The sequence below is a fragment of the Physcomitrium patens genome, chromosome 5, assembly GCF_059467195.1.
Source record: "Physcomitrium patens ecotype Gransden chromosome 5, ASM5946719v1, whole genome shotgun sequence".
NCBI classification, from domain to species: domain Eukaryota; kingdom Viridiplantae; phylum Streptophyta; class Bryopsida; order Funariales; family Funariaceae; genus Physcomitrium; species Physcomitrium patens.
This window is the reverse complement of record NC_143414.1, coordinates 625,271-696,624: the sequence shown is the minus strand read 5'-3', so window position 1 is coordinate 696,624 and position 71,354 is coordinate 625,271. Positions and strand designations below refer to the sequence as shown.

At 35.2% G+C, this 71,354-nt stretch overlaps 5 protein-coding genes, 2 long non-coding RNA genes and 1 other non-coding gene across 19 annotated transcripts in view; 3 read left to right on the top strand and 5 right to left on the bottom strand.

Annotated features, from left to right (window-relative positions):
* Positions 1–22,160: 22,160 nt before the first annotated feature.
* LOC112282106 (catalase isozyme 1) lies at positions 22,161–26,429 on the bottom strand. Its single transcript, XM_024519324.3, has 11 exons — positions 26,346–26,429; positions 25,833–25,929; positions 25,416–25,591; positions 25,097–25,258; positions 24,796–24,978; positions 24,386–24,655; positions 23,987–24,250; positions 23,798–23,887; positions 22,999–23,066; positions 22,717–22,810; positions 22,161–22,547 (listed from the first exon to the last, which is right to left on the bottom strand). The coding sequence occupies exons 1-11, from the start codon at positions 26,358–26,360 to the stop codon at positions 22,488–22,490; spliced, it is 1,479 nt and encodes a 492-aa protein (XP_024375092.1). The 5' UTR covers positions 26,361–26,429; the 3' UTR covers positions 22,161–22,487.
* Positions 26,430–30,374: 3,945 nt separating this feature from the next.
* Positions 30,375–37,299, bottom strand: LOC112282582 (uncharacterized). Of its 8 annotated transcripts, none has more exons than XM_090250200.1 (11): positions 37,173–37,299; positions 34,550–35,249; positions 34,277–34,325; positions 34,008–34,077; positions 33,784–33,829; positions 33,444–33,542; positions 33,221–33,289; positions 32,693–33,062; positions 32,328–32,482; positions 31,861–32,196; positions 30,375–31,548 (listed from the first exon to the last, which is right to left on the bottom strand). In XM_090250200.1, the coding sequence occupies exons 2-11, from the start codon at positions 34,904–34,906 to the stop codon at positions 30,784–30,786; spliced, it is 2,316 nt and encodes a 771-aa protein (XP_090106326.1). In that variant the 5' UTR covers positions 34,907–35,249; positions 37,173–37,299; the 3' UTR covers positions 30,375–30,783. The 8 variants fall into 8 exon arrangements, with proteins under 8 accessions (XP_090106326.1, XP_090106323.1, XP_090106328.1 ...); XM_090250197.1 differs by having other exon boundaries at positions 36,001–37,227; XM_090250202.1 differs by having other exon boundaries at positions 30,375–31,615; positions 37,067–37,227.
* Positions 37,300–38,797: 1,498 nt separating this feature from the next.
* LOC112282614 (uncharacterized) lies at positions 38,798–42,585 on the top strand. Of its 2 annotated transcripts, none has more exons than XM_024520442.3 (7): positions 38,798–39,195; positions 39,868–40,084; positions 40,421–40,541; positions 40,783–40,897; positions 41,096–41,191; positions 41,375–41,484; positions 41,805–42,585. In XM_024520442.3, the coding sequence occupies exons 1-7, from the start codon at positions 39,142–39,144 to the stop codon at positions 41,860–41,862; spliced, it is 771 nt and encodes a 256-aa protein (XP_024376210.1). In that variant the 5' UTR covers positions 38,798–39,141; the 3' UTR covers positions 41,863–42,585. The 2 variants fall into 2 exon arrangements, with proteins under 2 accessions (XP_024376210.1, XP_024376209.1); XM_024520441.3 differs by having other exon boundaries at positions 38,798–39,330.
* An 8-nt stretch (positions 42,586–42,593) lies between these two features.
* Positions 42,594–48,573, bottom strand: LOC112282613 (uncharacterized). Of its 2 annotated transcripts, XM_073534209.2 has the most exons (10): positions 46,724–48,573; positions 46,014–46,090; positions 45,402–45,630; positions 44,934–45,088; positions 44,734–44,779; positions 44,393–44,484; positions 44,095–44,191; positions 43,813–43,869; positions 43,560–43,623; positions 43,210–43,426 (listed from the first exon to the last, which is right to left on the bottom strand). In XM_073534209.2, exons 1-10 carry the CDS (start codon positions 46,895–46,897, stop codon positions 43,356–43,358), a joined length of 1,062 nt encoding a protein of 353 aa, XP_073390310.1. In that variant the 5' UTR covers positions 46,898–48,573; the 3' UTR covers positions 43,210–43,355. The 2 variants fall into 2 exon arrangements, with proteins under 2 accessions (XP_024376208.1, XP_073390310.1); XM_024520440.3 differs by having other exon boundaries at positions 42,594–43,623.
* On the top strand, positions 47,919–51,712 carry LOC149989215 (uncharacterized). 3 transcript variants are annotated; one of them, XR_016502785.1, is made up of 4 exons: positions 47,919–48,151; positions 48,573–48,663; positions 48,740–49,320; positions 49,579–51,712. It is a non-coding gene; the product is annotated as an uncharacterized LOC149989215 (long non-coding RNA). The 3 variants fall into 3 exon arrangements; XR_016502784.1 differs by having other exon boundaries at positions 48,017–48,151; positions 48,573–48,636; XR_016502786.1 differs by lacking the exon at positions 48,573–48,663 and having other exon boundaries at positions 48,015–48,151.
* Positions 50,405–50,476, top strand: TRNAG-UCC (transfer RNA glycine (anticodon UCC)). The gene has a single exon. It is a non-coding gene; the product is annotated as a tRNA-Gly (tRNA).
* A 1,941-nt stretch (positions 51,713–53,653) lies between the features above and the next one.
* On the bottom strand, positions 53,654–56,504 carry LOC112282501 (uncharacterized). The gene is made up of 5 exons (XM_024520139.3): positions 56,001–56,504; positions 55,587–55,898; positions 55,052–55,356; positions 54,696–54,909; positions 53,654–54,538 (listed from the first exon to the last, which is right to left on the bottom strand). The coding sequence occupies exons 1-5, from the start codon at positions 56,296–56,298 to the stop codon at positions 53,853–53,855; spliced, it is 1,815 nt and encodes a 604-aa protein (XP_024375907.1). The 5' UTR covers positions 56,299–56,504; the 3' UTR covers positions 53,654–53,852.
* Positions 56,505–69,628: 13,124 nt separating this feature from the next.
* LOC149989214 (uncharacterized) overlaps positions 69,629–71,354 on the bottom strand; it is a 2,212-nt gene continuing 486 nt past the window's right edge. Inside the window, exons 1-2 of the long non-coding RNA XR_016503167.1 lie at positions 71,316–71,354; positions 69,629–71,215 (exon numbers count right to left, since the gene is read on the bottom strand). The exon at positions 71,316–71,354 is cut by the window's right edge and continues 486 nt beyond it. This is a non-coding gene — a long non-coding RNA (uncharacterized LOC149989214). The remainder of the gene's footprint in view (positions 71,216–71,315) is intronic.

The window sequence follows — 71,354 nt, the reverse complement described above, 5'->3', positions numbered from 1 at the left end:
AAGAACAATTCTTCTAAATCTCATGATCCATCTAAATTTGAATTCAAGAACAACCTACTCTATTTCGAAGGACGCCTATATATTCTTGAAGGAGAAGCACGTTTACGTGTTCTTCAAGCTCGTCACAACTTCCCAGCAGTAGGACATTTTGGATATAATAAGACTTTCGAACTGATATCTAGGGATTTTTGGTGGCCTCAAATGTGGAAGGCAGTTAAAGATTTTGTACAATCATGTGATGTTTGCTCAAGATCAAAAACTCCTCGTCATCGACCTTTTGGACTTCTTCAGCCATTACCCATTCCAGAACAACCATGGTCTTCTGTTTCTATGGACTTCATCACGGATCTTCCAATCTCAAGTTCTTATGACTCTATATTCGTGATAGTAGATCGTTTTACCAAGATGGTACATTTTGTACCATGTACAAAATCTATCACAGGTAAAGAAACAGCTAAACTCTTTCTTGACAATATCTATCACTATTATGGATTACCCAAGGATATTATATCAGATAGGGGAACTCAATTTGTATCAAGATTTTGGCGGACTCTTTTCAAGATTCTTAAAGTGGATATAAAGCTATCTTCGGCATTCCATCCTCAAACTGATGGACAAACGGAGCATGTTAATCAAGTTTTGGAGCAATATTTAAGATGTACCATTAATTACCAACAAGATGATTGGACAACTCTTTTGCCATTGATTGAGTTTGCTTACAATAACACAGTACACTCTTCTACAAAATAAATACCTTTCTTTGCTAATTATGGTTATCATCCACGACTTGGTACTTTTGACTTTTTAAAAGTTGATAATCTTTCTGTGAAAGATTTGGCAATTCATTTATGAGAGCTTCATGCAATGATGAAGGCACACTTAAAAGAGGCTCAAGAACAACAAAAGGCCAATGCGGATGTCTATCAAAAGGAACAACCATCATTCGTCTTGGATGATAAGGTATGGCTACTTTGTCGTAATATCAAGACCACTCGTCCTTGTGACAAGTTGGACTATCGAAGGCTGGGACCATTTTCTATTTCTGCACAAATCAATCCAATTACATATCGTTTACATCTATCAGAGTCAATGAAAATCCATCCAGTATTCCACGTGTCTCTTCTTGAACCATACAAGACAGTGGACATACCAAGAAGACGACAAACTCCACCTCCTCCTATAGAAGTGGACAATAATGAAGAGTTTGAAGTAGAAGAAGTCTTAGATTCAAGGCGATGCCGAAATAAATTAGAATATCTTGTCCATTGGCACGGATATGGTATTAGTGAACGCACATGGGAGCCAATAAAGAATCTTGCAAATGCAGTAAAGGCGGTGGAGGCTTTTCATCGATGACATCCATCAAAATCAAGATGAAAACCTTCTTTATAAAAGAAACAACATCTAGGCAAGATAACATTTTACTTTCAATTCTTGTTCATAGCTTCGTTGTAGTAGTGGCACTCAGAAGATGGAGAACCAACAACCAGCATATTCAACTCAAGAGCCTTCATTTGTTGACCTGCTGGATGAGACATTACGATTGTCACAACCTTCAAGACGACGTAATCAAGATCTTTAAAAATGACATGTTCTTCCTCGAATAGATGGTGAGATATAACACGTTTGGTATCACAATTTGGGAAGGGACTCTCGATGTTTGGTGATTGTGCTAGAGGTAGGAACAACTCCTGATGGTGTTCCAAATATTCTATTTGAAGGAAGTTACGAAGGCCTCAACAATGATCAAATAACTGGGTGGTCTTCCCGCCCTAGTATGGGACACTACCAATGGTTGAGAGGCCCTATCAATCATCTTCGAAGAGAACAGAGATCAGAGTATGTGGCGAATACAATTCGTCACATCATAGATTTCTTCAACATATAATGACCACTCCTCGTGGAACTCGTCCCTAGAAGGGGAGGTAATGTCACGGCCATAATCATGTAAGCTAATAATTACATATAGAAATAAGTAGAAGTAAGTAAAAGTAGATAAAAATCAGTTAATTCTATAATATTTAATATGAAAGCTTACTAGAAACTTCCTAGACGCTGCTTTGATTTCATAGGTGTCTTTAATTGATTTTTTGGATTAGAAACGTGGTCAACAAGTTGGCCATGTGCCACACATGTTGTTAGCTTGAAGATCAAGCTAACTATGTGGCCCACACGTAGAAAAACTTGCCTTGTAAGTCAAGGCATGTATCCTACAAAGTCAATACATATTGGAGGTCCTATAGAACGTCGCCACGTAGCCCCTAGTTAGATAGTATATATAGAGACAAGAGTGAAGGCTTCTTCACTCTTCTCAACTCCTTTCTTGCTTCTAGTCTAGTTTCAAGAGTCTTTAGTTTTCTTGTCTTTTGGCAATAGCCATTCCAGTTTCTCTTTCAATATATATACTTGTTTATATATATTTTGTTACATCTCTTTGAGTGAAGGCTCACTTGTCTGAATTGTTTTTTCATCGAGTTCTTGTCCTTGACAATTATAGATGAATATGCTCCAGTATGTGGAAATTCCAAGCAATCGGGTCATTTTTATTATCAATGCAATGTTCCATTTAATCCTAATAATCGTGATGAAAAGATACAATCGACTGTGCAAATTGTAGAAGAAAAAAAATAACATGACATAGGAAACACCAGTTCATCAGATAGAAGTAGTCCAAGCTGTCCTTACAAGAAGTCAGTAAAAGAGGAAAGGACCAATTCAACATTTGGATGATCCTAAATCAAAGGACCAATTGGACCCAATTATAGAGCTATCCAATCCAGGTCTTGACATGGATCCCTTATTCAATATAAGATATGAATCGGTTGTGCATCCTAATGAGGTATCGATTGCAGAGGCTTCGGTTTCATTTCAAGCTGTTCTATTTTCTACAAAGTTTTGGAAAATGTCCTTTCTGTTGAAATATCCTTTCAAAGGTAAGAATTCCAAGGAACTAATATCAGTCCAATTGGGAGAACAATCTTACCCATTGAAAGAACCAATTTTACAAGCTTTGTCAAATTTAATTCGAGTAGCTTTATTAATTTCCAATATAGAAAAAACTAGTTTATCTACGTCGATGTCTAGAACTGGGAAGAAGAAATGGACATTGAGAATTACTACTAATACAGAACCATATGATATTCTAAAAGATTTGGGTACCATACATCATATGATCTCTATGAAGCAACTATTGGCAGTAGCACTTGAGTACCAAACTATTTTGAATTCCTCATTAATTCATTGCAGATCTCGAAATAAAAAAATTCTAAAAGTAAGTTTGTATCTCGATCCGGGTGTACCAACGATTGATGTCTCAATTGATAGAGTGTTATTATCCGGAGTGCAAGTAGATGGAGGATCTAGTGTAAATCTTATGAATGCTGCTACAATGGAGGAGTTGGATTTGGATCACTTATTACCTATTACAGTAGTTTTGAGAATGGCTGACTCCAGTCGAGTTAAACTTATGGGTATTTTTACAAAGTACTGATACAGTAATTGTGGGGATTACGTACAAAATTGATTATATTGTTTTTCAATTGCGAAGCTCTATATTGTCATATCCAATTCTATTGGGGCGACCGCAATTGTATCAAGCTAAAGCTTGAAATGTCTGGGGCCGTGGTACATTGGAAAAGATAATGATAAAATTGTGCTTCAAATGTACCATGTCCAATATCATGGAGAAACTTAAGTTGTCAATTCAAAATTCACGTCAAATTGTGAAGATTAGTCTTTAGAAGAAGAAATTAGTGCACCTGACCCAATTTATATCGATACAAGGCAAGTTGTTGAACACACTAGAATGAAATATCAATGTAGGGGACTGGGAGAGTACTTAGTTCCTTCAGATATTATTAACGATTCTGATCATATGATTGCATATTGAATGAATAGACAGGATGATAATCACATTAGTACTACGGAACTGGAGTTGAAAAGTTCTAATTTGTCAGATTTTATAAAAGATTTTGGAATTGAACCGAACATTATTCCAGAGACTTCTGAAATTCCACAATGTCAACCAATTGATTTAGGTACATGAGAGGCTCCCCAAATCATTCAGATTAACGACGGTATAAAAGTCAATGAGAAAGAAATTTGAGTGGATTACTTTTAATGCATAAAATTGCTTTCGCATTGTCGTATGCGGATTTGAAAGGAATTCCAGATGAAGTTTGTGAGCATTGAATTATATTAGACGAGAATGCTATACCAGTACACTAAAGACAACATTGACTTAATCTAAAGTAGTCACTTATGGTAAAAGAAGAACTGGATAAAGTCTTGGAGGTTGAATTTATGTATCCAGTTCCTTTCAGTGAATGGATTTCACTAATTGTTATGGCACCAAAAAAAAAAGGAAAAGTTTGCATCTGTCAAGATTTTTACAAATTAAATGCGGCTACCAAGAAGGATTATTTTTCTTTACTATTCACGGATAGTAAATTGGATGCTATTGGTGGACATGAATGTTATTCATTTCTTGATGGATTCTTTGATTATAATCAAGTTAAAATTGTAAAAGAAGACCAGTTAAAAACTACTTTTATTATGGATTCGGGACCTTTGCCTATAAGGTTATGTCGTTTGGACTTTGTAATACACCAGCTACATTTCAAAGGGTAATGATGCAAGCATTCTAAGATTATCTATGAATTTCAATGGAAATATTTCTAGATGATTTCTATACATTTAGTACGATAGCCAGGTATTTAGAATGTCTCCATCAATGTTTGAATCAATGTGCCAAATATGGAATTTCTTTAAATTCAAAAAAGTGCCAATTTGGTGTGCGTTCTGGTAAACTGTTGGATCATATAGTTTCGATGGCAAGCATTGCTATAGATCCAGATAAAATAAAGTTTATAATAGAATTAAAGCAATCAGATACTATTATGCTTGTTCAAGCATTTGTTGGCCATGTCAATTATTATCGGTAATTTATCTATCTATTCACAATTATATACTTTTTTTTAACAAATCTCTTGAAGAAACCACCAACCAATGGGACCAATCTATTTTGGACAAAAGAATGTACAATTACATTGGAAACATTGAAACAAAAATTGGTTTCAGCACCAATATTGGTAGCACCTTGTTGGACAAAATCATTCCAAGTTTTTGTCGATGCATCTAATGTCACGATTGGTTTTGTGCTAAGCCAAAAAGATGATTGGGATTTCGTTCATCCTATTTATTATGCAAGTCATCAATTGGTAGCAGCTGAAAGAAATTATATAACAATCGAAAGAGAAGCATTGGGAATGATTTATTCTGTACAAAAGTTTCGATATTATCTTCTTGGTTATAAATTTATTTTTTATGTCGTCCATGATGCTTTAAAATATATGATTAATAGGCCTCAATTGAGTGGTTGTATTGCACGATGGATTTTAATCTTGTAGAAATTTGACTTTACTATTCAGGTAAGACTAGAAAAATCACATTCCAATGCAGACCATTTATCTTGGTTATCTAATATATTGAGTAATGAACCCATTAACAATGCACTACCCAATGCGGAACTGTTTGCAGTAGATGTAATTACTCCGAAGTATAGTGAAATAATTCTATACATGATATTTCAAACCTTCCCACTCAATTTTAATGAAAAGCTTAAACGCTGCTTAATATTAAAATGTGCACCTTATACGATGATTGGTGAAGCTTTATATAAACAAGGCAAGGGTAGAGTTTTACGACACTGTATTTATCAGATTGAAGTGAGTACTATATTGGAAGGTTGTCACTTAGACAGTTGTGGTGGATATTTTGCGAGGGACAACACGGCTCGTAAAGCTTTACAGGCTAGTTATTGGTGGCCAACAATGTTTGTAGATGTCCACCAATTCGTCCGTCATTGTGACCCATATCAGAGAACGGATCGACCTATTGGAACTTCAGCAATGCCATTGGTACCAATTCTAGCTCAAGCGCCTTTTGAAAAATAGAAAATTGATTTAGTAGGACCAATTGCACTAGCCTCAAGAAATGGACAAAAATAATATATACTGGTGGCAACAGATTATGTAACAAAATGGGCTGAAGTTGTAGCTACAAAAATCGATAGTGCAAGTATAGTAGCAACCTTTTTATATGAAAATATTATTACACGGTTTGGTTGTCTACGAGAATTAGTTAGTAATCGAGGAACTCATTTTATAAATAGTACAATCAAAGCACTTATGGCTAAATACAAGATAAAACATCGTAAGACTACACCGTATCACCCTAGAGCCAATGGACAAAGGGAAAAGATTAATAGAATTTTATGTAAAATCTTAACAAAAACAGTTTCAGGAGTGGGAATAAATTGGGACACTAAGTTGTTCACAACTTTATAGACATACCGTACTGTATATTAAGTTACTACCAATGCTACCCCTTTTCAATTGGTTTATGGCCAAGAAGCAATATTACCTATTGAATTGGAAGTCCAAAGTTTATGGATTGCTATAGATAATAGATTGGGAGATCATGATTCATTACAGCACCGTTTAGAAGAATTGGAAAAATTAGATGAAATTAGAGCTAATATATTAATGATAATGGAAACTACACAAAAATGAAGGAAGACTTATTATGATAGTAAGCTTAAACCAAAGGCTTTTATGCCAAATGATTTGATACTTCTTTATGATAGTCGATTTAAAAAATTTCTAGGAAAATTTCAAGTTCGATGGCATGAGCCATATCAAGTTATTGACGGATTTTCAATTGATTAAGTGCAATTAGAAGATTTTGTGGGTACTAAATTTACAACATGGATCAATGGCAATCGGCTTAAACTTTAGTATACATAAACCCAGGACGGGTTTTCTGTTACAAAAAGGGGAGGGAGTAAATAATGATGACGATAGGGTAGTAAATGTGAGGTGATAAGAAATGTGAAGAATATAGATGGGATTAGTGACTGTGGTAGTAAAGACTGGTTGTTAGATCTAATTAGTAGGATATCTCATCATGACCAATCGTAGAAAATAAGGGCAAGTCGATCCAATTGATTGGACCATAGTAAGAAGTAGGAGGGGGACTCTTGACAAGCATCTTGTTTTCTTTTGTATAAATAGCCATCTATGTGTGTTTTGAGAGATTAGTTGTGAATGCTTGCTTTTGTTAGAATACAATGGCGATTGAAAAGACTACGAGGCAATTGAATAGGGAAGAGAAACAATGCAATGTAAGGCACAAGGATGAGTTACCACTATTGGAGTGTATTATTGTGACTAACATGGAACCGATCCGATTAGATGTTTGTTGGACTAAAGAGAAGTAGCAAGATTTTCGAAGAGCGCATAGGCATGGATTTTTGTGCATTTCGTAAAACTTACAACCAATTGACATTGTGCTAGTGGAGGTTAGGATTAAGGAGAAGTGGATGGCAGATAAAGAGAAGATGGCAAATATGGTGTCTAAGAAAGCAAGGATGGAGACCGATTAGAAAGAACGGCAAGAGTGGCTGCAAGTAGAGGTTGCGATGTTACAAACTAAATTAGCCACATTAACGAAGGAGGCCAATAATTTAGTGTGAACGAATATGCCAGTTTTAGCGACAATGCCTTCGGAGATACCTTTGAAACCGACAGAAGAATGGTAGAAGATGTTGGAGGAGCGCGACAACCAAATTTCCATCTTGAGTCTTAGGTATAAGAATTGGATTTATTGAATGAAGATCTGATGACGCATTTGGATAGAGAACCATCGAACACCGAGGCAGACGATGAAGATGTAGCAGAGGAGAAGGTCACCAATTCAAAGGGTAGTAAGCCAATGCTATTAACTAAAGAAGCCAACGCTGTTACGTCTTTATAAGTTGAGGCTATATAATGTCTGAGAGGACGCTACACAGATAGGAGTGGAACTATGTAGAATATGTAAATAAATTTTGTGATAAGTTACTGGTTGGTTATTGACAACCTTGAGAATTAGACTTATGATTAGGCAGTTTAATTAGTAATAATAGGTTGTTAGTGGAACAAATGGTTAAGAATTCAAAGATTCATAATCTTTAGAATCTATTGGCCGACGGTCCATCTTTTAATAGGATAAAGAGGTTGAAAAAAGGGAGATCAGGGCTAGATTGTGAGAGTCGTAAGCCGAGATAAGCTTGGTGCTACATCTTTATTTTTTTTTTGTTTTTATTATTTGCTTATGAAGAATTGTGATTGAGAGAAGTATTCTTGAAACTGTGATTAGAATATTATGGAATATGACTTTTGACTGACTGTTTTGAAGAAAATCTATGATCTTGAGAATTGAGATTATCAAATTGTGTTGTATTAAGTGAAGATATTGAATTCTGTGTGATGAATTGAAAAATTGAATATAATAAGTAAGTTGGAGATCAGTAATTGAATATATATAAATTGCAAAGAGAGTAAGTGGGAAATGAACTGATAAGAATATGGAAGTATTGTTGAATTGATAGTCGTAGAATGGATTATGTATTGAATTAAGAAGGAAGTAGTAAGCCTTGGTGTTTTGTAGTTTGATAATTGATTTTAGATAGCTAGAGTACAATCAATTGTGATACTAAAAGATCCAATTCATATAACCAGTCTTTCTCCGTGTTCGAATCCACCTCTATTAGTTCAATTGCTTTGGTATATTGAAGCTTGAACACAATGAGAACAACAGATATCAATTCTTCTCTTATTGAGGTAATTTTTGCTAAAATCAATTTCTAATTCTTTTCTACATATGCTTATATCATTTATTTTTCTAATCTAGTTTGTTTTTTTATTTATGGCTATATAAAGTAAATAGAACCTATTTTTATAAAAAAATAATTCTAATACTTTAAGATTTTATTTCTTGCCTATTTTTTATCTATATTTTTTTATTATATCTTTGTCATTAAGTTTTCTATAATAAAATAATTTTTTTTCATCTAATAGCTATATTATTACATGACAATAGCCAAAGTAAATAAATGGTCAAAAAAGGCTTGCTCTATGACATAGAATGCATCAAATCGCCTCATCGCTATAATGGCTCTTGTTGTTGGATGTGCTTTATTTGTTCTACTATATACCATGCATTGATTTTATTTTTATTTTTATATACTTCTTTTTATTTTTAATATTCTTTTTTATTATCTTTCTTTGTTTATAGATACTTATGTCAAAGTCTCATTAAATATGTTTCTTCTTCATACTTACATGAGGTGAGTTTGATGGATTTTGAAAAATCCACCATTAAATCATATTGTTCCTGATTAAACTAATCTAAGTAAAGAAATCTTAAGAGTCATATTGTGGATTTTAGATTTTCTTCTTCAACTTCATTTTCTTCAACTTACATTTCATCTCTCTAAAAAATTTCTTCTAAATTTCTTAATTAAAAATTATATAAAAAAATAATTATTGGTAATATTTGGTTATCGTCTAAAGTCTTGCTGGAGCTACTCCTTATCTAGCATGGTTGATGAGTTTGTGGTATTATTTTTTTATATATTATTGTGATGTAACATAGCTAATGAATGAAAGAAATAAGGGAAAAATATATCATAGAAGATCTTATTTTAAAATATTATAACAAATTATCTCAAAAATATAGATAATAGTTGAAAAGATAGTAAAATTAAAGGATGATAATGCTACTTTTTTATAAAATAGACTTCTACTTACTTAGTAGGACCATAAATAAGAAAAATTAAAGAAGATTGAAAAATCAAATAATATGGGCATGTATAGGAGGGAATTAAGAGTAGATTTTAGCAAAATTTACCTCAAGAAGCTAAGAATTGATACTTGGAGAGGATTGATTGTCAATCTAGGTCAAAATTAGATTTCAAAATACAAAACCAGTGATTCCAAGGTTCTTTTTTAAATTAGAGATTGATATTTTAGAATAGACTTTAAAAAAAAAATTAAGCATTGGTTTCATGTTTTTTGAATCAATATTGAATTTTTGAGAGATTTTCAAAGTTAGTAATGTTCATGATGGAATTAGGATTTGAAAAATAAAAATATGATTACAAATTTAAATATTTATTAAGTTCTATTGTAAGTATATGAAAGAATTTTAGGCAATATATTGTTGTACTAGTTATAAATATGTATGCAAATTTTGAAATCAATCAAACAATTAGATCACAATGTGTGAAGGTTTTTGTTGATTGAGAATTCAGAAATTAGAATTTGAAGATTAGTGAATATTTCTAAGATCTTTAGTAATTTTTTTATTGGATTGAAGTGAAATTATATATATATATATATATATACTAGACTTAATTTCCAGTGTTTAGGTGAAATTTGAGAGCTATTCAATAATTTAAGAAAGAGATATTGACACTAAAAGTTGAGCATTTAGATTGGAGTAGGAGACCATCCAACCACTTGATTAGATTATCTTGCATTTTTTGCAATTGGTAAGTGCGATTGATTTGATATCAATGATTTGATCATTAGTTGTTAAGGTTCCATTCTGCTCTAGGATTTGTTAAGAGTTTGTTTAAGATCTAAGATTTAATTAGGATTTGGTTTACGATTTGGTCTAAGATTTGGTTGGGATTAAAAGTTTTTAAGATTTGGTTTAGAACTTCTTTAAGATTTATCTAAGATTTAGGATTTTATTAGGATTTTATTAAAATTTGATCTAAGATTTGGTAAAGGTTTAATTAGGATTTTATTAGGATTTAATTTAGAATTTTATTAAGATTAAATTAGGATTTAAATTGGAATTTGACCTAAGATTTGCTTAAAATCTAATTAAGATTTTAATTAAGATTATATTAAGATCTCTATTTTTTTAAAAAAAATTAGGATTTTTTGTATTTCTTTTGTGACTTCTTTTAAATTTATTTTGATAGGTTGAAGCTTCATTGGATTATTAGAGATTACTAGAAGTTTATATAAGGTTCTATTAGACTTAGTAGAGTTGTTGTTGCATTGTAATTTACCTCCCACAACTAAGTGTTTCATGCATTTTCTAGGAAGAATATACATAATACAACATATTTGGTGAACTCAACATAAAAAACTTGAAGTGGAAGGTCTTTGGAATTATTTTTGGTTTATTTGAATTATAGATAAAGAATGCAAGAGAATGGAAGGAAAGGCTTTTGTTGGTACTTTAAGTAGAATTGGAAGTAAAGCTATAAGTGGAAGACAAGGTATGTATTTGCATCTCAATTCCGCAAACATATTTGAGGCTTTTGATGTATTCATGTAATAGCAATAGGTTAAAGATCACAAAGAAGGTATAGCAAATAATGCATCACAAGTAGTTGTAGATAAGATTGATTAATTTGAAAGAAAGATTATTAAAAAATAAATAAATAATGTGTTATATAAAAGAGATGGAATTAAAGCGTGTTTCAAAGAAAGAGATGGTTTAATTATAAGATTCATACATCTATTTTTTCTTAGTAATAAGATTCATATACCTATTTTTTATTTTATTATTATTTTTTGATATTTTAAATATATTATCATTAAATTATTCTAATCTATAATTTAATTATTTATTTATTTCTAATACCTAATTATTTTTTAAAATATTTTATTTAATAAAAAAATATAAATTAAGAATTTCTTTATTTCATAGTTATTATCTAGTTTTTTATATATTATGCATAAATATAATATGAAATCCACTCCTTTCAATACTACACATCCTTTGATATATGCCATTAGTCTTTTTCTTTTTCTTTAGATTTTGTCAATGTTGCTTTGAACTTTATAACTTCTTGATCTTTTTATTCTTCTTTTTGTTTTAAAGAACCAATATAATCTTCTTTGTTGAACCTTGTATCTTTTTGCTTAAAAACATTCATTCTTTTTTTTGCCATTGGATTTTTTATATTAATTCCATTTAATTCACACAAAGAATAAATGGCATTGTCATAGACTATAATTACTACATAAGGTCCAAACCACTTCTTTGCAAATTTCTTTGTTTTGCTATATTTATGAATCAAAATACTTTCATGAAATAAATCCAATCTCTAACTTCTATGGATTTAGATATTAACTAGTGAGTCTTATTAAATATTTTTTTATTCTTTAATTGAGTTATTTTTAACCTCTTTGTTATTGCTTCCAAACTTTTTGATAATTTTTTTAATTTTTAAATTTAAATTTTTATAGGCTTTCTCTATCAATTCTATCTTTTTATAATAAAAAACTTTATGTAAGATAAACTTTTTTTCAACTAGTATCATTGATTTTTGTACTAGTGTAAGCACTCATTTATGCTCCAAAATTTCATTTTTTTAATGTTTTTTATTTTATGATAATTGAGCCTCTAGATTAGGATTTATATAAGTAGAATTTGTTTTTATTAAATTTTTAGGGTTTTAATCTTTGATGGTATAAATCCTAGCTTGATTCCTTGAATTAGGTTAATTAAGACCAAAATAATAAGGATTAAAAAATTAGAATAGTAATTTGATAAATTTTAATAATTTAGATGTTGTTAGTCATTGCTATAAAGATTGATTGTGAGCATATGAGTTCACCTACAATCATCTCATATGATTTAGAATGAATTAAAATTAGAACATTCTAAAAGATTTAATGAAGTTTAGTAATGACGATTTTGAAGCTTCTTCCTATACTTCAATAAATTCAAGGAGCAAAGTAGTTTTTTCCAATTAATAGAGGCTTTCAAATGTGATGGCGGCATTGGATTCACTTCATGGGGTGAAGAAAACAAGATGAGTACCTTCTCCTCCAACATACAAGTAGAGCACTGAAATTTTCATTTTTGAAAGATTTTACAATAATTACTAAAATCTTTAGAAGTAAAAACTTTCATAAAAATTACAAATAAACATAGATGGAGGCATGTGAATAATCAATCTTAATATAGAAAGGTGTTTTGAAGACAATGGTGAAGTTAGATTAACCAAAAATTGTTTTTTTTTTATCACTTATAATAGCCATAAGCCTTGATAACGAAATTAATTTTTGGGTGAATGAAGGCCATAGATCTAGATTAGGGATCTTAAAAATCAAGGGTGGAGATGTAGCCACCCTTCCACGAGCCTCCACTCAATTGTATAAGAAAAGCATGGTTTTCCAAGCCCTCTCTCTCCTCTTTTGGTGAAGGGCAAAGCCATGCCAAAATTTGGCCAAAAATCCTAATCTTAATTTCATTTAGCTTGTTAAATCTCATTGTGAACTTGTGGGTGCATGTGTATAAATTTTTAGTTGTGAATGATAGTCATTGGATTTTAAAACATGCTTCATTGTAGTAGATAGATCCTTTGGCCTTCCAAGTACTCCAAGGGTTTTAAGAGCCTCGGATTTCCTCCAATCAGTCAATCAATTTTTTTTCAATGTAAAATTTCTTAGAGTTGTAGATTTTGTTGTTAACTTTCCAACAAGGTAAGGCTTGCTCAATTTAGAGTTGAAATGAATTTTTGGTGAAATTTTGACTGCAAGGGAGTCAACTGCCTTTGCAGTTTGGATTAATCAAGTTTGGGAAGCCATTTCTCAATGCCTTATATTTGGATTCAATTGAAATTTTGAGAACATTGAGCTTTGTAAGCTAAGCTTTGAAAGGCATAAGTTTTGCTATATTTGAAGACGATGTGGATTTTTAGCCAATTTCTAAGTAAAGGGGATTGGTCACCATAGCAATTTGGATCACTCAACTTCAAAGGAACAATTCTCACGACTGAATCACTAGATTGCAACAAGATTTGTTAGAACAAAATTTTCTTTAAGTTAACTTTGCAACATATTAAAAATTTTCTAATTTAGAGTTAGTTAAAATTTTTGGCAAATCTTGGAGTAGAAAGGGGTTGCTACCTTCAATCTTTGGAAGTTGTCAAGGTACCTTTGTTTTTACCTCTCTTTTTTATTTTTACTTTCATCTTAACAATGACTCGTAATCTCCACATTTTGACTTTTAACCTTTAATACTCTCACTTTAACTTTTAAATTAACCTTTAATTTTTAACTTAAACTTTTAAATTTAATTTTCAACTTTAATTTTTAATTTTAACTTTTAAATTTAATTTTTAACTTTAAATTTTAAATTTAACTTTTAACTTTTAATTTTAACTTAAACTTAAGTTTTTATTCTTACTATGAGTTAATAGTAATAACTTAATTAATTATCTTTTTTATTATTTTTGCATAGTGAATTTTATTTAATATTTTAAATTTTATATTGGTAACCATTGCTTAGAATACATTAATTTTAATTGAATTATAAACATCCACATTTAAATTAACTTAAAAATTTTACAATTGGGAGTTTTTCCATTGTACCTCTTGAGCTTGTTTTGTAGTACTAATTCTATAGAGTGGTGGATTTTAGGCTCATACACAGTATCAATTCAATCAATATATAATTGGTCACCATAGTATAAATATTCCTATCAGTCTACAAAATAAATAAAATTCATTTTGGCCACTATATTAATTTAATTTTATAAATTTTCATAAATGCATTAATGATAGGAAGATGACCTCTTTCACTTTAACCATTGCCTTTTGGATTACAAGAAGTAGTCAATTTTTATTGAAGTCTATACCTTTTTAAGAATTTCCTTACTTCTATTAAATTAAGTTTTTTTCTATCTATTCTCATCTTTCCAATGCTTCTATACCAGCTAAAGTTATATTTTAATATAAATCAACATATTTCTTTTCTAAAATTGGTCCTTAAAATCCTACCTCCAATAAAATTTGATAATTCTTCTTTTGTCAAAACCAAACATTTCATGCTCCAAAGTCTAGATGACATAGCTATCAAATCAATCATCCATTAAAAATATATGAAAGGTAGATAGGTAGGTCAAATCCTATCTCTATACTTAATCTTAAATTAAACTTAAAAATATGTGCACGAGCCTACAAAGTCCTCTATATCTTTGAATAATCCTTTCCACCAATATCTTTCATTTATTTTAGTATAAGTAGCTCAAATTCTTCTATGTCTAATCCAAAGTATGTCATGTAATATTGGAGTCATAAAATTGATGTTGAATATCTTTAAAATTTGAGACCCTAATCCAATAAAACTTGCATATTATTTGATCTAACCATTTGATTGATATCAAATTTCTTAAGCACATTGAAGATAAGCACAATAATAAATTTATAAATTTTTACCTATAAATAAGCTACAATACTCACACAATACTCAAAATTATAAATTTCTTTTTATTTCTTAAAATCCAAAACCACTAAGTACATCTTTCTTTTTGAAAAGCTCTCTAAAAGTCAATATGATTCCAAATTACATAAAAAAAATTCTCAAAAATCTCCTCACTTATCTGCTCTCAAATCCAATACTTTAAATAACCAAAGGACCTTGAAATTACTATAAGTATGTAATTTTATGCCTCAAGATTTGATTTCAACCTTGATTCATAATTGGTCTTTTCTAAGTATCAATTCTTGATATTTTGGAATAAATTTTATAAAAACTTATTCTTAACTTTCTTCTAAAGATGACTATATAATTTATTTTCTTAATATTTTTTTTTCTTTTATGGCCTTATAAGAAGGCAATAGAAGCCTCTTTTATAAGAAGATAAAATTAATACTTATTAATTTTTACTAATTTCTTATCTATTAACTATATTTCTAAGATAATTTGCTAAAATATTTTTATTTCAGCTCCTCTATAATATAATCTTTTTTTTTTTTTTTATCTAATAGCCGTATTACAACATAATATTTTATTAGAGGAAGTATAGCCAAGTTTTTGCTAGAAAAAAATTTGATTCTAGCACTCTATAAATCTACAAGCAAAGTTAAAATAGACTAGTAGTTTTCAGTGTCTCTAATAATTTGTAAGAATTTTTCAACTATAGTAAGCTAAGTTGATGAATTTAGAAGATTAAAGATACAAACAAGAATAATTATTACATTATAGTTTTTAGAGCCATGGTTTATAATAGGTTTTATATCATTTTTATAATACTTTTGAATTAGATTAAATATCACACAAGGATTTTTTTCTACTTCAAATGAATGACTCAAATGAAATCTAATATATTGATAATAGAAAATAGTGACATATAAAACAATATTTTGACTTTTAAAATAAATGTAATAGTGGGAACTAAGTTTTGCAAACCTAAGAAAATGGTATTGGCTCCAAGATTTCTAATTCCATCATATTTTTATTTTATTTTATTTTTATTTGAAATATAAGAAGCTTTAAATAATTCTTTATTTTAAAAAAAATTATAAAAAATTTAAAAAATATAATTACTAAATTGATTTTGTAAATTTTATTGTAATATATAAAACCTCCTTGTAATACTCAAATTTTCTTTAAATATAAAGATAATCTAAGCTTAAATATATAATCAATTTTTTGTCTTTGACTAGAAGATAAAAATAGTGTGACAAATGATCATAGCTTTAATTACTGAACTACATCAATTGATTTTTAAAAAGTCTCTATCTTTTTGAGGATATTTTACATATAATAGATGATGATTTTTTTATTTTTTAGATTAAAAAATTTGGATAATTAATGATTTATTTTTATTCACAATAGCAAAAATATATTATAGATGCCTGTAAACATATCTTTACAAAATGATGAAATTAGTGATTGATCTAACTATCTATCAATGCCATGGATGACATTAACAATTTTTAGAAAAAACTATGACATTGAAGGATGTCAATATAATTAGAAGATTTCCTAATGATATAACATTAGAAACTATTGGCAATTAGTTGTAGCACTATTGCAAATTTAGAATAGAAGTAGTCATTAAGAAAATTTTAAGTATTATAAACACCTTTGAAAGAACATACTCTCTCTTTTTTTTTAGAATTTGGATGTTCAATAATTAGTATTGTAAACACAATGAGCTAGACAAAACTATGTATTGTTTTGTACTCAAATAAATAAAAGGGAGAGCATTGGTTCATTGAGTTTGGGATACTTGTATAAAAGAAAGTATTTATATCTTGGGCATGTAAATATATTACTATCACTATTCCACAATGAGCCATTGACCATCATAATCCACAAGCAAATAAAGCCTATTACTAATTTGTTAAAATTCCAATTAAAAGCATTATTTTTTCAAAAAAAATTAAATAAAAAAAATAAAACATCTAAACTCAAAGAAGTTTATCTTTAAAAAGTCGAGATTCTTGTTTGATCTTTATTTATAAAAATAATTTATTTCATAGAAAAGTCTAATAATTTATAGTTTAGACACAATAATAATAAAAAAAGAAAATTACATCTATTTTTTCTTACTTTCTATTACTTTTTTTTATCAAATATTGATTAGAAAAATATTTTTTAAAATTTTTAATAAATAAATAAATATTTTTATCAGAAGAATTATTTTTTTTTATCTTAATACTATTAAGGTCCTAAAATTAAAAAGTCTAGCATGCAAAATAATAGTACAAGAGAATTTAATTTTAGAAGGTATTGAATTAATAATTATAATAATAAGAAATTTAAAATAAAGAATATTTTTAAATTATATTAATTTTAAATATATAATACATAAAAAATAAATAAATAAATAAGATTAAAAATTATAAATTAATTTATCAACCTAGTTGAATTAAGATTAGAGTTAAATCCAACATTTTTTTCAACAGCTTGATATATTTAAAAAATGTGGAAAATAAAAATCCTTCGCATTAAGACATAATTTAAATTGCAATATGCCACAATGTTAGAAGAAACTAAAAGATATATAATAGAAAGACAATTGGAGAGCTTTAAAATATATATATTTTGGATTTTTTTATTTTTTTATTAACCACAAAAATCTTAAAACCTTTAAAAAAAATCATGTGATGGTATTGTGTTATGTAAAATATAGATTTGGAATAAGTTGGACATTTAGCTGTATAAGAAAATTATGTAAATTTTATAATTATTTTTATAATTCTAAAACAGAAATAAGGTGTTTAAAAATCCTAAATCTAGACAATCCTAAACTTTATCAATCATAAATCTACAATCCTATTAATTCTACATGTCAACCTCTATTAACCCTAAAAAAACACTAAAAAAATGTTCAAAAATTCATAAAGAAGCTGTAATAATGTATCAAAAAATTATAATCAAAGCCTAAAAAAATTCTAAGAAATCCAAGAAAAATCATAAATTTTAAGTAGCAACTTTAGTATCTTCCAATAAACTTGTTAAGAACAGACTAAAATTAATAGTCAATTTTCTTCCTTGCACACCGACACATGCACATATATTCACCAGCAGATTAATTTTAAAATTGTAAAATTCTACCAAGCTCAGAATTAATTTAAGCTTTAATGTCTTATAAATTATAATTTTTAAAAATATTTTTTATCTTTCTTTTTAAGAGAAGAACTTGCCCACATCAAAATCCTGAAAAAAAAAAATTCACTTTCAAAACCTTCTTCTCAAATTTATACTCTAATCTCTGAAACAACTCTCCATTTGCTGTAGTGCTATAGGTGCTAAATATTGTGCTTCTAAATCTAATTGTAACTCTATCTCACAAATGTTTCTTTTCATATTTACATGATTTTCACTTGTTAAGAAAATTATGTCAATTTTACAATTATCAATCAAACATTTCTTTGTAGTAATTTTTCCAAAATTCATTCTTAATTACAATTCAAAATGTATTGGATTGGTTTTATTTCTATTTTTTCTTATCTTGTCCCATTTATAGCTCTAAAAAGTAGATATAAGTCATTTTGTAAAAAAACAAAAGCATAAAGTATAAATTTTTAAACTAAATCTATTCTAAGAGCTATGATTTTATAAATTAATCTAAATTAATCTTAAAATTCAGCTCTTAATATATATTTTGATTTTTGTTCACTTTTTTACTTAATAGTTGTGGTACAACATAATTGTAGTTCAGTTGATTAAAAAATTATCTAACTTTTTATTCAAATAAAGAAATTAAGATAGTACTGGTCAATTATAATATAAAAAAGGAGTCTATGAGAGTATCAAAACAAAATACTAAGACATACCTTGACTCTCTCAATACAATCTTCTTAGAATTAGAAAAGAATTATTGTTTATTAAATAAAATTTATGCATTTATTTTATATAGGTGTCTATGGTAGATAGCTAATGATTATAGTCAATCAATTATAACTTTGAATATATTTTTAGATACTTAATATAAGTTTAATAAGCTAAATTTGACCAATATTATACAAGCCAAGATCAAAATCAATAGATGGTTTTGTAACTATTCAAGAAACCATAGATAGTTTTTAAATCAAACTATTGACTAAGTATATTATAATTGGCCAATCACTACAAAAAAAAAATAGCTCTATAATGATGCTTTGATCAATACATGGTCTATGTAAAATAATTTAAAAGTATAAATATTTAGTATATTTTTAGGTAATATTATTTATTGCAACTTTGATAAATTGCAACATGTGGCATAAATGTGCACATTTTAGGAATATAGTTGAATTCTTATACAAATTAAATGCTTAAAGCATATTAATTCATAATTTTAAACTTTACATTCAATCTTGCCACTATATTGTAAACATTATATTTGAATTTAAAATAAAGTTATATATAAAAAAGTATGCTACTATTTTATAAAACTACTAAATAAAGATAGAATTTAAAACATAAGTTAAGTCTTAGAAGATGTAACATGGCATGGTGTAAGAAAGATTTTTATGAGTAATTAAAGATTTATATTATTTTTAGCAACCAAAATATTATTAAAAAAAAAAAAAAAAAAAAAAAAAAAAAAATCTCATTGGCTATGACATTGTCTAGAAATAAGTGCCAATGTTTTATAATCAAAGGTGATACTTTATAAGACACTTGTGGAATTTTGTTTTTATATGATTTTATAATTATAAAATCAGATGTTCTTAACAAATAAATATGATTTTTTATTTTATTCTTTAAAGAATTTAATGCTACTTCAATGATAATTATAAGTTCCTCAATAAAAATAAATAAATTCTTAACCAATTTGAAAAAAAATATGGTTGTGTAGAGAAAAGTTTGGTGGGAAACAAGACATGAGACAAAGACCTCTTGGAGGAGTCATATTCTCAACTCCACCTTATGCAATGGAGTTGCTGTCTTCACCTGGCCCACCTGAGTAGCAAGCCAGTCTTACCTTACCTATGCTAGAATGAAATTTTAACTTACGTATAGCACTGGGGTTTTTCTGGCTTCATTTGTTCCTAACTTTTTTAATGAAACTTTTTCAGAACGATCGCTGCATGACCAGCCTGGAGGTTTGTGATGGGGCCAGACTTTCTCTGTCAAAACGAATAACACGACTCAGTACAGATATTACACAAGTACAGCTGCCGAGAATATGCTGATAAGGAATGTTCGGTGTTCTGATAACAAATTGTGACTCAAACCACCTTTTGAAACTACCTCGACAAGTGAAGGTATTGCAGTTGTTGTACCAGCGCCGAAAGAATCTCCCTCCCGGCCCCTGATCATGGCCTACTGAGTCAACACTAATCACTTTATCTCGAATAACACAATTTCTCAGATTATACAACTTCATTGTACCTGCAATTTTTGGCATTTTCTTGTCAGCCTCCTTGCTAGAAAACCCTACAGAGCTTTTCAGAAACTGGTCACCAGATATGAATGGCTAATGTTTCTCCAATTGGGTTGGTGATCCATGGCTCTGTTGCGATGGGGTCACGTTTTCTCATTCCATAGAATCCTTGTTATGCGTCAGGTAGTTTTACGTAGACTGGTGGGTCTACATCTCGATATCTGCTCGACTTGCAATGATATAATGAAAAAGCAGGTCAAAAGGCATGTTTCTGCCACTGTGGCAGCGAGGGAATTGTTAAGTATGCTGCAACTTCCTCCTCACGACCGAAAACACTAGCACACACAACTTAATCACTAGCGGTGCCTTCACAAGCTTATCGCTACACACTTTCCAATCTATCTGACGTAATGTTTCAAAGAATTGTCGAGATCTAGGTATTCTTTTCAGCTGTTAATTCTGTGCAGGAGAGTATCAGAGAAGGGGAAATTTGTCACATGATGACGATGTCCAGAAGACTGGCCGACATCGGATTTTGACGGCACAGGTGCCCAGGACAAAAGCCATGTGATATTCGCCTGCATGCTGGCCAATCTCCTGCAATGCTTCGACTCATCATTTCCCCCACTAAGAGTGCAGAAATGTTCGAATTGTCTGTCACTTTTAATTCGTGCGCGCCCAAAGAATGCCCTAATTTCTGATTGTCACGGCCCAAAGTGCATCTTCTCTGTTCGTGAAGGATTGAATCTGAACGTCGTGCTGCTGAATACCAGCTTTAGAGAAGGAGAATTGTTTTAAAATGGTCATAGCTTCCTTGGGGCTAATGACATGTTTTAGGAACTTGACACAAATATAAGGAAACACCTAAAAACATTCAGTACGCTACATCAGCTTGGTATGTTATGTTCTGCTTGACATTGTTGTTATGAAGTTGATTGGCCATTATCCTGGACAAGATGTTCAAGCAATTGCTGTTCCCAATTGTACGTGTTGAGACTCTATACAACAAGTTTTGTAGAACAACATGCCAGTGTAATGATCTTATCCAAATGCAATTGTGCATCGTTCACCACTCCTTAGTACTGCTCCGAGTTGCTGAAGGGGGACAGAGTGTAGAATGTCCGAGATCAAGATCGGCGGTGACGATCTGCCGAGGTGCAATCCCAATCGGGCACATAATGTAACTTTCTCTTCTTAGATGAAGGCAGAGAAACATTACTGTTCAATCTAACGGAACAATGCTCTGAAGATTCTCTAAAGTGGAGTGGCAACACTCTTCAGGACTTGATTATGTTAGTTGTTACAAAAGAGATTCAGTACAAAGTACACAAAAAACTTTCACGTACGCTGATGCTGGGGCTTTCCGAGATGAGTATGGGCCACCACATGAACCTTTCAGTTGGTCAATTTGATGGAGATGTTTAGGGGAATAGCACAATATTCTTTGTAGGAAATAGGGGCTGTGCTGTACTATTTCAAGTTTAAAGCACTAAATTACTTTTTTTGCACAACTACCCAGTGCCCTTGTAGCTGAATTTGACATTAAGAGCCAGTATTATTGGCTGGTTTAGGGGCGCTTGATGATGGAATTAATGATAGCAAGAGTGGTAAAGATGGGCGTTTAAATGCCGACTGCTCATTATATGTGAGAATTACTTGTTGAGTTTCAAGGAAGCAACCAACATCACAGCAGAATCAGTTTAGGAAAATCTCAAGTACTTGAAACTTTATTTACGGCACAGTTGCCAAGGATGATATCAAAAACAGCGTGCTAGACTCTTGTGCCACTTCGAGCACAAAGGCTTGTAATTGTGTCAGTGACAATTCCTCACTGCAAAGCACCGTATTCACCCGAACACTGCGATTGATGCTCATAGAGATACAATGCTTCAGTGACTGGTTACACAGTCCATGATTTCAAGCTAATATGCTGCCATTAAAGATGTAGACGGTGGTGTATCAACCAGCTACTTTCGAGGCAAGCACATTCGATGGGGTTCTTCGTGACCAGACCTTTGAGACTTCTCTACATTGTTGCTCTTGTGCTGAGACGAGATGCCAGCTTCTGTCCCAGAGTCTTGTCACACTGCAGCACATACCACAATTCCAATTACATAAGCAAAATTTGAAGAACATGGGAACATTACACGGCAACTGTACAGCCCGTTGCATGCATGAAGATTACGAAAACGCATTTCAAGTTTCATTTGTTTGTCACACACATAATAATTAGCTTAGTGAAGGCAGTAGTGTACCTGAGACATGTAGGAGATCCAGATGGCGCGGATTTCATGCGTCAACCTTGGATCACTCAGAGCAGTAACCATTCTGCCGATGAATCTCTCCTGCCTGTTGCATTCCACAAAATTACACAAAAATTACAAAAAAATTACACAAAAACCATTAGAAGTACAAAGTCTCATTCGAGCAAAAAAATAAATCCAGGTACAAGCAGCACTCATCCACAACATGCGCTGCACCATTCACAGTCTAACTTAGGTTCTGAAGATTGACAGGGTCTTGGTTGTTTAGCAAACCTGTCGTGGTCCCAAGTGCGGTAGCGATTGCCGGGCTGGATGAAGTTGTTCTCCTTAGGAATAACCGTCTGTAAAGCACATATCAGTGTAACGCTTTCAGCCATAAGCTTGGAATATTTGAGATTACTATCCACTTCGGGGCACTTGCAAGGAAGAAAAGAGTTTTCTAGAGTTGAATCAAGAACGCTTCTACTTTTAAATATAGACCTGTCTGCAACATAACAAACCAAGCACAATACTTACCTGCATTACCTGGATGCTTACGTTTCAAATTGAAGCAGTCTTAACGTTTTAATGAACAATTGTAGGTCGACAAGGACTGCGCCCCGGCTGTTTACTTAGATGTAATTCACTTGAGTGATCCCAGATTTAGGAGTTGAAGGATCACTATATAGTGTATTAGTCAAGTAACTAGTCGGGTGCGCAGGCCCCGGTGACCTTCATCGGTTCATCAGTTGTATGTGTGAGGGCAATGAACTTTCATGGAGAATCTGGCCTGGTGAGGAAGCGACAAGGGTTTCTACAGTAGATGCATGGACTGGTTCCATAAAAATCCCAACTGCACCAGCTCAAATCATCATCAACTGCTTGGTTCGTGTGTTCTAGCTGTGAAGAAAACTTGATTTTGGTCTGGGCGAGGTTAACCTGTTTAACTAGGGACTTTTTTTGGTGGGGATTTTCAGAATACCGGATGTACCGCTATGGACCGAAGGGTCGCCGTGAAATGACTATGGTGGCATGGAATAGGGTGAAAATTAGAGGTAAGAGTCAATCAGGGGGTTGAAGATGAATGTTTTACCTTCTCTCTGATGCCACTGACGTGAGCCTTGGAGATGGGGAAACGTTCCGACATACGAAGTGAGTCAAAGCGCGATGGCCAGTAGTTCACCTGTCAGAGGATACAGACATGTCAGAGTCGCATCCACCAGAAACTGATGACACTGGAGAAAGACAGCAGATGCAATTTCGTGTAACAATGGGCACACACCTCTTCATCACGATGAAGAAAATTCATAAAGCCTTCATGATGATTGTTGTGATGGGCGTTCTTGGGGGCATTGGCGGGAAGAAGCAAGTAGTTCGGGCCGAGACGATGGCGTTGAGTATCACCGTATGCAAAAATGCGGCACTGCAACATCTTATCGTTGCTGTAAGTGATTCCAGGGGGCACCACTCCTGGAGAGAAAGCAAGCATCTCATTCTCGCTGAAGAAGTTATCCAAATTCTTGTTCAACACCATACGTCCCACCGGCTGCACTCAAAATTGCAGAAAAAATTATCAGCATCGCCTCTTCGCATCATATCAGTACCACAAAAGAAATCGTAGCATTTCATACAAGCAAAGGATGCTATCCACCACATTCAAACACCAAACATGTAATCTTACCTGCAGAGGAAACAACTCCTCCGGCCAGATGCAGGTAGTGTCCATTGGGTCGAAGTCGTACTTGTCTTCGTCGCTAGGGTTCATTGTCTGGATATACAGCCTCCATTCTGGAAAGCTCCCCGAGGCAATAGTATCATACAGATCCTTGGTGGCGTGGCTGTGACATTTCGCCACCACCTTCGCTGCTTCATCCTCCAGAAGGAACTTCAAGCCGCAAGTAGGCCTCCAGTGCCACTTGATGAGCGTCTCCTTGCCCTCCTTGTTGATCAACTGAGATTGACATTAAACAATACATGAGCACCAGAATGCAAATCGTCCAAGTTAAGAAGGAAGAACAATGAGAGGCAAAAGCATCGAGTTCATGTCTCTACGAAAATGAAGGCACATGCTCATTAGTTCAGGACAAGTACTTTGAATGTGTGTACGGTGTATCCGTCCATATGGCGATAGTCGGTGGGGACACCCCAGTCATCCAACCACCAGAAGAACATGTGGGTGCTCTCGGGGATGTACGACAAATAGTCCATGATACGCCACCACTCTTGCACGTTCGATTTGGGGTTGGGCTTCATTGCGTGAATCACATCTGGGAACTGTACCAAACAAGAAAAAGAGATAACTTTTCGCAAGGTTTTTCAGACTTCATTTTCAAAGCTTAGACAGAGAGAAAAGAATGGAATGCAGAGACGATGGTACAGGAGTGGTGATTACCTGCATGGCGTCGCGCACGAAGAACACAGGCATGTTATTGCCCACCATGTCGAAGTTTCCTTCCCGCGTGTACATCTTCACGGCAAATCCTCGAGGGTCTGGCAGAGTCTCGGGGCTTCCCTTCTCGTGTATGACCGTCGAGAATCGCGCAATGAGAGGTGTCTACAAAAACATCATTATCCGCATACAGCCACCTTAACTTTGAGGAACAGAGCTTAACATGTTCGATGAATTGCAAATCAATTTGTCAAGGATAATGAGGAGGGAGTAACGTAGCGGCGGATGTTGTCCATGCCTAGTATTAATCTTTGAAACGCACCTGGACTCCGACGCCTCTGAGGAAGTCGGCACAGGTGAGGTGAGTGATGTCATGGGTGACTTCGAAGTAGCCCTTGGCACCTGCTCCACGAGCGTGCACAATGCGCTCTGGAATCCGCTCTCTGTGGAAGTTTGCGATCTTCTCCACCAAGTGATAATCCTCCAACAGAACGGGGCCTGCCAATGTCGAACCATGGGAACCATCAACCTGAATTCCCACCCACTTGCCTCGAAGACGCAGTTCATGCCACTAATTCGATCACCCAGCGCACATTTCGTTTGACTTTCCATAACCAGGACTGAACCCCACCTAGAGTTTGAGCTCTATGAGCGTCATCGCTTTTAAAAGAATGCTCCAGACAAAAAAACAAAATAAAACAAAACAAAAATTCTCATCGATGTGGTGATGTTTGCTTACCCCGACTGCCGATGGTCATAGACGAGGTATTATTAAATACCGGCCCACCCTGGTTGTTGGTCATGTACGGTGTGTTGTAAGCACTCGACGGTCGATACTGCAGAAAAAGCAAGATCACATCTCCCACTTCAGCATGCAACCAGAAGTTAACAATGCATGGATCGAAAGTCGTATCGTCCCCTAAAATCAGCCCGATGCGAGTTTACATGTGTTGATTTACATGTGTTGACATAGTTTGGACTTCGAACAAGCACCCATACTGCACGATCATGAAGGTAAGTAATTCCTTCAGATCTGCACGACCGATCCGGTTGACTCATATCAATTTCGAATAATGTAAGCTAGGATCCTCCGGCGCAAAACAAAAAGACTGAAGAAGATCAGGTAGGTTTAACAAGTTCCGTCAACGGCCTTCCTCGCTGTCGAACTGTGTTGTATGCATGCACACTGCAGAATTAGAATGTACAACAAACGAAAGAGCTCAAGGGAGCGATCTCGGAGCAGAGAGTTCACCCTGTACGGATCCATGGTGGAAGCTGTGTTGAAGAGACTGCTGGTGATGAGGCCCCGGGGTATCCTGGAGGAATGGTATGAGGGACGAGGCTGATACTGCACGGGGTTAGCACACGCTCTATATAGTAACCAACGCTCGGGTTGTCACCGGGTCCATCTACCCAATGCCCTTCCTGCATGGAACCGTTTCCCACCGCCCCGTGTCCCTCCACTGACAGTACTCCACACAACTGGACCATGTTTCCACCAGGCTGCTGTTCAGCAGTCATATCCGTAGTTTATTGAACATATCAGTTTCTTTATGATTTGTAAAGTTAGCTTATCCAAAGTCCCTGTTGTCTTTAGATCTAACTTTTCCTCAGGTCTACGAGAATTAACTTGTTTAAACTACAGTTTTGCACGCCAACAAACTTACCAAGACGTCAGTTTCACGAGAGTTGGCAGATCAGTATCAGAGAATACGTTGGCCACCCAAAAGAAAGTAAGGAAACCAACTAACGGTGTAGATTTGACTCTGTTTGATTTAGTGATGTTTTGGAGTTCACGATCCATGAGAAAAACTTGAATGCGAAACACTAGTTAACCATGTACTGCAAGGTTAAGATGGAGTGGATAATAGATGACGTTGTCATAATCGAGCATCTGTCACTGGCATCTGTTCCGAGCTCAAGGCATGACAGTCCAGCAGCATGCACAAGCTCAGGCAAGACCCAGCTCTTAATCGGCTCAACACAGTTTAGTCAGTGATATCGTAAATCGAACTTCGGATTAACACGAAGATAGACGCACGACTCTCCTGTGCATAGCTTCACTGCTGATTTCATCAGTGAGCACTGCACAACACCACTGTACTGATTACACGATCCGCATTGGAAGGAAGATGACAGTACAGAGGTTCGAGATGGAGAAATCCAGACAGATCGCCGGGAAGGCTGGTGAGATTGAGAGTGAAGTGGCACCACCGGTGACATAACGGCGACGCCTTTCTCATCAGCATAGCGTGGGGATCCAATGACGCCTTCTGCACAAGTTACAGGGTCTGACAACGGAGTCCCTCAAGGACAGCCCTTCTCGGCACCACTGTGGTCCTCTTACACACCCTCGTGACTGAAAAATCCACAGTAGCTGATCAACCCGTTTCCGTGCGGGCAATGCGCACTCGGCCATTGGGTTCCGAGCAAAACAGGTGCAGAAGGAAGTTGCACTTGTGAAAACACTGGACCGGGCATGAATCTCGCCACCATTATGAAGATATTTTGTGGAATCGGCATGTGATGGGTGAGCTGAGGTCATGTTGCGCCATCTCCTGAGCTGTGCTGTTCATCTCTTGCTTCCTCTTCCGTCTGCCCCTACTGCCCTGTTGATGTATCAGGTACAGTCAAGGTGGGCATCTCAGGCATTGGACAAAGAAGAAACTGAGCCTGACAAGCCCCATAGGGATTGTGGTAATGGGAAGGGGGGGGGACCATAATGCAATTGTGGTACCCAACCTCATCTTCTGAGGGTGGCTTTGTTGGTACCTGTCACCATTGGTATGACTGGAGCATCCTTGTCCATCATGGTAGGACAAATGGTGTGTTGCTCCTCCAGATGACGATGCCGTAGACCTGACATTGCTCCTACTGCTTAACCTCATTAATTAATCAATCATAATTATAATACTAATAAAAATAATATTATTACTATTACTGATCATATCAATGATGGCAAGAGTAAATTGAAGACTGGTATGCAAGCTGCACCGTGCAGGTTGGTAGTCACTGTGAAGCTATTGATTATGAAGTTTTGGGTTTTCTAATGAGTAGGGGGAAAAATAAAATAAAATAAAATAAAGTTGTCTGTTTTCTTGACAATCCCATGCAAAGTTGGGGTATATTGTGAACGGTTAAACCAAGAATTGTTATGATTTTGTAGCTAGGATTTCGAACACCCACCTTTTTGATGTTATTCTGTGAATTTGAGAAAGATTTACTAGCTTTTGGTAGTTAAGGATCATTTGGGACCAAACAGAAGTCTTTTTCACTAGAAGGATGCATGTGTTGCACTGCAAATTAAGTTTTCTATTATAATATGGTGCAATGTACATGATTTAAGAAAATGTATTGAAATTGTTTTAAAAATGCATGTTGAGTTATTGCAATGAGTTGGACTTTCTAGTGGGAAGCTTTACTATGAAAATTATTGGAGCACTTTATAGAGGTCTATGTAAGGTCCCAACCCACAAAAGAATGGCCAGGAAATCTTTTTGTAAAACATTGGGATCTTTATTTTTTGAATGACAAGTCTAAAACTGCAGAAAACACCTCAAAGAAAGCTGTTTGTAGAAAGATTAAAATTTCTAAAGAGCTTTTGACATAAAATAACAAGGTGGTAAGCCTTAAAAAAAAGTCAAAGTTTAAAAAATATAATTTCTTAGATAGATAGATAATCTTAAATATATACTGAGTTTTATACAAAAATCGCATGATTATATTAATAATAAAATAAGAAGTTATATCATTTTGATTTAAAATATAATATGTTAAAAATGTGTTATATGTTGAAGATATGTTATTTATAAATACAAAGTATGTAATAATCATTAAAAATGATAATAGCATAAATCAAAATTACAATAAAATTGACATACATATTTCTATGATGATTCAAAGATTTGAAATAAATAAACTTATCATATTTTATTTAAATATGAAAAATAATAAAAATAATAAAAGAACATGATGTCATTTAAAGGACATTATATGATTTTTTTTTTTTAATTATAGTTTTTTTAAACATGCCACGAAATAACTTTTGAGGAAAAAAAAATTAAAAGTATCCTTAATAAAAACCAATTTTCTATAAAACTACAGCACATAATAAAATTCCAGTTTTTTTCCTTTTCATAAATCAATAAAATAAATATAATTTAACACATACATGTAATTTACTAATATATAAATCATTTTTTATGGTAATTACATCCTGTTTTCAAAAAATAATTTTATGGATTATATATTATTAAAATTTTAATTAAATTCACAACATTATTTTTGAAATAATTCAAAAAGTGTGTGCATTTTATAATACTGTGTAAACCAGGAATAGGAATTTGACATTCAATGAAAATCATTGCTGCTATCTTCATTTGAAAATCATGGTTGCAAATCTTCTGCAGCATGGTATGAACATGAGTCACTCACAAATACAACCCACATCTCATGATCTGAGGGCATGGTTTCAGACTAATTCATGCAAGTTGTGTGATAGCAAGACCATGTCAATTGGCCATTCATAGATTTTCATATCCTTGTGTGAAATTGGTCACTTTTGTGGCCAGTGATGGACATTTTCAATTTATTCAACACTAAGAAATATCTGAAAAATAACATTCTTAATACATTTAAAAATAAAAGAAAAATAAAAGAATAAAGAGAGAAATAGTGAGCATTGCACTCTTATCACAGCAATTACCATCAAGCATGAGACACAGTCAACTCTTTTTAGTGTCACCTTGAAACGCTGCATAATCATTTTTGGAGTGATCATATCAAAGCATTCATGCTCTGAATGGCAATCACCAACTCTATCTTGCCTTTCTTAAGTGTGCACAAAAAACTTGATTCCTGTTGGGGTTTTAGTTTCAGATTATGCTACAGGAGTAGTACAACTTAAATATGAGTTTCTGCAGTCAAAGTACATAGACTGGATGGTGAGAGAACCTACTCTCTACCAGAGGAGATAAGTCAGGATGACAGAGAATCATTTTTCTACCAGTCGTAAGACCAGTCCTGACAACCATCCATATGTTCTGTCGTATCAAAGAATATGAGTTCTGCCATGTCGAAGAAAAGGGAAGAGAATCCTGATCGTCGATGGTCATTCAGATAATAGAAAATGAAAAATGGGTTTGTTCACGCTTCACGCCGGTTAAGAAATTTATAGTAGAAAAAGACAGAAAATAAAAACTACATTAGTACGGAAATTGCAAAGTACACGTCAGACTTACTACAAAGTATGAGTTGATCATTTCCAACAGGTACGAGTCAATTAGTGAACATCTACAACACGTTATCTGCTTACTGAATAGTTTCAGGATTCAGAATTGGAATCCTCGTGAAATATCTGAACATGGAGCACGCTAGAGCCATACAGCCCTGGGTAATGAGCGGAGATGCTCTTCGGAGGTCGATCGTGCAAGTCTTGCAAAGCAGAGGAATTTATATTTCATTTTATCAACTGCAAACTGGATTCCAGTCGCGCAGGTGAGGCTGATGTGCACAATCTACTTTGTCGAGTTGCTAAAACTTGAGTTAACTCAATAATCCTTTGTAATCTACTACCAGACAACCCATAGGTTGCAAAATTACATACTCAAGGACTTGTATGCCACCTCAACACAAATATCAGAGGATTGAACAATTTCTTTTGAGAGAATATGGTACAAGAATGCAGCAAGCTACCCCATATGCAGCGGCAGGCTCGTTTGAGGGGCTCCCATCGCGTTGAGTTGACCAGAAATCTGGGTAGAATGTGGCTCTGCAGACTGCGTACTCAAGTCTGGAGGTCTTGAGCTATGATTTGGATTCAACACAGGTCGAACATGCGGAAGCCCATAATTAACAATGGCACCCACCTGCGGTGGTGAAGGTTGTGATGAAGCCAACTTCAAAGCCTGGTTTGGGGCAGTTGGTGTGGAGAGTGGCTGAGAAGAAGACAACATTTGATTGGTACCATATGGAGCCCGGACCAAAGAACCAGATTGCAGACCATATGGCGGAGTGCTAGTGTACATTGGCGGTTGCACATACTGAGTTGGTCGCGGCGCTCGAGTAAGGTGAACATTCGACTGCATCTTTGCCCTTGCAATTGCATCTGCCTGCAGAAGCCCCAGATTGTGCGCCTGAGCCTTACTTGCCTCGATTTGTCCAATATTCATACTAACCGAGGTAGGGACTGCTCGAACTGCAGTACTATATACAAAGGTTGGTGCAGCTTGCGATGTTGAACCAGTCCATCCTGACAGTGAACCGTTCACTGAATCTGATGAAGTCTGCATTAACATGCCTGAAGTGGGTAGGCCAGATTGATTTGCTGGAGCCTGGGAACTACATGTGGGCCATCCTGTTGATGCACTCGGTCCATCACTAGTGACAGGCATACTTTGACTCCTGCCGTACTCCACCTGATACTCTGGCTTGGAATTTTTATCATTGGATGATTCCTGCTTCAGGTACAAGGCTCTTAGAATGTAGCAACCGATCGACCAGGTACACGAAAAGTTCGGAAGGCTGAGGATACAGCAAAGATATAAAACGGTAAGTGAACAATTCCAAAATATATCTCTAAATCTTGAAACACCGTTTCGTACACCGAGTGGATGTGTAAGAAATCGTTATTGAAAAACATAGGACAAAGAACCAACCATCGTTGATTTCTCTAGAAACAATGCTCCACTTCCTGCTCCTGATGTGAGAATGGCATTAGTGACCGCAGTCAGCAAAGAATTTATTGCGGTTTGAGCCACGGGGATTACCGTCAATGAGCGAGATGTGCTAGGTGTAGGGGCAAAAGAGGCTGTGGGGACTGGAGGATGAGAAGTGGACGAAACTCCCGGAAGTCTCCGCAAAGATGTCGAAGCAATATTCTGATCGATTCTTGTTGGATTGGCCACGTTCACACCAGAAGAATATCTCTTGAAAATGGTGCCAGGAGGAGCTTCGTGTTCACCAATCCAACCTAGCCCAAAGGGAACAGAAGGCGCTAATACTCTCTGCAATCTTTGAGCCGCATGCTTCCAACCCTCAGGTCCTAATTTGGCTGAAAACCGAGACAAGCTCTTTGCATAGGCCATTTCTGACTGATATCCTGTCTGCAATGCAAAAATAGAGTTCAATGCTCTGATAGGCGAATAGAATATCACGCTCAAAAGTCCCTCGAGAACAATCAACTGTTTGAAGTGATTTCTTACGAAATGGGAGAACGAAGGCACGTGAAACTCACTGGCACAAGGTGATGCAGTTCTCCACCAACTCCAGCAAAAGGTGGTCCTCGTCCATGAGCAGGGAGACTCCGTGGCTTGTAAGTACTTCTGTGATACTCATCCGTTGATAAAGGCTTTCGCCCATCCTTGAGAGTAGCCGGCTTAAGTTGGATCCCTGAGCCGCAAAATAAAACAAAGAGCCGATGCAATTACAATTACTAAGGAAAAGTAATATTACAAACTGGTGTGCTAGCAATCATTAAACACCAGGAGATTAAAATGACCCTCAAAGATGGAATCATTAACGGAGAATTGAAATGCAGCTTTATACTTGAAGGGTACGTATGTACTTGACAGGACTTTTGGCTGAGTTTTGAGAAGTTACCTTGGTCATCTAGCACGTCTGCATCTGGCTCCGGACCGGCAGATGCCTGCGATTGAACTCCCCACCCTGGCTCATCTACAGCAACGCTACCGGATCTATCTGATGGAGCCCCCTTTTTGGAACCGAAGGTGTCAGATTTTTTCGGTTGAGATAAGTCATCTCCCTCAGCTGCTAGACTAGCACCAGAAGCAAAATCAGAATTTGCAGGCTGCAATAAAGTCTTTACAGCAGCAGTGTTCTTCCATCCTTTCTTTGGTGGATGCGGCTGCTTTTTATGTGATGCAGGCTTGGCAGTTCCTGCTTCTGGAGCACCAGATTGACTAGGCAATACATCCAATGCTTTTCGAGCTGCTTCCTGAATTGAGCGCGCCTGAACAAACACAGATGAGAGTTACCTCGTCAAGTCACATATAAATCCAATTGGTGGGCACCATATCAGGATGGAGAGACACCAGTACTAAAAGTAAATAAGAATATTAATGCCTGTACATAGACATTAGGTGTGCAATCTAGACGTGGAAGACATACCTGCTTGTAATAGATCGTTTCTGGACCATTATACCGCATAGCATTGTTGCAAATAAGCATGATATCCTTCTGCACAAAGCAAAGAGCGACACATAAACCACTTATCCAGCACAATGATCAGATAGAAAAGAAATAGAGAAAAGAACACTTTGCGAAGCACACATGAAATCTCAGATTACAATCTTTAATGTAAATAATTACTTAAGTAACAACAATAAGTTACCTCAAATAAACTTTTCGTGTAATAAGAACCCTTCGCAATCTTCTTATACATCGTACCAAAGTCCATTGGCTCTTTGATAACGTCATAGTAGTCTGGAACCTGAAATTCAAATAAATGGAGGACAAGGAAAAGGTTACTAAAATAATTCAATAATTTTTGACAAATTAAAGAGAACACGGCACGAGTGGGGCAATCTTGAATCCCTGGGACTCAAAAATCGCAATTCAGACTTGAAAAAATGTTCAAAAGCTGCGGCAGAGGAGTGAATGCAATGCTTAGATCTGCTGCGATCAATTACCCTGTTAATTATTAAGAAGTTTTTAGTGAGAAATTAACATACCAATTTGGCATCCACTGGTTCTGAAAAAACTCCGTAAGTATCTTTCCTATAAAAAGATTCCAAAAGAACAATTAATCAACTCCACAACTCGTACTACTACCTCATTCCAGAACCTGTTCATAATATAAAATAAGCAGACGGAATGATAAATCAGCATTAAACTTCCATAAATTATGCATTTAAGCATGAAATAAGTAGATCATTTAAATAGTCAGCGCACTCACTTTTTCAACTTGTCTAGCACACCTTCAAGCACCTTCTTAACAGGCGCCGTTGTGGCAACCTGTCCTTGTCCTGTCAATAGTCAAAAAGTTATCAGGGCCCGGAATACATTCCTAACTGAAGATTTGAGAAGATTGAGCTGAACCATGAGCGTCAGCAGGTTTCAACGGAAGGCAGATTTCAAAATAAGATTTAAGAAAATTACTGGACAAAAGCACGCCGTACAAGAAATGACCAAACGACAACTGACACTACACCGACATAACCTTACCTGGCCTTGCAAGAGTTTCAGCAACGCCATTTACTGGCTTCGCCTTTTTCTGAAAGACGCGTCAGACAGTCAGATGTAGAGACATTAACCGCGACTCTCTTAAAAACGAACCGAGACATTTACTTGAATACATATTCCAGACAGTAAATGTTCCTGCAATTGGCATTAATACATTCCAACAACAAACACCCCTTCGAAGACTAATAAGTTCCCTTGTTTCCGAATAAAAGAAATCCATAAAGCAGACCCTGAGGAGCGGACTGATAACGATACCTTGTGAGAGGGCTTCTTGGCTAGAGGAGGTAAGGGAGCTTTGAAGACAGGGGAGCCTACAACAGTAGTAATGGGGGAACCATACACCCCTCCATGATCATCTTTGGCATCTCCTTCAACTAAAGTTTTGAATTTACGCTTCTTAGGAGGGGTACCAACACGATCGTTGGCACTAGAAGCCGAAACCTGACCAGCTGACTTCAACGGAGTGTCAGTTTCCGTCACTGGGGAAACTCGCAACTTGTGCGAAGTTCCTCCAGATGATGCAGATACATCAGAAACCCCACCCTTGGTATTGCTGCTTGATTTGTTTGGTAGTTTGAGTATAACCTTAAGTTTCTTATCCTTGTCCGCCATATCCTACTTTCCTCTTTTCGCTACACTGTCCCACTATTACTAATGCTGTTGACATACGACCCCCAATCCTTACATCTCCTCAATGTCCCTAACTTCAGCAATTTAGAAGCATGGTCGAAGTCTTATCGTACACTTGGACTGGATCAGTGCTCTATGGGCAGCCCCACTGTCCAGGGAGAGTAGGTAGTAGAGCTAAGGCTTGTGTCCTTGCTTGAGACTCTTCCATCTTTCCACACCACAGACAGGCTTTTCTTCCCAAGGCGACCGATGGTCATTCCACCAAAATGACATGATGCCCTCCGTCAACCCAATCCGCAATCTATAGATTTCACATAGAGGCAACCTGCAATATCCAAAAAGGAAATCAAACTCAAACCCGTCAGCTCTTACTGACCAAAAACATGTAAGGTTTGAAACTAGAGCAAATCTAAATTGAAGCAAGCTCATAGCGTTCTAGTTGGCGAAAAAATGTCAAAAATTGGTGAAGTAGAAACTGAATTCTTTACTACGTTTCGACTCTGTGCCATTTCCCAATCACATTCTTCGAACCGGGCAACATTCCAGCCACCGAAATCTCGATTAACAAATGAATCATCACAAGAGCCATATCCGAATCCAGCTTGAGCAGCAGGGTTGCACATAGACAAATCTAGACACTCAACTCTGTTCTTTCCTTAGTTCAAATCGTCTCTGATAGAATATGATCAGATATTTCCCACGATGGCTACTATAGCAAAAGTTAGCCGGAACAAAACCAATTTAGAGTACTCTAATTAAAACACACCTATGAAAAAGAAGATTTAAGGCTTCATGAAAATCTGTAACGTGGACATTCCAAATAAGTAGAGGAACTGGTCCCACCAAGTAAGCGGAACATTTTTTTTCATGGATAAACAAAGTAATCATCAGAACAACCACCAATACGGAATCATATGACATCACAACGTATGTATCCATTCCATTCGTTTCCGCATGAAACGATCGCATTCACGCATGAATCGTCGGACAAATCAGACTGGGCAAAAATCTGAATGACGACCATTTACTCACAAAACTTTCATCGACTAGTGATACACGGATTAAAAATTACGAACTTTTAGCATGAAAACTGCACCCGTCCAGACATTTCGCTGAAAATCCTTGAGACAGGAATGTGAAAATGGAAGCTCTTCACGCGAGCACGGTCGTGGTAAGTCTCCAAAGAAGCAACCAATATTTCCGCAAACGACTTCATCAATGCATTAGTTCCCAGGCAGTAGCCCGCACACCATACCTATGCGCAATGCGAGTCACAAGCTGACCTAGATCCACAGTGACGCCGCTCCGGCCTCGAAACTTCAAACCAATATCACCATAAAAGATTTGAAGCTCGTGCTCAATGTACTCGAGATACCAACTTTTCCACCTCATGTCCAGAGGAAACAACCAAACCCTGTCCATGAGAAGCTTCAAACTCTTCACAGACCCAAAAACTTAGGTCCCAAACCACCAAATCTTAGCAAACAGCCACGCTAACGTGGGCGCCGAAAATAACCATGCGACTGGCAAATCCCAAAATCAATCCAACCCAATACATCCGAAATCGCAATTTGACACCCGACAGTGTCAGCCACTCCAATCTGCCTAGCACAATCCCTCGTTCCGTCCTCTTGAAAACCCTAAAACCGGAAAGAGTTCGAAACTAGAAAACCACGCATCACCCAACAAATTTTTTTGTTGTGATATGGCAAAACAGGCCCCTTTAGCCGAGGACCGAGAGTCGCCTATCGGTGTAAGGCTCAAAACGAAACTCCACCACACAAACCCTAAAAAAATCCAAACCACTCTCAACTTAAAAGATTCGACGAAAATCCCTCACCCCCCTCCCCCTGCCTCCCCCTTTCCTCGGTCAGATATAGAGGCAGGAGGATTTCAGACAGGGTTCAGCAGTCAGAAGGTAAAATAGTAGGAGGAAATGCACAGAGCTTCATGACTCTCATCAACTCACGCTAGGATATCACTAGACACGGAATTGCGCCTACCCAGTATGTGAGATGTTTCTTCCCTCCCCCTGCCCCGTAGCGTCGTCCGATGATTGTAGGAAAGGTAGAGGGCAGGGACACGGCTCTGTACAACACGGCGGTAAGTGTGGATGCTACATGCTACCCTCATGGTCAATACCTTGCATGGCATGGCAGCCCCCAGACAGAATGATCCGGCAGAACTTGAAAACTCAGGCTTGAAAGCAGGAGAGCCCTCCCGTTTGACTTGGATTGGAATTACTTACTCATGCACGAAGAGTTAGGCAAAAAAATATATATATATATATAATAACGGATGGATATGGATCACACAAACTCCCAGTGTACGCTTTGGCAGAGCAGGCGCCTACAGTGGGAAGTAAAAGCAGGTGGTGAGACTGATGCCATTCTCATCTTCCTCCTCCCTTTACAAACCTTGAGCCGGACCCGACGCAAAAGCCAAAGCCAACAGCGGGGGTGCGGTGATGCTGCTACCTACATCCACTCTGCCCACCCACGCTTTACGATTCCCGAAGATTCGTTGCGCTAAAGTATTCCCAAGTCCCTTTTGCATTCGTGGACTTCATTCCGTCTCCACCCAAACGCTTCCGCGGCACCCCATTCTGGATGGATGATCCGTTACCGAATATGGATGGATGAATTCATTGGATTCGGGTGATATGATGGAATGTGAAAATGGAAGCTCTTCATGGGGGGATGATATCGTGCGGTGTGAAGGGGGATGGCAGTTGTGGAGCTTCGGCTCTATTCAGAAGAAGGGCAACCTAGGTTAGGAGTCCCGAACCTGAGTTTGCCCTTCCCCCCTCGGATAGATAGTTCTCTTTCTAGAAGCACGCATGATTTTGTGGGTTCTCTCCCTCTGTGTATGTATGTATTCCCCATGATGCGAAGTTCGTTTTTTTCCCCTAAAATAACAAGCTGTAATTCAACCACTTTGATGTGATATTATCAACCCATTTTACTGCTATCCATTGATATAATTCATGTTATCGATTTATTGGTGTGCATGTGTTGGGTGGTCAGGAACATATACAAGCACAAGAATCAACTCAGATGTTTAACAAATTGTGTAATTAAAGCCTGCTAAAGTAAAAATAAACCATTCGAGTTAACCAAAAAGGAAGAGGAAAAGAATAAAGAACATTCTCACCCTTCATGATATGACGCTTTTTTCTATCAACAAATACACTAATTGAATCGTATAATCTACTACCAATTATTATGTAATTGAGTAGATGTGTAATTTAAATCTTGAAATAAGATTCCAGGTACTCGTTACTTACTTGTTTTCTCTCTTGAACATAAATAGATGTAAAGTATGTTCTGTAGTGGTAGTAATATATATATATATATATATATATATACATAAATCTATGTGTACGTAATGTAAAATTTAAGTATTCTACACTTGACGGTGGATCTTTTAAAACTCATCCAAACCTTACAACTTCTAACTTATATGCTACAGGCAAACAAATATCGAAAGTGGTCCAAGATAGTTGCTTCAGTTCATCATTTTCTGTTTAAAAAAATGTACCTCAAACAACTACAGTTCAGTTTTAAATTAAATTGAAACGCTTCCTGAATTAAGGATAAGTATTGGAATATACACGAAACAATAAAAGAATTCAGCTCTATCAATTTCCACCAAAAAGAAAGAAGAAGAAGAAGGTGGTATTCGGTTCAGTAATCGATACTTTTTCAGAGGCAAAATATACGACTAAGCCACAAATATTTGTTCTATAGTAACATACCAATTATATGTTCTACGTTGATCTCCAAAATGAATCACAAAATTTTATAAAACTAAATTGGATACTAGAGATAATCGACTTAATGTCTTACTATGAATCACACGAATATGTTGCATTCCGCTCAAACCATAACATTTCTGTTGTATTGGTTTCGAGTCATTTCAGTAGCTTTGGTCTTTTCGAACTCCACACAAAAATTTGAGTCATGATTTCAAACTGATTTGCATATATTCTCGTATTCAAAATAGAATTGAGGAACAATAATCCTGCGGTGAAAAGCTTGTTGAGCTCAATTCCTCGAAGTGCCGTTCTCTACCCACATTTCCTCTGAAGCTGGGTAATCCGGAATTTTTCTCGTGGTCTTCACCTCAATTCTTCGAAAAAACATTGGGTGCGAATCTAGTTTTGTTATTAGGTAAGGTTAAAGTTGCCAGATTTGCAGTCGGCAACGGTGATCACGATGCAGGGAGCGATGGCGACGCAGCTACGCCGCTGCAGGAAGGCTTTGCTCGTGGTGGGCTACTATCAAAATCTCTGTTGTCGGTCGATGCAAACTGTTTCAGCTGCCCATTCTGATACATCGCTGAAGAGAGATGTTCCCGTGTGCGTGGCGCCTACAGTGGAGGCGTTCATGCATGGGTGCTATGCGGTATGAGTTTATCAGTACCCCTGTGGTGCTGTGTTGTGGACCAGGAATTTATTCACAGAGCTTGTGCTTGCGCTCAGATTTGATATGTAGGGTAATGTCGGCGTTTTCTAAGCAGGAATCTGAAGTAGTGATAATGCACTATTTTGTGACCATTTTTTGGATTGAAAGTGAGGGAGCTTCTTTGAGGTACAGAGTGGTTTAAATTGGATAATTGCGAGTTTTGTGTAAAGTTTTCAAGCTCAGATATTAGCCCTAGGAATTTTTAGTATCGGTTGGATTAAAAGAGGATGAAGAGTATGACGTCTGTCACTAAGCGGAGCAGAAAATGTCATGGATCAGGAATGGAACTTCTGAGTGATTTGGATTCGTGGCAGAGCAGGGGTCATTCTGCGAGAGTTGATCCCGATTTGAAACTGTAGCCTGAACTTGATGAATGCTCTTAGATCTGACTTTTAAGAATTAGGGTTCCATCATTGTTTCATTTGATGGTTCCTTTTCTATGATGATGAATTTCTTTGGCTGCTGGGTACACGGCAGGCGCAGACTCCTATGTTGATACAAGGCGCTATGGATACATGGGCACCGAGAAAATGGACACCAGAGTCGTTGAAGAATAAATTCGGACATTTAAGTGTTCCTGTTGAGCTAGGTTTTTGGAACGAGGAGGAAAGGAGGTGGGGAGATTATCGGGACCTTTACAAAGAAGACGTCACCCATGCTGGCTCAAAGGAGTATTTTATGCCTCATCAACCTAGTAAGATTCTTACTACATTCATTATCACTACTAGGGAGTACAACACATGTCTGAAGAAAGATCTCTGATGATTTAGTTCCACAGATCGTTCATGTATCTTTGTTCGTGTCACATTTGCGAGATTATCCTGTTGTTCTTTCAATGTATGAGCTATTGTGGAAGTTTAGTAGCAAAACAACATTCCTACTTCCTTTCTGATTTTGGCAGCTGTTGTGAAGCGATAGGATACCATTGTGTACAATTCTTTAAATATAGAGATAATGTACCTCGTCACTACACCAAAAAAGTGCATGCTTATCATGTGGAGGCATGATGTTATCCCTTGGGTGGATGCAGTGTTATTAGCAGACTTTATTGACGTTTTCATGTGCAAAAGGGAAGATCCTTCCTCACGACCACCACTTATTGGGTACATGGCTCAACATCAAGGACTTACTGAAGTGGCAGCTGACATACCGTAAGAGTAAGCTTTCCTTGATTATGATAGATCCGTAGCTTTATTCAATTTTCCTTCATATAGGATGCTCTTGAGTCGAGCAAAGATACAATCTTCTTTATATCCTCAGAAAGCTGATGCACTCACCCCCTTGTTGCTTTTGCATTTAAGAATTCTTCACTTACAGTTCATGCTTCTCCCTTTGCCACATGTTTTGAAAAATTCTCTATTGAAGGGTATAATCTTTCTGCTTGGATGGTAGGGACCCAGAGTATGTAAAAGTCCAGCGGGGAGTTGATCAAAGAAACCTGTGGTTGGGTCCTGCGGGGACTGTTTCACCACTTCATTATGATCCATACCATAACATTCTGGCTCAAGTAATTTTCTGTCCATATTTCCTTCGTATCATACTTCACTGGTACGTCGGAGTGCTCACGCTCCTATGGTATTGTATAGATTGAGTGAAGTCCCCTGGATAGGCACTTGACAAGGGGTTGGATGGAAGGTAATCTGCCCGTCATAGTAGTGTTGACTTTGTTGGGGATTCTCCACAACTGTGTGTGAACGCTCTACAGGTCTTTGGAACAAAGTACATTCGCCTTTATGCTCCTAAAGAGAGCTCCAGATTATACCCTTTCACATCAAATATGTTCCTCCGCAATACTTCACAGGTGCAGATCGAAACTCGGTCGCTGAATCATATTTGACTGGTCTTCGTCAAGCTGCAGCTTTGTATTCACCACCTGGTAGCGAGGATACTTGTGATTGCATGTATTTGTACGCTTTCATAGCTCCAGTGATTGGTTTGACCTCTTATTGTGACTGAGTTTGCTACCACATCTTGTTTCTGATAGGTTAATCCGGAGGATACCCACACATATCAGACATGGCCAGAATTTCAGAAAGCTGAGTTTTGGGAGTGTAAGTTACGTGCCGGCGAGATCCTTTACATTCCCTTGAAGTGGTAAGCTACCTGTTGCTCTTGTATCAGTGAGTCTAGTCAAAGGATGACTCCCAGCATTGGTGCTACGCTTGTGTTGAGTTTCCGACCTGTTTGATTTCGATCTACCCATAAAACACAACTTGGTAATTGAGACTACAGAATTCTGTATCAGCATGTTCTTGTCACCGTTCAGTTGGCAGTGCCATAATTAGTATATCAAACAGTTACAATATAGGAAGTGAATGACGGAGTGAAGCAGGGTCCATTAATACTTGAACAGGGATATCAACTGCTCTGAAGCTCTGGGAATTCCCGGAATGCGATTTTCTTTTGTTTTCCAGGTGGCATTACGTGAGGGCGGAGAGCAACAGCCTGTCTGCAAGCTTCTGGTGGTCTTGAGAGGCATCTAGTTCTGCATGTTGTCCAACGTATTTACCACGGATGATTGAATGGCATCGAGATGAATAAGTCTCAGTAAAAGGAAAGCAAATTGAAAAGTGCGAGAATGAGTCTAAGTTTGCTACCACAAGAATATTGTCTGGTCCATCAGAAAAAAAACGTATAATCTTTCGAGGGTGCATAATCAGATGCAATAATATTCGGAAGCTAATGCGAACTCATTGCCATCCAAGCATTGTAACTTGGTGTGTTAACTTCCAGCCTACCCTATTTTAATTTATCCCCAGATATGCAAAGCGTGTTATATGCGGCAGAACAAGGTTCATGACGCTCCTAATGATGATGCATGATGGAAAAGGAAGGAAGAAGGATTCGTTTTGTGGAGGATGGTTGCACTGATGTCTATGTGTGAGGATGTCCCCAGACGATCTGTGTTTATTAAGCACACCTTCACTCAGCGCGTTCCAAGTAGTCTAGGTGAAGATCCTTATGAGTTTTATGGTTCTTTGCTAGAAATCAAACTTGCCCAGCTGCAACAAAAGATTCCATTGGAAGCGTATTTCAATATGGGATTGAAGATTGTTCGCAGACTTTTTCACTAAGGCAAAAGCTTCTTATGATCGCTGCGACATCTTGAGCATGTTCTTGGGGAGGACAATCGAGCATGGTCATCACATTCTCATCAGGATGTTAAATAAAAAGTCGAGACTTCAGTTGCACTTATACTCAAATGCATCCAATTACTCTTAGTATGTTTCATTTGTTGTAATAGTTTTGCGCACAGGGTTGTGATTACAGTCACTTCGGTTGTACAATGGAGATACATGTGCACATATTCTCTTGGCTATCGTGTAGGTACTTTGGATAAATCACTGGTGCAACTGTTCAATGTTGGTGAGGTTCATCCCGCAGGCGGGTGACTAAAGCTGCAGCTCTATCATTACGTCTATGTGGATGCTTATGGTGTACACCTCACAACTTTATTGCTTCATTATTGAACTGCTCTACCAGTAAGAGCAGCTCTTGTATCGTCTGTGAGTCATCTTGCGCATTCGGAAACAGAATCTAATTGGGTATATACAACTACCGTTTCTCATGGTCAGCGAGTAAGTGGCCTCGGCTCTAAACGATGTGCACAAGGTTGGGGCTCTTCAGTTTACATGGGCGACTCAGATCTGGCTTGCTAGTTTGGTTCTCACAATGAATCATACAGGTACGGAGTTCCCGACAGCAAAATTATTCTGCGGTCGATCAGTTGGAGTTTGATTGATGACGTCCACGGGAATTAGCTTGAAAATTTTTACTTAAATTGGACCTGGAATGTAACAATCGCGAGTCGTAGCATGAATTCCCAAATGGAAGGAATGTGTGGCTCTTTATGCCCTTCACATCCACTGTGACCTCCTCCGGACATCCAGCAGCACCACTGACTTGATCGTCAGGATCCGTGCGAAGTTTGGGCTCCCAGTCGCAACAGTCGGAGCTCAATATCCTCAGGTGGTTGTCTCTGCGGTTTCCAGATTCTGCGATTGTAGAAAGATCTCCCGTCGACTGGAGCTGCTGACTGTCGTGCTCAGTGACTAACGATGAGGATGGATCCGGCCCGGCTCTCTGAATATTAACTGGCATTTTGAAAACATTTCCAGATAGGTCTGGTTTATTTTTAGATTTATCTGTGAAGGCAAGGTCCGACACACCTGGATTCTGCACTATCACCAGCATGGGCCTGTTTTCGTCGCCAGTTTTTGAAATTGACGTTGGCTGCAAAGATATGAATATGTGTACAAGAATCAGAAAGTTCACACAATTGCAATCGGTGATCGTTTGTAGCATTCAACTCAGCATTTAACGACATTACGACTCTCTTGAGAACCCTAAGAAACGTGTCCAACACATCCGTAAACCCTCAGGAACGTATTCCATATTTGAATGGGGTGGGTAGGAGCTTACCACTCCGATGTGCCACTCCTTGTAATCCAAATTGCTAAAATGCCTCTCATTCATTTCCTGCAACCCAGCCTTTTGCAAATTAGTTTCATAGTGGATAGCGTCAAGCTATCAACCACATCCACAGGGACATGTAGATGATATTAGCATGCACTGCATCCAAACCAGGGTTTCGAGAAAGCCGAGAATGTGGCGAAGGGCGTGCGAGGTGGTAGTGCTTTAGAATTGGAAGGTACAGAAGAAGCCAATGTGCGCTACATACTAAATCCGGATTGAGCGACTTACCACACTGTAAATTGGAGGCAAGGTCCGCTGTCCAGATGTGTTTGATGTGGGCATCACATTGAAGAATGGAGTCTGTTCTCTTGATCTAAACGTCCACCTGCACTCAAAAAGAATATTACGCCAAGCATCCGTGAGATGTACATTGACCTCAGAAGTAAATGATGCGGAACTTGCACGAGCGGCGGTCCTTATAGGTAGTTCATAATACGATTATGCAAGTGGTTAAGCCCCCTCAGCTGGAGAGACGAAATGAATAAGACGAGAGGAGATGAGAAATGCCTCCACCGAGAAGTCCTACCCAATGAAGCAGAAGATTGCGATCTCCGTAGTTTCCCGCACTAGCAGGCGCACCCAGTACTCATTAAACACGCTTTCTGGTTGGGCGTGCATCTGTTCACACACGAAAAATACTCGAAGTTGTGATAAATCTGCAACCTTTCGGTTGAGTAGGATTAAAACTTTTTCCAACACATGTAAAAAGTTAGTGTGCCATGCCTATCTACACTGCTCACGACATGAAGGAACTGCACAGAACATGTTTAAAGCAGAAATATAACCACCCTGCATCCGATGATAAATCCACCAATTACAGAAATTTAAATGTTACTAGTTTCGGGACAAATCAAGGAAAATACGTACAAGGATTTCAGCGACCACCATTATCAACATTGCTCCTTGAAATTTTCTGCGGAATTACCCACAATTCATGAAGAACTAAATTCGCAGCTTCCCTAGAAGCTAAGAGAAAAATATCTAGCATGCAATAGATATGAAAATTTTGTAGCACAATGTTCAAGTAACATCAGACCAAAAGGTTTCCAGCACAACTTATCTCGTACCTGAACATAGCGTACTTTGTGTGAACAGCATTCTGCAACAAATGCACTCCCTCTGCCTGAATCTGCTGCAGTTGCTCCCTTAGAAGCGACAAATTCCGAGCAATGTGTGCCATTATAACGTAAAGCAGAACCGCATATATGAATACTACCAGAATCTGCGTCAGAAACAAAGTTGATCACCTTTCACGAGCAAGTCAAAGATGATCACAACCATGACGTCACTTAAGAATAACATCAACCTTCCCCAAAGTGCCGAGATTTCCATCAAAGTACGAACTGCAGAACCTCTATCAAAGAGATGCATTACTTATGCCACCCTTGCAATCTAAGGTGAGACACAATGCACTCTGGGACCCTCGTAGAACCTCGCACATTTTCTATTAACCGATCTTTGCGTGCAATGCTGTGACATCTGGCTAAATCCTTTCGGTTTCGAAGTTACAGGTGAACGCTCTCGGGCAAACTTACGGCAAATTGGGGGACGGCTGCCTTGTAACCAGTAAGGGTGAGATACAACAGCGAAGTTAGGCCGGCAACGCTCCGTCTTTCAGTCGGAGAAAGCTGCTCATGCATGATGCAGTAACCGTAAGATATTAACAAGAAGGTAACAAAGCACGCTGTCTCGAAGAAGATTCGTGATACGAACACTCCAAAGGCTACCCAGAACGAGCATGTCTTCAGATGCAAACACGAGTACCTGTCGTCACACCCAACCTTTGAGAAACTTACAAACTCCCCACAAATTTCACTGCCATGTAGCATGCTGCCCTGACATTTTCAAACTGCCTAACCTAGAACTCATCCCTGAAGGATGAGTGCTCTGAACAGATCTCGTACCCATTGTGCTGCTCTGTATGTGACCACTTCCTTGATTGGTTCCTTCAATTATTTCTACTCTGAAATGATCCTGAGTGGTTAAGGACTACAGTGGACCCAGAAGCTACTCAATCCGACGACAGTAAAATACTGTGTTATTTTATGCTCGACAATCATGGTGCATTGCGATATCTTCAAGACAGCAGTTATACATGATAAAGCTTGAGGCAATCACACATGTGCAAAGGAGCGTCGCCTCCATACCAGAAGACGAAGGAGAGGCCCATCACAAGAGACTTCATCGCCGGAATTATAGTCAATACCCATTGCAAATTGCTCGTCTGTAATCCAACCAATTCATAGGTGCCACATTAAGAAAAGGCCACATTATGACTCTGAAGCAGCAGCATTTTACTCCTCAAGGGAGTTCTTCGGTTGTTAGCCTCTAGAAACTCGCCACCCTATCCCTAATCCTCACTGTAGAAACAGACAGGCAGAATGTTGAAGCGGGGTGCTGAGCTCTCTTCTACCTTTTTCTGAAAATTGTGGCGCTTATGAGAGGTTAGAGATAAGTTCTGCTTGTTATCACTTGGCACGATTTTAGGGCGTACAGAAGTCTTACTACTTGAACCAGTCGAAGAGATTTCAAAGCATTTGGAAACTAGGTTCTCATCTCTTACTCACAAGGTTCTTGTTAATCCTAGCATTGGTTAGCAACTGTCAAGTCAGTGGAAGAGCATTCTCTTAAAAACTGTGGAGAATGCAGCAAAAATCTGGATCCTAAGATCAGAGCATGTTGCACAAGAAATCCAAAAGGCGTGTGGCTCTGGTGCATCTTTCAGGGAGGGTGCTACAAGTATTTTAACGTAGATTTATTGGATGGTGCCCTCAAAACGTAACCTATATTTTCTCCTTCACCAAAACAGAAAAGCAGAAGAGGCGTGACGCGGAAGTGGGGGATGATAACGGTGTACCTGCCATCGCCGCTTGGTCCAGGTGTTGAGAGTCCATACGAATACCAAGAGCATCCACAAAATTGCGAGGCCAGAGAACAGGTCAGGCAGCGGGTGGTAAGTATGCTCCCATTCGCTGGCAATGCTGTGCGGGGACGAATTTTTCGCTTTTGCTACGGCGATGGTGTCCATCATGGCAAAGACACCGCTTCTCAGCTCTACACCCGCGTGTCAAATATCTCACTCACCACTGAAAACAAGAATCTGTTCTTCACTTCCCATGCACAGCGATGTTCAATTTTCGCCAAGGAATCCCACAACATGCCCCTCGCAATTCGCGTCAGCACTCGCGAAGTGAATGTTGAGCAATGCATTAATTCTGTCGGAAGCGACGCTCCACATTCTAAATTCCCTCAAAGAACGAGCCAGAACGGTATCCATTCAGGTTACTGTACATGTCATGGATATGAAGACACGATGGAATTGACGACCAACGAATCGACGAAGTGGCTCTTCCTTACAGACCGCTATTTTTGAGGTGCTTGGGCGAAAGGGGTAAGTAACTGTGACGAGATTGGAGGATACCACGCTGATGGATTAAGTTGTGCATTCTGCGGAACAGACTCTTTTGGCCATTGCCGAGGAGGAGAATGCTTTCGGATCTCGGCGAACAGAAACCAATCCCAAAATCGTATGCAGGTCTTGACGTTACACACAATGGAGACGTTAAATGATGTCGAGAAACCCCGCATCAATACATCTTCACTTCAGCAGTCTCCCTCAGATTTCAACGAAAGTTTATGGAAACTGACTCCCACGTGCCGCACTCTACATCACACTTGTGCCCCGTTCATACGCTTTTCAGCACGACGTCCCACAATGCGATAGAAAGACCCCCTCCTCTCAATCTCAAAAGTTTCTATCGAGGCAATTTCGGTGGATTTTGTTGCAACTGCCAGTCTTCGTACTGCGCGTGGGTCGTGTCGTGAACAAGAGATTTCCCATCATCCAATTGCAGTGAGTGACGATCAATGATTAGCTGGTGGCGAGAAGGATTAAGACACCATTAGTGCTATCCACTGCGACCAACTTTTCATAGAAAGAGTGAATCCCACCCGATGAGGAAGGAGGGAGAGCTTGATAAAAAGTGCTAAGCACAAGGCTTAAGCAAGCTCCCCAATAGTGAACGACCAGCAATAAATTCGTGAGTCTGGGAATGATGGCGAGTCTTTCCCAATCCGATGATGGCACTCTCCACCATTATCCAGTAAGAGTAGGTCCCCTCACAACACCCCTCGCCATGATCCTCTCCCATCCACACACAACCTACAAACCCTTCGAGCACCTATGTCACATTCACGGAATTTCTTCCCCGTTTTACTGCAATTCCATGGTACACCATCTTTCGCTTTCATCGCCGCGGAGGACTGGCACGAAGACTCGCAATCGGTCAGTCGGCTATCCCTCCTATGCGGATAGAATCTTAGAATCACTCTCATTGGAATCCAAGCTTTGCATCAATCATGCACATACCAACGAAGAAGACACTTTCGGCTTCCAGGATTTCTTACGGTCAAGGTCAAACATGGCACAATTGTCGGAAGAGCTTTTGTTACACGACTGATGTTCGCATGTAAGATTGCATCGACTCGTACCGATGCGTCCTTTGACGGACCACCCTCATGAAAATACATACCCCCGTTACATTCTGCGCCTGCATGGTAAACTTTGTCTTGCTACAGAGTCGTTGATGTCAGTGTGTATCTGTCGTCAATCGGAGGACTGAATCTATGACATTATTGGCGATCACAACTGTGGAGTGCGTGAATAATGATTGCTAACTCTCGCCAATTTTATAATCACCATGCAGTGTGTCCCGGTCCTGCGAGCGAGTCATGGAATAGATGTGGGACCAGGAGGAGGAAGACACAGAAGTTAGGGTTACAACTCAGATCTTTTAGGTGATTTTTCCACTGCTTCTGTTTTCTGGTAGTTGAACGACTTCCTCGTATCGTTAACCTGGACAACTGCTCACAGATCTGGATTACTCGCCGTCCTCTTGCGTTCCCTTCTGCTATGACCGCTGCTGCTACAGCCCGAGAAAGGATGTGAGCTTTGTGCCGGTGGCGGACATTGTCAGACGATGATGCAATGGACGGGCCACTCCTCCGAAAACGCAAAAGCAACACTTGATGTTCGAGAAAGATCCAATTGATGAGGGTGAGAGTGTGGACCATGCCAATAATTCAAGGATTGCCCAATTCCTCTTGAGGCATCCAGAGAGAAATTCGCCGGACCGACGATGTTCCAGGAAGAATAATGTAAAGACGTCAAAGGAAAAGTGGTAAAGTGCGAGGCGCGAGGCGACATGAGTGATCGCGTTGGGAGTCGGTGCCCGCAACGCCGCATTCGCCCGTCACCGAGCTCGCAGCACAAGGCTTGTCCATGACACCCCATGAGCACAGTTGGACTTTGACCAGAGTTCCAGCTTCAATGGTTTCGTAGTTTCATCTATTTGGGGAATTTTGTCGTAGGATTTCACTCTCGCCCGCTGTGCTTAAAATCCTCACGAATTAGCTTCGTCGTGATTTTGAAAGAATTGACACTTCGTTCTCTGGGTATGTTTTCTAAAACTTGTTGCTGTTTTTGGTTGTTGCCTGTTTATTCATATTGAAGTTGATATTTTGGTGACATCAACATATGATCAGCCAGATGTTTTTGCCAAGTTTAATTTACAGTTATAATTTGTTCTTAATAGTTTTTGAGATATGGCTTAATGAAATATAAAAATGCATCTAATAACAAACTTAGTTCTAAAATAATATTAACACAAAGACTATGTTCATGATTCTATTGGTGTCTACGAGTTTGTACAGAATTGGTAGATTGTATGCTACATAAGTTCATTTTTTCTTAAGGAAATCCTTCTCAAAGCCACTAGTTTATTGGATTAAGGTAAACTATACGAGTACATTATTTTATTTAATAGCAAGATTAAAATTTATAATAGTTATAAAATCCTCCACCAAGTAATAATATACAAATTTACTTTGTTGCATTTATGTTCAAAAAGAATACCTTGATGATTAATAATATTTCTCAAATACTAAGTATTATAACTAAATATATTCTCAAGTCATTGCTTTTTATTAGAATCTATCTATCATTGTAGATGTGGCAAGAGAGAGAGAGAGATAAACTCATTTTCAAAGTTAAAGCATATTTGCATATCTGCATATCATGACATGTTAACAACTTTGTTGTGCAACTTCTTACTTCAATTGCATAACAAAGTTGCTCTTTCATCTACCTTTGTTACTAAACATAACAGCATGTATGGACAATGAGATATATGTTCTGGGTCTTGTGATAAATAATTTAATCAACACCTCCAAGGGGACGAGAAAGCAGGGAACATCGAGGAACGTGTCAAGCAAGGAGGCCAGGAGGCCAGGAGGGCTGGGTCTCTCACCAAGCTGGGGAGAGAGAGAATACGACAAATAAGGCATTGTGTTCGTGGGGTGGTATATATATTCGTCAGCTGCCAGGCTGGAATGTCCGAGTGTCGCTCCTGCTCTTCTTCCTGTCTCCCCCCCTCCTTTTCTCGTGTTCAGGCTTTTTGAATTGTTCTCTTCTGTGTGGAAGAAGACGAGCTAACACGAGTAGAGTTTTTGATCAATCTCCTAAGGTTGTAAGCAGACAGCGTTTGTAGTCCAACGGTTAGGATAATTGCCTTCCAAGCAATGGACCCGGGTTCGACTCCCGGCAAACGCACTAGCGGGGAGCTCTTTTGCTGCAGGTCGTTGTCCTAATTCTAATTGATAATGTTGGCAAGTGTCAGACTCGGTGTAGCGAGAGGCTTTCACTCCCACACTGGCAAACACAACCGCGACATCTATGGTCGGTGAGGCCACAGTACATCAGACACATTCCCTGGCCCCGCTGCTCTCGAGCGGATGGACGGACCTGCACTGCTTCGAACCGGACACAGCGAGAGCGCATCAGTGGTGGTGGTGGGTCACTGATGCAAGGAGCAGTAGTCCAGAGAAGCCCCGGCTACGCTAGTCACACTGCACACACAGCACTTCTCACACTTCTTCTGTACGAGAGGGTGAGAGGCAAAAGAATGTTTCTGTGTGTTGTGTTACCCGCACAGCCACTCACTCACCCGCGCGGTTGTACGTCTGAGCTGCTGCCTACTTTTGCACCGAATCCCATGCCACCAACATATGTCTCCATTTCTGCACAGCGTCCTAACCAAGGCTGCCTGCACGAACGAACATCTGCGAACTAAAAATTCCTGCATCATTTCGCTGTTTCCATGTGCAACTGCTTCAGCCTTCAGCCCTCAGCCTTCATCCACGAATCTATCCACCAGCGTGGCCTTTCGCAAGCTCCCAACTTGCCTCATTTGCTCCCAGACTCTCGTTTTCTTTTGGAAGCTGTAGTTGGCATGATTTTCAGTCAGTGGCTTCGCATCCTCGCCATGATCACTCCTGTCATATTGTGTCCAAAGCCCAAATCATGTGGCGTGCATAATGCTTCTTGCAACTTTCCACCGTTCTATAACCCTACTGCTTGTTTGCTTGAACAAGCACAACCACTCCAACCATTGATTGAATTGAGCTACTTGATAGGTTCGCTTTGCGAAAGCCATTTTTGGGGACTTCCGGAAAAGCACGTAGACTTGGCTAACAAGTTCCAGCTGAGGTCTCATTTCACAATTTTAACTTCCTCCATTTTCATGTTATTTTGTTTTTGTAATTTTTTATTTGCAATGCTTTCTATTCTTTCTCAGTATGCTCGTTGTTGTTGAATCTAACCACGTGAGTTTTTTTACGACGAAATAAATGCAAAATCCATTTCTGTAGAAATTTTGTTTGGACAGATTGACATTGCATTGAGATGGATCTGAAAAGAAGGTTGGAGATCGTCCAAATCAAAAATGAGCGGTATTCCAAAAAAGTCCCATTAAGAATCATATAGGATTCTCTGCTTTTTCAATGTGGCAAGGGAATGCATGTTTGGTGCCCAAATTTTCAACATACTGGTTGACTGTCTCACAAAGCCGGAAATGACCTATTTTAGGAACCTTGGTTGAATCTTCTTGCCTCACTTGCATTCTAGTAGGACTTGTTGCTTTCTATGTAGAATGTCTTGTAGGGCATTGCAATAGTGTGGTGGTACAGATGGGGTCAAACCTCACATACAACACATAATATTATAAGATGCTTTCAAATTTTTCTATGCTTGTCACAAAATGACATAGAAAATTTTGAAACAAAATTGTTTTGAACTTTTATCTATCAGTTTATTATGCTTTGTAGAAAAAAGAGGCAATAAATTGGTGCAATATTGGAAATCAGAATTTTAACAATTTTTACCAAGAGCCAGTTCAATTTTTTTTTTCAAAATATTTACAACTGTGTATTAAAAAGATAAAATAAATAAAGTATAACTTAGATATAAAAAAATGTTTTGATTTCATATTAAGAAAATTCCAATGCAAGTGAAATTGTTACTTAAAGTGTTTAAGTGCACAAGGAGTATCTTTTTAAATATGTTGTAAGGATGGATGGTAAAAGTACAATCCAATATTTTCAAACTTTTAGATTAAGTGTTTGAATTCCTCAAGCCAATATAGTACATTAGAAAAAACAATTAGAAAAAGAATACATGCTCTCCTTTTACAAGGATTTAATAACACAGGGTCACAAACTTGATAAATATGAAATCAAAGCAAAACATTACAAGTGCAGTAGAAGGAAAAAAGAATAATTCAATTGTGAGGAAGTTTTGCAAAAACGATTAACCATATAATCATTTTGGCAGTGACCAAAATTATATATATATATATATATATATATACATATATATATATATACATACATACATACATGGGGATTGATATTTTCTCTCAAATATTTACTATTTTTACCCAACATTGTGTTGCACCCATTGTGGTTGTTGTTATTGAGGTTTTGTGACATGTCCAAAGGCGATTTTGTTTTGATCAATGCTCCAATAGAACAAAACTTTGCCTTTGTTGGCAATGGGATTCAATACAGGATTTTTTTTGGCAGCAAGGTCCAACTCTCATGCCTTAATGACTTACTGGGCAAGGGTTCTATGAGAGCACAAAAATTTCCTCCAAAATGCCCAAGTAAAGTTGCTTCTGAAATGCAACATAACACAAAACAACATTAACAATAGTATGGTGGGTGCAACACAATGTTGGGTGAAAATAATAAACTTTGGGTAGAAACATCAATTTCATATGTATACTTGTAAAACTAAAAAATCTCAATGAAGAGTTTACTAGAAATTTTATGATTTTAGGCCAAAAGATCTGCTGTTAAGAGAAATTATCCTCTGAGAAAAATATATCAAACTCTGCTTGTATATTACCTTTAGAGCAATAAGTAACATTTTAATAACAATAATAAAAATAATTCTTGACGTTGATAGATTGGGAAATGCTAGGCAATTTCGTTATTTTGGATACGTACCTTTTACAAATAGATATTGAAATCAAATCATAGTCAATTTCATAATATACGAACTTATAGTTGTAGTATATTCTTTCCATTTTACATTTCAGCGCACGTGCATACACACACACACACATATATATATATATATATATATATTTCGTTGAAAAGTAAGATAAACTGTTTGGTAAGACAATGCCATAATCTTTACTGTGATAATTCATTTATTTCATTTAGTATCGACTGAAAAAAAATCATGATTACATGTAAGACTAAAACTTAAATATATGACAAACACATTGTTCATATTTTTTAAAAACACAATAATGTGGTTTTCTTTTCACAATTAGAAAGCATAAAATGCGTACCTAAAAATTCAAGTAAGCTGACGTAAACACAGAACTGAAAACCAAAATTTTTAAAACCTCTATCAAAATCCAAAAAAATGGTAACCTCTACATCCTTGATTATTTATTTATTTATTGACTTTTAAGTTGAGACTGTCACAGAAGTACATCCAGTCTGTGTGAAGAAAAATGGAGATTTTAGGAGATAAAATTTCCCATCCCATTCTCCTTATACTCCTGGTTTCCAAACGGGGCAATCTACCATCACATGGTCATCTCCAATTCTCCGCTAAATCCAAATAAGGTTTAGATTTAGAATGCATATCCTGTTTCCCCACGGATTCGCCACGTCGGTGCCGGTGCGGGTGCCGGGGTGAGGCTGGGTGGTACCGGCGTGGGTGCCGGTGTGGGACTAGGCGACGCCGGGGCCGGTTTCTGAGTGGGGCTAGGTGATACCGGTGCCGGTTCCGGAGTGGGGCTGGGTGATACCGGTGCCGGTTCCGGAGTGGGGCTGGGTGATACCGGTGCCGGTTCCGGAGTGGGACTGGGCGATGCCGGTGCCGGCGCCGGGAATGGCCAACCGGCCGCAGCATCGTCCAGAAACGAAACTGTCATGGCGGCGAATTCCACGACTTGCTGCTCCATGCTGATGATGGGGATCTGGTCTGGGGGCTGGTAGCCGTAGTCTCCTGTCTGGTAATGATTCGCGCCTATGACCGGGATGAATCTGGTGGTTTCTAGGTTCACGAGAGGACCAACCCCCTTCGGAGGTGGGTCGGTGTAGCGGTACCGATATCGATCGTAACCTCCTGGAGTCAGATCGTCGAGAGTGCCGTAGATGTTAGCCATGGGGAGCGGGTTCTCTGTCAGGTTCACAGCCCATCCTCCTGCGTGCAGGACGGCAGCATATATCCTATCGCTGAACTGTCCGACGTATTGAGTGGCAGCGTATCCGCCTGCTGAATGGCCTCCAACTGCCCACATTCCTTCGGGAACGCCTGACACACACAAACCGAAAGGACTCACCAAGATCAGCGAACAATGAGCTGAGAGAATTCTCTGAAGAGAATCGGCAAGCATCAGCACGAGGGAATCGATGGGTTAGAGGTTTAGGGTTTTCAGGATTTAGGGTTTCGGTTTAGGGTTTAGGATTACCAGAAAGTGAGGGGTGTTTGGAACTTATCACAGTGTTCGCATCCTGGTAACCGTAACTCGCGGAGCGCAGTGGCATCTCGACAATTACCACCAGGTGGCCTCGAGCAGCGATTTCAAAAGCTAACGGGAAGTAAGCACGGGCGTCCACAGATCCGCCTGGGTAATAAACGAGGCCCCCTTTGATTTCAGTAGGGGTAAACACCCACCACGACCTCTGGTTCACGGAAAAATGCTCACTGTAATAAGTAGGATTACAAAAAAACAAAACGTGCTTTATGATATTCTTAAAAATCTCTTCGAGGTAATGTGTTGTCATGAGCATCTCGATTGAGAAAGAACCAAGATTGAGTGCATACCTGTGGCCCGGTATTGGGGATTGGAACCTCGGTACATTGAACTCGAATATCTCCAGGGTACAATTTCGAGTCGTTGTGCCCTGGCTTCAGTTTCTCATTGTCTGAAAACGACAAAGCTTTCTCACTAGCGACCGGCCATCTAGAAAGTACAACGGCACTGTAAACTTTCGAGACTATGTTGTTGAAGTAATCATCTGACTGACCTAACCCCCGCTTCACACGTTGTGTTACATTGTTACCCACACAATCACTCATCGCAAAGTCGTAATGGCCCAGATTCGGGAACAAGGTAACTCCACTGTCTCCTACAAACCATACGACAACGGTCAAATCACGATATCCTCCTTTTCCACAATCTATGCAAAACATACCGAATTCTTTGACACTGACAGGCCAACACGCCGATTGTAAACTATAATCATCAAACCTTCGAAATCAGCTTTGAACAAGTCAAAGCCGCTAGGATGCATCTCAAGATCTCAAACTGCTAGTTGTCCCGCAGCGGGAAAAATGCAAGGTATAAGAGAATGGCTACCTGGCATGCGAGAGAAAGATTCCTCTACTGTCTCCGGCGTGACCACATTGTCCTCTCTCCCATACAACGACACCACGATGATGTTGAGGTCAGACATATCCACGTCTAGTGGCATGGGCGTTGCTAGCAGAACCACGCCCATCACTTTGGGGTGCAGCGTGCGTGCAAGCTGGGCTGCCAAAGCTCCGGGTTCCTCCCCGTGTCCAGCCAGAATCCAGTGTTCCAAAAGCGGCATAAGCATCATAGCTCGCAATACCCGCTCCGCACGGGCCTTCTTCATTATTACTGCGTAGATCCCCCGCAACGCCAATTCTGATGCACATGGGAGCACAAAACATTTCAGGTTGGGAATCAGAGGCTCCTCTGCCTAATAATTGCACTGACATTAGTTAAGAGCTAAGTGAGCCGCAATACCGCGAGCTAGAGGCGCGTAGGCTTCAGGAGCAACATGCTTCTCCGGCATGATCACCACTCCTCTGGTCACATTGGGGCCTCCAAGGAACGGCGGAATGACAGCAGTTTGGCTGAGGAAGATATATCCGATATCTCCTTTGCGATGCACAGTCACATTCGCGTCTGATTGCAATGCAGCTATCGCAACTGAGTTCGCACGACACTTGTGGGAGTTCTCCAAGAGTGCTCCCACAAGCGTTGCCCACAGCAGCGAGCTCAACGCAGCAACCACAGTGGCTGCCACCTGAGATTTTCTCATCCTGGAGTTACGGATACGCACGATCTGTCAAACTTATCGATTCCTAGTAACCACATGCACTACAGCGCTTGCATTGCGAAAGAAACCCTGAGAAGCTCCATGCGAGACCTGTGACGAACCAAGGAGTGAGTTTTGGTACAAAGGACTATGGTGCTAGAGTGTATCGGTGTGACATTGACACGCATCCGATTCGGTGACGCTGGGATAACCGACCCCTCGTAGATTTGTGTCGCAGAAACCTATATATTCAATCGACTGGCTCCGCCATTGTGGGCCGTCGGATCGCAGCTGCCGATCGGATGCGATTTCAACCGCCGATCAGATTTCTGGGAACGAAGAGAGGGAACGTAGGGAACAAGGGGCGGGCAGGTTGGGAACTCAGAATCCATTCCTCATTAGGGCCACACTGATCCACAGTCATTGGTGCTGAATTTTGTTCAGGGGCTGCCTCTAAATCCCACTTTTTAACCTTCACTCTTGCTTCAAACAATTCTTTTTAAAATATTTATTTACAATGTAGCCCTGAAGAGGAGGGTGATGCTGATGCCCTTATTACTTACCCAGATAACTCTTTCTTTTTACTTTTGTGTGGCTTAGCTGGGCATGGCATCTTCTCATTATGTACATTAAATATAAATATATATATATATATATATATTTGATTGCATTAGTAAATGTGGTATTTTGAATTTAATACTTAAAATAAATAAAATTTATAAAATATTATACAAATAAAACTTAAATATAATTAAATATACTTCACAACTTCAACTATGTTACCTTTTCTAAGACAATTTTATATGTGTAGAAGAAATTGCATATGTTTTTCAAATATACAAAAATAATAACATAAAAGATACCATGAAGGTTTTTACAATAATCTTGTTTATTTTAATTACCAATTTATCTAAACTATATTTTCTTTAAATAATATTATTCTAATCAACATGTATCACTAAACTAACAGTGTTTCAAATAGATTTCGTGTAATTTTTGTACTATACAAAATTCAGCACGCATGTGAATGTGGATCAGTGCGGAATGGCTTCCGAGTTCCCAGCCCACCACCCTTCAACCTGCTCGGCCTCCAATCTGCTGCCCTCCGAACTGCCCAGCCTCGAACCTGCCTGCCCGCCCCCTGGTTCCCTACGTTCCCTCCCTCCGTTACTAGGAATACGATCTACGGTTGAGATCGCGTCTGAGTGGCATCTGTGATCCGAAGGCCAATAATGGCGGAGCCAGTGGATTGAATAGGGAGGTTTCTGCGACACGTAGTGAAGGGGTAACCAACAACTGTACACTTAGGGCATCCACTCTGCCGCTCACGAGACACACACAGGAGAACAAAAATCCCACATGCTTCACATTGTTCACTTTTGCAATGGACCAAGTGTAGGGCTGCGAGCTATTTTCGGCAGAATCCACTTTACCAACGCATTGAGGTGCAGATCCACCTGTAACTATTCTGTCCATGGATATTACGGGTATCCTTCACATTTCTTTAAATAAATTAAGATAATGGTTGACTTTGGAACTGAATCGACTTGGTTGGATGAGGAAAAAACTCGAACTTTTGGTGCTCGACAAAAATTAATGAGTCAAGTAAAGTTGTCATTGTAAACAACACTTTTCTCTTCTCTCAATATTTTTTGTATCTGTTTTGGAACGATTAGTAAATATACTTCACAAAAATGAAACAATGGTTTGAAAGTATTTTTGGGTGGAACTTACGAACATAACTTGCACCAAAGTTGCATGGTATGCTTGTTGAAATATTTAAGTTGTAGGTTGATTAGGAATCATTGATCATGTGGAAGCAATAGAGACTCTATTACCAAAATAGATCATTGGCACATTACATCTTAAACAGTTTAATATATAATAAACCACACAATGCAAACTAATAATAATCAAACTAAGGGCAAAAGAAAGAAAGAAAAGAAAAGAAGAAAAAAATAAAAATAAAAAAATGAATGAGGACTATAAATGAAACCTTGGTTTAAAGAATTAGAACTCGATAGGCAAAATCTCAGCTAAGAATATTCCATATTCTTTTCATATAAAACATCCTATCTCATTTTATAAAAGTTCATACAGATTTTTGTAATAGGATGCTTTTTCTTTTTTTGTTTTCCTTTCTTTTTATTTTATTTATTTTTATAGATTTAATCATCAATTAAAACACAAAAGAAAAAATATTCTACATAGAGCATAGGATATTTTTGATATTCTTTTTCCTTAGAAAGTATAATAAAGCCAAAGGTGAATTTATTTTTTGTATTTATACATTTCGTATATTTTTAAAATAAGAATATTTTTTTATTGAAAATTTAATTATTATTTATTAAAAATATATTTACTTTCTATATTTTTTATAGAAATATAAAAAATATTTTTTATTAAAATAAAAAACTAAAAATACATATAACGAATGAATAACAAGTTGTGGTGGTGATAGCAAAAACTATGGTGACATTAACAATACTACACACACACACACACACACATATATATATATATATATATATATATATTAAATAAAAAAACATCCCATTACAAACTATTCATTATAAAAATACAAAGGTAAAATATTATTTTATATTTAAGAATAGAAAAAAATAGATATAATAATAGAATCTAAAAATATGATCTTTTAGTATATTAAATAAATAAATAATTAATAGAATAAATTACAATTATATAAAGATATTATAATTACATATTATATATACTTAGTTCTACCTTTAATAAAGAAAATAACAATCAAAGAGATTGTATTCTTATTTTTTGTGATTAATTTAGAACATCTCTTAAACCTTGTTTTTTATTAAAAAATAAAATAAAAATAAATTAGTAGATTTTATTCAAATTAGTGCACTAATTGGATAACAATCTTTATAATTATAACATACATTATATTTTATATTTTTGTTATTAAAAGCTATATTATAGATAATACTTATATATATATATATATATATATATATATATATATATATAACTTAGATATAAAATCATTTTTTCAAGGACATGAATCAAAACAAAACTTTGAAGAAACAATATAATCTTGTGTCACTAAAAGAAAAAAAAGCAAACAACTCAAAGATAGTATAGAATAGATATTAGTTCGTTTTTGTAAGATATTGATAAAATAGATTAATAGTCCATAGAATAGTCAGTTCAGGAGGATGGATGGTTGATTTAGTTATTAAAAGTGGTTATTATAGGATTATGGTTAGGATCTGGAAATCAGTAGCAATTATATAGGAGTTATAGAAGTTTGTTAGAGGGTCAGACTGTGATAGTCATGAGCCGGGGTTAAGCTTGGTGCTACCTCTTTGTTTCTTTGTTTTCTTTGTTGTTGAAGAGTAATCGATAGTTTTTGAATATTGAGAAGTGAGTCTATGGAATAAATCAGAGATTGATTTATGAGTTATTGATTATGTAATTGGAGTATTATGTGATTGAATTATATGAGAAGTTATTAGAAGATTGATTATGATAGGAAGATTATGATTGTTGTTTATCGAGAGTTGTGTGTATTTTGGACAGATAAGTCTGTGATTACAAAAATTGTGTGGATCCAGATTGGTTGAAGTGAAGTCTGTTTTCCTGTTGTTGGATGGAAATTATTGTGTTTTGAGCAGTCTTTTGAGATTGTAGGGTTGCACATTGTGGTTATCAGTTGATGAAGGAGTATTGTTCTTAGAAGGAAGTATTGTAGTGTTTCTTGATTTTTTAGTGGTCCGGATTACAGTTAATTGAGTAATCCTAATTTGTAAGCTCATGTACTTAGTCTTTCCTTGAATTCGAATTCCCCTATACAGGTTTATTCTGAAAGAAATTTATAGAATAAGTAAAACGACAATTACAAATAGATATAAGATTGAAACTAGAGTGACAATTGTCAAATAGAAAGAGTCTAGAGAGCATTGATTTAAGACTAAAGCATAAGAAAGAAATTGAAAAGAGTGATGAAGGACTCACTTTTATCTCAATATATAACATCTACAAAAGATTTATTTGACAACACCTTATAGGCTATATTATAGGTTTCCACCTTGTAGAACATGTGTATAATTTTTAAGACAAGTTTTTAACATATTTGCTATATGGTTAATTTGTAATATAAGTAATGAATAAGTATAATGTATGATCAATTTTCCAACCTACTAATTACTTAGAAATACTTGCAAAGTCTACAAAACTTCCAAAAACCTTTTCAACAAAATATTTATCAATTTAATTTATTTTTACTAATTTCTATCTAATTCTACTTATTCCGATTTATTCAAATAAATTATTAGTGAATGTGGTTATCTTGTATACTAGCCTTTTTTTTCTAGGCAAAAAGCTCTAGAATAAGCTTTATATTTGCTTTATAAGTTGTTAAGGTTTAAGATTTGTCAAATAATATAAGTAACAAATATTGATCTTTATACTACACAAAGATGGTTAATAGGTTCTTTTAACTATTGAAAGTGTTTCATACAAAGGTGAAAATGCCACCAAATTATTTTATTATTATTAAGGCTTTTATAACTATCTTTAAATCACATATTTTATATTCAATTAAATATAATATCTATCTCCAATAATACCACAAAGCATTGGAATTTTATTCAAATATTATGTTATTAAATACATTATATTTTACCATCAATATATTTTTCTATTTTAAGGATCTTTATTACAATTACCATGTTGTTTAAGTTGATACAATCTAAGAGTATCATCTAGGAATTTTGCATATAATAACTCTTGAAATGAATTTGTTGGTTGTTTTTTTTCTATGTTTGTAAAAGACTTCTATAAGTTGATGCTTGAATTTATTTATCTTTGATTTATATCATCTTGTTGTTAATGATTATTCTTTTTTTTTAATACATTTCATTAATAGAAAATAAAGATAAGTTTTTATATGTTTGCTAGATTTTCATATGGCTCTATGTTCATTTATTATTATAATTTTTAAAAAATATATATGATATTTAAATTTATTTTGGCTATTCCTTGAATGTAAGATTTCTTTAATTTAATTTTTTTTATTATATATCAATAAGAAATGGTGATAATTATGTTATTTTTAGTATATTGATTGTAATATAGGATTCAATAAGTAATATATAGAGAATCTTTATTGATTACAATAGTTGCAATATCTTCTAAATCAATTAATCTGTTTAAAGATAAAATTGACTAAGCTTTTAAAAATTCAATTTATCATTAGGTTGAGTAGTCTTCATAAAATGACAAAATAACCATATCTTATCACTAACTTTGAATAAAAGGTATTTTTTTTTTTTTTGTTTTTTTTTGTTTGTTTGTTTTTTTTTTTTTTTTTTTCTATAAAGATTTGTATTAGCTTTTTGCTGATCATATGCCTACTATAATTATATCTTCATTTTTTTTATGAAGCTCTTATTTTCTACTTGCCAAATTCTTTGGAGTTAGATTTTTAACTTTTAAAAAATCAAAAGGATAAAATAATAGATGATAATCATAATTGAATTTTATTTTATTTTATTTTATTTTATTTTATTTTTTAAGTAAAATAATTCATTGTATTATTATATGAAAATATTATTAATGGCAAGGAAAATTTTAAATTTTCTTGGTGATGGTTGATACTAAATTTTAAATATTGCTCCAACACTTGATTTACATATTGTCATGTTATATAAAATTAGTCTAAGAATGCATTAGACATCTAGTTATGGAAGGATTTGATTTTACATTGAACTTAGATTTATAATCTAAAAAAATACATAAGGTATTTAAAACACCTTTTTAGAAATCTTAAACAATTTAAGGAAGCTTCCAATCATCCTAAGTAAATCTTATCAATCTTAAAAAAATCCTAGATATAACTTATTATATACTCTAATTAACTTCAAATAAACCTAAAATGAATCCATTAATATTCTATTTAAATTCCAAATAAATTCCAAATAAAATAAATCTTAAATAAATTCTAATCAAATTTTAATTTATTAAAAAAAAACTAAAGAAATTATAAATACCTTAATAAAATCTTGCAAGGATCTTTACAATCTAAAAAAAAATCGTAGGTAAATCCTAATTGATTCCTAATCAAAGTCCACAGCAAATTTAAAACCTTGATTTTCATTACGTTAATTTCTGATATTTATTCAAATTTTATAAATTACTTATGATATTAAAAACTCTCACCAAACCTCAAAATATAATTTCCAAGATTCTAACGCACTTGAATTTCAACTATCTTAGTTTTGAATAATTAATTAAATTAAAATTTATAAAAATACTCCAATGAAACTATACTAAAATATTCACAAATTTCTACTTTCCAATCTAGTAAAAAATTCCCAAATTTTTTAAAATATAAATCCTTCTTTTTATTAAAAAAAATATTATCTAAATTAATCATAAATTTGCAAAATTTTCACAAAGTCAATATCATCTAAATTGACTCAAAACTAATATTTAAAGAAATATTATTAAGTCTAATTTCTAACCTTTTTTTTTGATTAAAAAACAAATCCACAATTATGGTGAATGCATGGTTTTGTATTTTAGGATCTAGTTTTAATCCTAGTAAACAATTAGTCTTCTTTGAATATAAATCTAAGATTTTTTTAAGTATTTTTTTATTAAATAATATTTTTAATTTTTAAAGATATATATGATATTATTTTTTCATATAATTTATTTTATCTTATTTATGGCTATAAAAATTACATATATATATATATATATATATATATATATATTTTATAAAATATGATATTAATACTAAATTTTTAATCATTTTGTAGATTAAACACGTGTTTTAATAGTTGGATAAGTTTCATATGGCTTATAAGACATTACTACATAATTCTTTAGTTGGTCAACTTTGACAAATGTTGATAGTTGCTTATATTCTATTAAATGGTAACTTTCCTACAAAGTATGATATAATTTACTTGCCACATGGAAATAAGAATGCTAAAATATAGAATCAAGTTTAGAATTTTTATTATAAGAAGCCCGACAAGGTATAGTCTTAGGTATATTTAGAGTTGAAAGCCAATATATAAGGCAAATTTTGTGGTACAAGATCAAGCTAAAAAAGAACATATTTTTATCTTAAATGTGATATTAATCAAGCTGTGAAAAAGAGATTTTTTTCAAGGATTTTGCTTCAAAAGAAGTAAACCACATATATATTGTATTTGTATTCATTTGATTTAAAAAAAAAAAATTATTTTTGTTATTTTTGTTAATATAAATATGAAAATGTTTTCTTCTAAAAATATTTATTATACTTTATAGAAGTAATAATAGATTTGAAATTATTACAAATTTTTTCAAGCCTCTTAATATTCTCAAGATAAAAATTTCATGTATTATCAATGACAACTATGGAAGTATGCTTTGTACACCTATGAAAATAGTGAATAATGAGGTCTAATGTCTATACTAAGATGTTCTGTAATTAAGAGAAGTAAGTAGATCAATCTTAAAAATACATTTAAGAAGTCTTACTATTATAAGTATAAATGATGCAGAGATTAATATGTCAATGAGATTTAATAGAAAAAGATCAAAATTTCAATAATATTTTATAACAAATCAAGTTTAATTTAAAGTTACATTGTTCTCAATATTATAATGGATTTTCTCAAGTTATATTTATAGGTGCAATTATATTTGAGACTATTTTTTCATGATTTTAACTTTTGATAGAAATTAATTTATAACTCATATACAATCTAAATTCATTCTTAGAAGTGTTTATGGCTACATTTGGAGAGTGTGATTGAACAAGAATAGCAAAATTAAAATTCCAATCTTTATAATAAAAATGACTATGAACTATCATCTATGTTGCCAAATTCCAAAAGCTTACTTGTAACGTAGATTAAATAATAAATTCTATATTAATTATTTTTAATATAGATTAAAAGATAATATCAAAGATTTATTATCTTTGTAGAAAATAAACTTATTATTTTTTTTTGCTGAAGCCATTACATGTAATAATTAGTACTTTGAAAGGCACTCAAAATAAAGATTTGGTTGGAGAACAAATCAAGTCATGACAAGAGCTTTTAATTTTTTTAAAATTTATTTTTCAATGACAAAAGATATGAACACATTTATCATTTTTGAAAGATCAATTTTTTATTCAAATAAGAATAGTAATAAAGTTTTTGAGCAATATAAAGAATATCTAAATGTATTACCAAACACCAATTTGAAGATTATGCAATTGATCTTTAAAAATAAGATCAACCACTATTTATACTGATCCATAACTTGTTGCAAAATAAACTTGTTGCTTATGAAAAAATATATTATTAAAAATCTTGCAAAGAATTTTATTTGATATTCAAAATATCTTGCAAGTGTGCCAATCTTCTTTGTAAATAAAGAAAACGGATCTTTGAAAATTTATATTAATTATTAAAAATTTAACAAACCTATCATTAAGTACTTTAATTATTTTCTTTTAATATTATAATTATTTAATAAATTAATTAAAGCTAAGAAATATATTAAAATAGATTTATAAAGAGTTTATAATTTGGTATATATTAAAAAAAGAAATGAATAGAAGACTATGTTTTGGTTTAGATATGGACATTTTGAGTACAATGTTATGCCTTTTGGACTTGAAAATGCTCCTGAAACTTCTTAGTATTTGATGAATGATGTATTTCAAGAATTTTTAGAATTTGTTTTCATGTATTATTTTAACAATATTTTCATTTACTTCAAGAATATAGAAGTTCATGAACAACATATTTGTCTCATTATGTAAAAACTTAGAGATGTGAGATCATATGCCAAGATGGAGAAATATGTGATTTATATAATTTAAGTAAATTTTTTGAGATAAATTATTTTAATTTAAGTTTGAAAAATAAATTATAAAAAAGTTTAAATTATTATAGATTAAAAAATTCTAAGAATTATATATAATGTCCAATATTCTTAAAATTTTTAAAATTATTATTAGATATTTATAAAGAACTTTTTTCAAGTAGCAACTTTGTATACTCAATTATTTTTTGAATAAAAATAAAAATAGAATATAGATGCAAAAGTAATATTCAAAGGTTTAAAAATGGTCTTTATTTCAATTCCTATTTTAAATTATCTAAACATTTTAAAGCCATTTTTTTAGAGATAAATCCATCAAACTTTGCAGTAGATGTAATTCTATTTTAAATAGATGAAAATGAGAGACTTCATCTCATAACTTATATATTTAAATAAATTCTTAATAGCAAATATTAATTATAAGATCCATAATAAAGAACTTTTTATTATTATAGATTTATTTTAAGAATAAAATTACTACTTAAATGGCACTTTTGATCCTATCATAATTTAAATTGATTATAAGAATCTTCAATTTTTTATGTCAACATGTATATTAAATCATTTTCAATTCTATTGAAGCATGTTTTATCATAATTTATATTTAATATTATATTTTACCTTAAAAAATAATAAGTCTTATGAAATGTCTTATCTAAAGTTTTTCATCTTATAATAAAAGTAAAAAATAAAATATATGATTAATAAAAATGTTTTTTTTTTGAAACTAGAGTAATTACATCTTTGGATCATTAAATCAATAGTTTTAGTTGATATTTCTTTTTTCAATAAATTTATTGAAGTATGTTAAAATATCTTTTTATTTTTGATTTTAAAAATAATCTTTGTAATGATTTTGAAAAATTTGAGTTGAAGAGATTTTTTCTTTATTATAAAATATTTTTATATATTTTCAAAGATAAAACATAATTACCTGCATTACAAGCATAGCATGACTTTTTAACAACATGCTACTTCTGATATAATAAAATGCTAGAACTAATTTTTAAAGATGTTTGGTGGCATCAAATGTGAAAAGTAATAAAAATATTTTTTCAATCATATGATTATTCTAAAGCAAAGAATCTATATTTTAGAAATATATAATATTATTAAATTTTCTTTTAATCCAATTATTTTAGATTTATCAAGGTTTGAAAAGTATAATCCTTAAATAGATTAGATATCTTATAACCTCAACTTTTTTTTATAGTACTATCTAGATTTCTATTAATTAGGTAAAAAATCATGATTTTAATATAATAAAATTCTTATTGGTAGATGAAAGAGCTTTTATACATGTTATTAAAAAAGGGTTATTTTTTTCTATTTATGCTACACTTATTTTTAATGATGAAAAGACTTCAAGTGGTATTTTAATCCAATATAAAGATTATTAAGATATTTTTAAGAAAAAAAATGAAAATATTCTTTTAGAGAATTGTCTTTATGATTGCTCAATTGATCTTTAAGAAACAATTTAATTGCTATTTTGACCAATCAATAGCTTTACACACAAAAAAAAAATTCTTTAAAATAATACATAATGAGAATTTAGTAAAGAACTTTATATGCTATTCAAAATCTCTAACAAGATGTGCTATCATATTTGTGAAGAAAAAAAATGAATCAGTGTAGATGTATGTAAATTATTGAAGGATCAATAATATCACCATCATAAATAAGTATCTTTTATTTTTAATATAATAATTATTTTATCAATTAAATTAAACAAAGATCTATACAAAAATATATCTATAAAGAATATATAATTTGGTTTGTATTAAAAAAAATGAAGATGAATGAAGATTGCATTTTAAATTAGATATTAAAATTTTGAATATAATATCATGCCTTTTAGACTTATAAATGTATAATTTATTTTTTAATATTTAATAAATGATGTTTTTAAAGAATTTTTAGATGATTTTTTTTATTTAAATAAAATTTTAATCTATTTTGTGAATATAAAAGAATGTAAATTTTATAATAGGTGTATATTAAAAAAAACTTAGGATTTTAAGATTACATACTAAGATAAAAAATATATATTTTAAATTATTTTATTTTATTTTTTAGGATATATTATTTTAAATAATGGTCTTATGATAATTATTAATAAAGTTTAAACTATCATAGATTAAAAGATTTTGAGAATAATAAAATATGTCTAATATTTTTTAGAATTTTCTAATTACCAATAGATCTTAATTAAGAATTTTTTTCAAATTGCAACTCTACTTATTCATTTGACTATTTAAAAAAACTTATATAAAATAAATAAGTTGAAACAACATTTGAAGATTTAAAGATAACTTTTATTACATTACCAACCTTGTATTAAGTTGATATTTTTAAAGCATTTGTTTTTATAGAAATAGATACATTGGACTTTGTCTTAGATGTAATATTGTCACAAATGGAAGTAAGTGATAAACTTCACCTTATAAATTGTGATTTAATATTTTTTTTATCAATTAAGATCAATTATAAGATTTATAATGAAGAACTTCTTGTAATTGTGGATTTGTTTTAAGAATGGCATTAATATCTTGAAGGAAATTCTAATCTAATGATTCTTTATATAGATCATAAAAAATCTTAAATATTTTTTAATTTCATGCATTTTGAATCATTGCTAGTATATTGAATAATAACATAGTCAAGGTTTTTATTTAATATTATTTATCAACTATGAAAATAATAAGATTTATTAATTAATCTTTTTAGATATTTTTATTATGTATAAATAGACTAAAATATAACTTTTGATTAATAATAAATAATTCTTTGGAAACCAAAGTAATTTTATCTTTGAACTATAAAATAAAAATTAATTAATTATTTAAAATTTTAATATAAATATTTAAATAAATAATTTAATAGAATAACTATATATTCTTCAAGCTTGTCATAATTTTCAAAATATATGATATTTTTGATACAACAAGTTCTTAGAGTAAATATTAAGAGATTTTTTCTTGTAGAACAAGGTAATTATGTGGTGCATATATAAAAAACTTACCTTGCAAGTTAAGATATAAGTCTTGTAAAGTCAACACATTTTAGAGATCTTATAGGACATTGCTATGTAGTTCCTAATTAAGAGTATATATAGATGTAAGAGTGAAGCCTTCACTCTTATCAATGCCTTTTTAGTCCTTAGTCTTCTTTTAAGACTTTCTGATCTTCTTGTCTTTGAAAATAGCTATTATAGTTGAATACTATATCATATTCAAGTGATTTTTTAGTCTTTTTGAATGATTTAAGAATATATTGAAGTTTTATTTTTTTGAAATTCATGTCCTTGATAATTTGATAAGAGTGCTAATTTACTATTCTTTTATTATTTTAGAAGTGAATGAATCACTCAACTTCTATTATTATATTTTAAAGGTTGTAATCTATCTACCTTTAAATAAATAATTTTATTTTCTAATATTAATTTTTTCTTTAAAAATAATAGATTATCCCTCTTTGTAGAAATTTTCATTTGATATTAAAAGTTATAGATTATTTTCTTCTAATTGAATCTTTTGAATTTATTTGAATTATCTATAGAAGTAAAGATTATGGATGCTACTCTTAGTAAAGGTAAAAATAGATTTGTAACTATTACAAATCTTCACAAGCTTATTAGTATTCTAAGAGTCAAAACCTCATATATTTTTAATATTAATCATAGAAGTACTATTCCTATGCACATAGAAGAAGTTTAGAGTCTACATCAAGAAGTTATATAGTTGAAGGAAGCAAGTAGATTGACTTTATAATCAAATCTAAGAAATTTTGCTTCTACAAGTACAAAAAAGATAAGAATTAGTATGCCTAAGAAGTTTGATGGAACAAGATCAAAATTTCAAGGATTTTTGCAACAAGTCAAGTTTTATCTAAGATTGTATTTTTTTTAATACCTTGATGGATTTACTCAAGTTGGATTCATAGGCGCATTTCTATTTGGAAGTATTCTTTTTTGATTTGCACCTTTGATAGAAAATAATTTATAATTCCTATATGATTGAATTCATTTGTAAAAGTATTTATAGCTGTATTTAGAGAAAGTGATTCAAAACGAGTAGCAAAGATCAAATTCTTATTTTTACAATAAGGTTCATGATCAGCCGCCATATATGCTATTAAATTCCAAAACCTCACTTATAATATGGATTAGAATACTAAAGAGCTTATCAATCAATTTTAATATAGATTAAAGGATAATATTAAAGATTTATTATTGACAATGTTAAAAGCAAATTTTTTAGAATAATTTATTATTTCAGCCATTACATGTAATAATTGATTATTTGAAAGACATCAAAAATAAAGACTTGGCTGAAAGGAATAAGTCAAGTAATGACAACAACTCTCAAGTTTTTTGAAATTTATTCATGAAGGCCAAACTAATGCAAATTGATACAATTGTCAAGGACAAGAACTCGATGAAAGCTAAAGAGTAAGTGAGACTTTTCTCAAAAAGAAATAGGAAAAAATAGAAATATGTATATTAAGAAAGAAACTGGAATGGCTATTGCCAAAATACAAGAAAACTAGAGACCCTTGAAACTAGACTAGAAGCAAGAAAGGAGTTGACAAGAGTGAAGAGGGCTTCACTCTTGCCTCTATATATAATATCTAACTAGAAGCCACGTGGCGATGTTCTATAAGACCTCCAATATATGTTGACTTTCTAGGCCACATGCCTTTGCTTGCAAGGCAAGTTTTCTATGGATGGACCACATAGTTAGCTTGTTCTTTAAGCTTCCAACATGTGTGGCACATGGCTAACTTGTTGACCAAGTTTCTAACCTAAAAGTCAACTATAGACTCCTATAAAGTCAAAGCAGCGTCTATGAAGCTTCTAAGAAGCTTCTCTAGAAGATATTACACAATTAACCTACTTTTATCTACTTTTACATACTTTTATCTATTCATATAGGTAATTATATGTATGTCCGTGACATTACCCCCCCTTCTAGGGACGAGTTCCACGAGGAGCGGTGATTATATATTGAGAAAATCTAATATGCGACGAATTGTATTTGCTACATACTCTTATCTTTGTTCTCTTCGAAGATAGTTGATGGGTCCTCTTAGCCATCGATAGTGTCCCATTCCAGGGCGAGAAGACCACCCTGTTATTTGATCACTGTTGAGGCCTTCATAACTTCCTTCAAATAATACATTTGAAACACCATCAGGAGTCGTTCCTATTTCCAATAATATCACCAAACATCGAGAATCTCTTCCAAGGTCGTGATACCAAACGCATTGTATCTCACCATCTATTCGAGGAAGAACATGTCGTTCTTGAGGGTCTTCATCTCGGTTGTGTCATCTTAAAGGTTGTGACAATCGCAATGTCTCATCCGGTAAGTCAGCAAACGAAGGTTCTTGAGTTGAATCCGCTGGTTGTTGGCTCTCCATCTAATTAGCGTCACAAAATGCAAAGAAGTTACAAATAAGGATAGGAAATTGAATGTTATCTTGCCTCAATCTTGTCTCTTTTATAAGAGAGGTTTTCATCTTGGTTTTGATGGATGTCGTTGATGAAAAACTTTGACTTTAGCTGATGCATTTGCTAGATTCCTAGATGGCTCCCATGTGCGCTCACTAATATCATATCCGCACCAATGAACAAGATATTCCAGCTTATTTCGGCGCCGCCTTGAGTCTAATATCTCTTCCACCTCAAATTCTTCATTATTATCTACTTCTATAGGAGGCGGTGGCATTTGTCTTCTTCCTTGTATATCCACTGTCTTATATGGTTCAAGAAGAGACACGTGGAATACACGATGGATCTTCATTGACTCCGGTAGATGTAACCGATATGCAACTGGGTTGATCTGTTCAGAAACAGAAAAGGGGCCAAGCCTACGATAGTCCAATTTGTCACAAGGTCGAGTGGTCTTGATATTGCGACGAAGTAGCCATACCTTATCACCCACGTTGACTTGTGGTTGCTCCTTACGATATACATCTGTATTTATCTTTTGTCGTTCTTGAGCTTTCTTCAACTGCGCCTTCATTATTGCATGTAACTCTGACAACCGATTTGCCATATCTTCTGCTGCAGGATTATCAACTTTTAAAAAATCAAAAGTATCAAGTCGTGGATGATAGCCATAATTGGCAAAGAAAGGTGTTTGTTGCGTGGAGGAATGTACCGTATTATTATAAGCAAACTCTGCCAATGGCAGAAGGTT

Bases quoted from the DNA above. Each gene is read 5' to 3' on its own strand.
- LOC112282106 (XM_024519324.3), bottom strand. The intron at 24,656-24,795 runs GTACTTGTCCTG...TGTCAATCTCAG, and splicing joins ACACCGTACACACATTCAAA to TTGATCAACAAGGAGGGCAA. The intron at 23,888-23,986 runs GTGTGTGCCCAT...ATCCTCTGACAG, and splicing joins TTCTTCATCGTGATGAAGAG to GTGAACTACTGGCCATCGCG.
- LOC112282614 (XM_024520441.3), top strand. From the start codon at position 39,142: ATGCAGGGAGCGATGGCGACGCAGCTACGCCGCTGCAGGAAGGCTTTG. The intron at 40,898-41,095 runs GTAATTTTCTGT...AACGCTCTACAG, and splicing joins ACCATAACATTCTGGCTCAA to GTCTTTGGAACAAAGTACAT. The intron at 41,485-41,804 runs GTAAGCTACCTG...TTTGTTTTCCAG, and splicing joins CTTTACATTCCCTTGAAGTG to GTGGCATTACGTGAGGGCGG.
- LOC112282501 (XM_024520139.3), bottom strand. From the start codon at position 56,298: ATGAGAAAATCTCAGGTGGCAGCCACTGTGGTTGCTGCGTTGAGCTCG. The intron at 55,899-56,000 runs GTATTGCGGCTC...CATGTGCATCAG, and splicing joins CTACGCGCCTCTAGCTCGCG to AATTGGCGTTGCGGGGGATC. The intron at 54,910-55,051 runs GTATGCACTCAA...TCCGTGAACCAG, and splicing joins TCCCCAATACCGGGCCACAG to AGGTCGTGGTGGGTGTTTAC.
- LOC112282613 (XM_024520440.3), bottom strand. From the start codon at position 46,897: ATGATGGACACCATCGCCGTAGCAAAAGCGAAAAATTCGTCCCCGCAC. The intron at 46,091-46,723 runs GTACACCGTTAT...GTTGGATTACAG, and splicing joins GGACCAAGCGGCGATGGCAG to ACGAGCAATTTGCAATGGGT. The intron at 44,780-44,933 runs GTACGAGATAAG...GTAATTCCGCAG, and splicing joins ACAAAGTACGCTATGTTCAG to AAAATTTCAAGGAGCAATGT.
- LOC112282582 (XM_090250200.1), bottom strand. From the start codon at position 34,906: ATGGCGGACAAGGATAAGAAACTTAAGGTTATACTCAAACTACCAAAC. The intron at 34,326-34,549 runs GTATCGTTATCA...CGCGTCTTTCAG, and splicing joins CCAAGAAGCCCTCTCACAAG to AAAAAGGCGAAGCCAGTAAA. The intron at 32,483-32,692 runs GTAACTTCTCAA...TTTGCGGCTCAG, and splicing joins AGACGTGCTAGATGACCAAG to GGATCCAACTTAAGCCGGCT.